At 46.7% G+C, this 72089-nt stretch overlaps 2 protein-coding genes across 3 annotated transcripts in view; one reads left to right on the plus strand and one right to left on the minus strand.

The window, feature by feature from the left end:
* The first annotated feature begins 12356 nt into the window (after nt 1–12356).
* LOC119373442 (epoxide hydrolase 4) lies at nt 12357–36405 on the plus strand. 2 transcript variants are annotated; one of them, XM_037643465.2, is made up of 7 exons: nt 12357–12373; nt 22182–22406; nt 24280–24413; nt 26000–26112; nt 31356–31533; nt 34029–34165; nt 35964–36405. In XM_037643465.2, exons 2-7 carry the CDS (start codon nt 22218–22220, stop codon nt 36386–36388), a joined length of 1176 nt encoding a protein of 391 aa, XP_037499393.1. In that variant the 5' UTR covers nt 12357–12373; nt 22182–22217; the 3' UTR covers nt 36389–36405. The 2 variants fall into 2 exon arrangements, with proteins under 2 accessions (XP_037499393.1, XP_037499392.1); XM_037643464.2 differs by lacking the exon at nt 12357–12373 and adding an exon at nt 12415–12522.
* A 24346-nt stretch (nt 36406–60751) lies between these two features.
* LOC119374302 (uncharacterized) overlaps nt 60752–72089 on the minus strand; it is a 23472-nt gene continuing 12134 nt past the window's right edge. Inside the window, exon 3 of the mRNA XM_037644376.1 lies at nt 60752–60898. Coding sequence (XP_037500304.1) covers nt 60752–60898 — 147 coding nt within the window. The remainder of the gene's footprint in view (nt 60899–72089) is intronic.

The following is a 72089-nucleotide window of genomic DNA, read 5'->3' on the forward strand; positions in this document are numbered from 1 at the left end:
AGAAGTAGAGTGTCTACTATGCCTATACAGATTTCAAAAGTGGGCCGTAAAAGAATATTTCAGTGCAAAACAAGCCCTGGAAGTCGCCGGCTGTAAACCCCGCCCACCGCCGGCGACCGCCATTTTGCCATGGCGCGTGTGACGTCATGTGCAGCACCGAACGGAGCCGTCGTCTTCTACCAAAGTTTCAGCCGCTGCAAATCGTTCACGTTCAGTGCCAAGCTGAAGAAAGCTAAAATATCTCGATATCATGTGCAGCTGACCACGGAAAAATATCGTTTGCCGCAATGCAGACGGTTGCACAGCTAGTTACTTGTTACGTCACGGCTCGCGAGTGCACCAGTGTTGCCTGACTCTCGGGCCGCTTGCGTATTTATAAAAATATTCGATTATAAATTAAGTGCTCGACCAAATGCGCTGAAATTTCGTCAGCTTATTTGTGAATGCACAAGGATAATCCACATAACACAGATTATGATGGAAAATTTGGTGTCATGGCCCCTTTAAGGGTTTCCCAATTTTTTTGAGGAAGCAAACAAGCAAGCAAGCAGGCAAGCAAGAAATCAATATGTGTTCGCCAGTTGGTGGCCCTTGCTTGCCAGCTCTTCTATTTACTCAGATTTCACAGGTGTGGAACTGGCTTTTTTTTTTTTTCATTTCTCTAAGATCACATTTGTCTAAACAGTGAACGCCGAAACAAATAGAATAGACAGAATAACTCTTAATGTACGAAATTATTTCGAAAAACACGTGAATGCCGTCTTGGCGAGCACGCCTATTCTCTTAGTGCGTGAAACGCACTTCTCGCGTCTCCTCCATGCAGCCACCCACATCGTCTTAAGCTGTAACCAGCATGAAATCATCGATCACATTTTTTTCTGGGCTGTTGGGACGAGGTATGCTTTTGCGGCGTGCTGCAGAGGATAATCAAAAAAGGATTCGCATTAAATTCGCATGGAATCAGGTACTTAGCAATAGAAAACGAAGAAGGATTATCACTTGACATAATCATGATGATTTGGCTTGCACAGTATATGGCGCTCGCGAATGGCTGCATTATGCTGTGACCAAGATAGCAGACCAGAAAGAGTGGACTTTAAGCAAAGTATGGCCCTTTACATAGAAGAACAAAAAACAAAAAAGTATGTTTGTTCATAGACGGCTAGGGAAGATCCCTTGGTTACAATCACGGAATTTTAAATGGCAATGTTATTCATGCAGTGATTGACGGCATCTGTGTTGTAGCGATTTTTGTTCTGTTTTGTAATACATTTCTCTCGACCGCGTTTGTGCGATGTATACAACCGGAAATGAACAAAAAACAAACATGGTCGGGGCCGACGGGTTCAGTTTACACACACGCACACACACACAGATATATATATATATATATATATATATATATATATATATATATATATATATATATATATATATATATATATATATATATATATATATATATATACAAAATTCTGCCGAGAGTATTCAGATAATTGCTATCGCAATACAATTGTATTTCAGAACGTAGGCCACGTGTCGACAAGTCTCTCTTATCGATGCCGCGGTTGCACTTCATGGCAATAGCGTACGTATTTACGGAATTTGGTCAACACATAATTCAGAGCCTCAATTATGATCATACACTGCGTCTACGTGCTTTTGTGACCGTTTCGTTAACCCGTATTTGCGCGTACGTACGCCATATTTGCGGTAATGAACGAAAGAAGGGGAATGGATCAAGGGGTGGTTTTCTTTGCAAGGCACGAGTTAATGAAACCAGCGGTAAATTGGTCCAAGGAAAGTATCGGACACATCATTTGTAGTTTTTTTAACTGTGTAGTAATCGTGGTACAAATGAGAAGAAATTAAAGTGGACGAAAAGACAGCTTACCGCTGGTAGGGACCGAACCTACAACCCTCGGATAACGCCTCAGATGCTCTACCATTTGAGCTATGTAAAGTCGAGCGCGGTGCGTCGACCAAGAATTACAACAGCGTCATGGCTCAGAATCCTCTTTCGAGGAGAGGGAGGTATCAGGCAAGCTTCCTGCACTCTTTTTGCTGTTCCTTATAAGCAACAATCACTCCCGCCTGATGAAGGCACATTTTCATTTCTTTCTTTTATTACAACGCAACATATATTGTTCAACTTAGCAAGCCGTTAGCAAGCCAACTTAGCAAACTTAGCAAGCCAACTTAGCAAACGAAGCAGTGCCAAGCGCCACCTTTACCATATCTTTATCAGCAAGTGTGCTATCGTCCGCGGAGATAAGAGCCAACGAAGAATACACTTGATCGCAACGAACGAAAAGCTCAAAATAGAGAGCAAATGCGTAGAATTCGTTGTAGGGGCGATTGTTGTAGCACGGAAGAGCCATCGAGGGCAAGAGGAATGCTAAATCTTGATTTTCACTGTTCCGAACCGTGCCGCTATAGGCCCCTGGGACGCTAGGCCGGTCGACGGCCTAGCGTCCCATATCGCGCTCGATTGTACGGCGGCGGTCATCCTCCCGTTCAATTCACTGGGTATTGGCAGAGTCCTTCGATTCTTTTTGTCGTCACGAAACAGCCGCTTCAGTTTCATATGAGCGAGCGGCCGCCTCCAGAGTTGCAGCTGTGCATGGGAGGGCATGCGAACGCTGCTATCGCTGTGGTTTTGTGGGACAGCCTCGGTGTTAACCTTTCTAAACATCCGCGAGAATCAGTTTACTTTCACGTAGCTACTCATAACGCGCAACATGCGTAAATGAGTGCCTCAGTGCAGCGTAAGTCTTGAAATGAGCATCGGGGTGAAACGAGTAGCCGCTCAAAACATGCAAAACATGCAGGTTTCAGCCTTAAAAACACAAAAAGTTTGAATTTGAAGCGCCGTAATCATCACATGATTATGAGGCACGTCGGACTGGGAGACTGTAGATACATTTTTTTTTTCATCTAAGGCTTTTAACCACATGAAAGTACACGTACGGTCTTTTTTTTTCACCCCGAGCGAAATGCGTCCGCCGTGGCCTGGATGGATGGATGAATGGATGAATGGATGAATGGATGGATGGATGGATGGATGGATGGATGGATGGATGGATGGATGGATGGATGGATGGATGGATGGAAGGAACTTTATTTGGTCCTGGAGAACCCCGATCAGACAAACCGCGAAGGCCTGGTGAGCGCCGTTAGTCTCGGCGAGCTAACAGGTTCCACTTTTTTAATATTTCTCTAAAATTAAATGCTGCACCCTCGCAACAAATCCCCATCGATGCCACTTGTAAAAAGGGGCAAACATCTGGGCTGCTGCACCACATTCACCCGTGAGAAATTGCGATTTATTGATCGCGTAGAGAGCTCATTGTTCGCCCAGCACGGCTATTCAATTTTCTGTTAAACTGTGAGAAGTATTTTAGCAATAGATCAATTAATCATTATGTCAAGGGCTGCTTCTGTAGAATGACTTCGTATAATGACCAAGAAAATAAAACTGAGGTGCTTCGCTCGTATCGCACCGTGCAAGCGTTTCGGCATGCAAGCGATGTCCCCTGTGGCACACTGGCGCCGCATTGCGGCAGCTTTGGGCAGCGTATGAAGGCTGACGGCGAAGTTTCGTGAGCGTAACAAATAATAAAGGACCCTGGTATTGGTAAACATGATGAAATGAGTAACATATCAGTTATGCATCGCATCATCTATTATAAATTACATGCTGCGCGTGTCATGCGGGACATTATATCAGTGGCTTAAATGAGAATGTATCGTTGCACTCATTTTTCTAGCTGGAGTATCTAAATGTACATGACATAACATCAATGACATGGCATGATATGATAAAAATATGCCATGTACCGTGTTTGCTGGCGTAAAAGCAAGCTATGTCTTTTTTCCCAACCGCTGCCTAGTGATGTGTGAATGTGTTTAGTGCGCGAGTGCCGCCATTACGCCTACTATTTCATTAAGAAATTACGCTTTTTTCTGCAGTAATTTCGACTGAATGATGAAAGGTCATGGGTAAGGATTTGCTCTAGTGGTGCATTTGTTGAACGTTGGGAAACACGAAAGAAGAAAATCAGGAATACGGAAGTTAGCACGAATCTCTACGCGAGTGCCGGCGTCTTTTAGTTTGAATAGTCTCCGCTCATTGTCACTGCCGGATCAAAAAAACTTGGTTTTCGCAATGACGTCTTATGTGTTCTTGGAACTCTGTGATATGTATGGTTCTATATGTATAAGGACACGATTTCAACGAAATAAAGTCAAGATAATTTGAGCCGGACTAACTTAGTATACTTTACCGGCGTCATCATCACTCAGACTCATTGTATCAGGTATCATTTCAACGGTGAATTTTCATGCGCGTCATTAACTTTTTACCGCAAGCGACAATCTCCCCATCCTTAAAGAAATAAAAAAATAAGGCTATGCTGTTTCTAGGTGTCTCGCACTTGAGGTGTTTTGTGACGGGCATCACGTTCGTTCAACGCTCAAATGTCTCTGACGTTATATCGTGGGCGGACCCAGTCCTTCCACAATATTCCTACACAAATTCTTGGATGAATCAGAAATATTATATCAGATAAAAATATTGTTCGTAACAATGTTTTCAATCGGAATTCTTGGCTACATCGCTTACAAAAATGAATTTAGACAGTTTATAGACGATCTAAACCAATTGTTAGGCCGTCTATCGGCTGTCTAGACCAATTGTTAAACAGTCTGTAGACTGTGTAAATATATTTTTGTAAGGGATGTTTCTCGCATTGTCGTTTTTGAGCAGCATTTGTTTCCGCAAACATAACTTTTCCTGTTAGATTGCGGGCACTTGAGTGGCAATTCGTAAGTGCCCAATGGTGTGTTGTGACAACAACTCGGCGAACTTTTCTATCATTTGTGGACATTTTGTTTGTGTCAACATTTGAGTTTTGTGAACTTTTCATTTGAGTGAACATTTGTTTGTATTGGAGTACTGGCACCAAGCTAGTGAGTGTTCCTCCGCGCGCCTATTTGTATAGTTTTTTGCTTCAATATTTTGCGATGACAATTATTATGCAAGAGCCAAGAAGTACCCGAAGGCACACATTGCCACGAGCCTCTCTTTTAATACACTTACTTAAAAAAAGGGAACAAGCGCATAGCGGGAGGGAATCATTATTATTTAATTTGGATACACACAAAACATGAACACACCGAGAAAAAATTAGGCAGATCCCACGTACCGTGAGAATCGATGTCATGCGAAGCATGCGCGGGGTGCTGACTGTGGCGTAATTTTCCTTTTGAGCGAAACGTTACGGAATGACGCTAGAGAAATGTTGAAGTGGTATACGCGCACTGATATGTTAAAGAGTCGCATATGTATTATATAACCAGTTGTTTACAGTTGCTAACGATGCCAACAGCAACATGGGTGTTGCCAACACCAGATGCGGTAAGCTGATTGCTGTGCTTATCGACTTAAATACTGGATAGCGCGAATCCGAACAGCACAAAGAGGAAACACAAATGCACAGAGCAGGCGTTACTCGCAACTAAGCTTCATTCATGAAAGTTTCCCAGGATATACACACAGACGAGTGGCACGCGCAGGCGTACTGCACGTACGTTACAGTCACAGTTGCAGTTATTACATTGCGTTACCGTTTTTATGCTTATACTTGTCCGTTATGACGAAGAACATACGCACGTTTCACGAACCCGTGTTCATGTGTAGAAGGGGTTCTTGACAGTTCATGAACAAGGTCACCATCACCGTTATCAGTGAGCACCAGCAGCTGAACCGGACTTTTTATCGGATCCGTTCGTGATCGCGGCTACGAGGGGTCTAAGTGTAGTGAAGTGCGAGGTATAGCAAATCTGGTGGAAATTCTGGATGCCTCTTACGATGAATGATCTATTATGCCTCCTGTCCTGGTCGTGGCAGCGAGGACTGTTGATGCCCTGTCCACATTCAAGCCGTCTTTCACGCAGTATAAAGACCAGGCGTTGTTGGGTCTTGTTAAATCAATGTTGAAGTCACCGATAATGATGAGAGGCCTGGTTCGCTCGGCAGATTTATGGTAGGAAGCACTGACCCGGTTTTTGCGTAATCGACGTGGTCCACGTTGCGGGCCACGTGAACGAGTGCATGGTAGTTGAGCGTCTTCCAGGGGTGTTCTATCTTAAGCTTCTCCACTTTCCTTGCGCCCGCCGTGGTGGTGTAGCGGTTAGTGCTCGGCTGCTGACCCGAAGGTCGCAGGTTCGATCCCGGCCGCGGCGGTCGCATTTCAATGGAGGCGAAATGCCAGATGCCCGTGTACTGTGTGATCTCTGTGCGCATTAATGAATACCAGATGGCCAAAATTCCGGGGCCCTTCGCTACGGCATCTCTCATAATCATATCGTGGTTCTGGGACATAACACCCCACTAATTATTATTGTTATCACTTTCCTTGCGTGTGAATGTGTGTGTTCGCGGTTTTTGTGTTGGTTGAGACTTTGTATCACCTGCGGCACATACCCGCATAACATGAACTCTGGTATGCGGGTATCTGCCACACGTGACTGAGAGAAAGGGTTTCATGACGTACGCGACAGGTATTTTGCGTTATTCATGTTATGACCAGTGACTCGTGTTCGTCATACACTGATCCCCTCCTATGCCAATTTTGGTATATTACAAGTTATGGAGACGACCAGGAGAGCGCCCACACGTAGGCGGCTAGATAGATAGATACGTAGATAGAAACGGCCAAAGTGCCTGAGGTTCGCTAAGAAATGCTTCGCATTTAATATATGTATTCCAGGATGTCATGAGGCTTGCGAAATGAACCTTCCAAGGAAGGAGCGAAACCACATCAATTAAAATAAATCGTAAATAAACGTAAAAAATGCCTAGCAAGATTCTTTTTCCTCTGTGGGAGCATATACACAATAAGCGTTTGCTTAAATAACTGAGAGATCAGAACAATCTGCAACTAATTAAAGGCAAATGTTTGGGTATCAAATAATTTTTCGAACCCCAACATTCTAAAGATCCACTACAATAAAATCTATTTGACCTGAACTTCTTAAAAACGAATAGTATTGGCTATATGATGCAGATGGCATGCATGTCATGAACGCTCAAGTAATCACCTGTCGTTGATGTTCTTTGTGCATGGACATTATTGATGCACTTTTAGTACATATTAAGGCAATGAAAAGGCCACCATGACAACACGATAGTGCCTAGTCATGAATGTCATCACGTATGAGACATGCATGTCACGTTATTCATGTCATGCACCCACCTCAAGGCCCCATCTCAGTTGATGAAACGACCAAGAGAGCAGGAAGACCTTGTCATGTATGTCATGACGTATATGACATGCACGACATGATATTCATTTCATGACCTGTCATTTATGGTTATCGTGCACTTATGCCTTGCGAATTTTCATGTATGTCAAGTTTATGAAACAGCCGCGAGGGCACCAAGATTTTGTCATGTGAACCTTGACGTACGTGAGATCAGTTTCGTGTTAAGATGTGTCATTTTTGTTGGTCATACAATTTTCTCATGCCATGCCGAAGTTCGCGTATATGAAATAATAAAACGTACCGCGCGAGCACCAAGACAATGTCGTGTAGATCATGATGGACACAATGTACAGGCATAATTTTCCCTTTATGACCTGTAATTTGCGTTCGTCATACACTTATGCCATGCCATGTCAATTTTAGTACATATATCAAGTTAATGAAAGGGCCGTGAGAGCACAAGACTATGCCATATAAATCATGACTTACGTGACATTCACGGCATGGTTTGGACGTTATGTTCTGACATTCATATTCGTCACACATTCATGTCTCATACAAATTTTTGTAGATACAAGCTGATGAAACTCCAGCTAGATCATGAAGACGTAGACAGCTAGATAGAATACCGTCGAAGTGCATCTGGTTCGCCAAGAAAAGCCTCGAATTTAAATGAGCAGTAATTTTAGGTTCTGCGCCAGGGACTGAACAGGGAAGGGTGCCAACAAGAAACAGCGTTTATTGAACGAAGCGACGAAGCTCACTGACTCATGGTTACATCACCAACCCTAACGCAATGAGAGCCACCTTTTAAGCACTTGCGCGCACTTGCGCACTAACGGCAGTTTGGTTTTCAGGCGCGTTGTCCAAGACACACCACTTTCTCCGCTGTCATTATGAGACTATGACATTTTGCGATCCCGCTTTGAACCTATCAGGTGGTCGATGATTCCGAAGAGTGTAGCTTCGATCCTGAGGTGTGGAAGGGGAAACACTTGCGGAAGGGGATGGGGTCACACGGAGATTCTACCGTCTTGACTGACGTTTCTGGCAGGCTCCGTCGTGCATTGGTGTAACTGGTTCTTGTGATGCCGCCACTCGAAGCTTCCTGGACGGGTCGTTGCCCGAACCTTGAAAGACAATTCTGTTTGATCAGTCACCAGCGCCACCCTCCATTTGAGCTGTCCCCTGCAGTTGCGTGCGAGAACATGATCACCAACAGTCACTTCACGCACATGACACTGTCTGTTCAGCGCCTCTCTGAACTATTCAATAACCACCCTCTCGCTCGCGACAGATTTAACACATCAGCGAGGGTGGCAATTTTTGCGCATTCTCCGCTGACGTTATGAAGCGCAAAGCACATAGAATTGCACACAGTTCTGAAACGGTGAAAGATGTCGCCCGGGGCACTTAAATATTTCCTGCATCCCAAATGTGGTACGACAAAAGGAAAGCTGAAGTGGGGGAATTTTTATGACGCGAACCGTCAGTACACAGGCGGATATAATGCGGATGTGTAAATCTCAAATAGCGCCAGTTTCTATGCGGCTGCCATGAACATATATATCTATATATCTGTCACATATATACATATATATCTTTTTTATATTGTACCCTTGACCGATAAATCTATTCGTCATTTGTTTATTTCATGAAACACACAGAAGGAGAAGTTGGTCCCAATCTCGACGGCTACTGCTCTTATCTTGCATAATAGTTGCCGCCGCAAAGTAGTGCTGGCCTTCGCTACAGTGACACAAACAGTTGTGACCGATGGATACATGACAACACATTCCACAAGGCACTTCTTCACTTCATACACAACGTCGGGCTAACGGCGCACATTTGATACATATATACACAACAAATATTATGCCTTAAGGGCAAGTCTATGTCGCAAATAAAAATAAGTAGTGAACAAGCGGAAAACTATACAAACGCTACAATCTACACAAGAACACGCACGCACTCAGCCCCAGTTATTCAATGCAAAGAAGTGTCCACTCTGTAGAGAGTTTTAAAAAACTTGCAGAAGGCTTGAGCTTGGCTTTCAAGCTCAAGCGTCCAGGGCCCCTTTAAGCATTTTAGGGCCCTTTTAAGTGCCGCACTGTAAATGCAACTGTCATGTTCTCACAAAAAATTCTGAATAAACACGATAATACAAGAAACGTGTATTCTTTGGTCTTGCTGGCGTCCAAGCAGAGTAGCTAATGTCCACTCTGCGTAATTCAAAGCTCAGTAACAACGAGTTCTGTTTTTGACCGATATCGTGAATTTTGAACTTGCTTCTTTTGTTAGTGCGAGGTTCCATGCGTGCTCCTCGTGGGACTCAAAATGGCGGATGACAAGCTTCAGCGATTACTAGAGAACTCGAGATTGTCTGTGGGACTTCAAGCGACAACCCCAGCCCCCTTGCCAGTGAATATTGAAGACGATTCTCGGGGAGTTCCGATGAGCTGCACAATAGGTGCAGAATATCATCGATCATGCAGAATAGGTGCCGAATAAGCATTTCTCTGTTTTATGGGCGCATTATCAACTTGAAATAAGAATGATTTCTGAGATTTTACGAGCCAGAACCACGTCATGACTACGGATCACGCCGTAGTGGAGGGTTCCGCGTAATTTTGACCACCTCGGGTTCTTTGACTTGCGCTGCCGTCGCAAAGTGCACAAGCCTCTGGCGTTTAGCCTCCATCGAAAATGCCACCGCCGCAGCCTGGATCGAACCCGCGTCTTGCGGGTCTGCAGCAAGAGCACCGTAAGCACTTGGCCGCCACAGCGGAGTTGTTTTATTGCGATAGCAATTAAATGGACAGTCTGGGCTGGTTTTTGCCGTCGCCGCCGTCGTGCTGCGTATATGTATAAGTATGTATATATATATATATATATATATATATATATATATATATATATATATATATAAGTCCCAAAGAAAAAGAATTCCGAAAAAAGATTCTCAAGTGCGCAATCGAACCAGCGACCTCTCGATCCGCAGCGCGTGGCTCTAACCACTATGCCACAGAACGCAGATCCTTCATGCAGCTAACGGCGAGCGTTATATACACACCCTTTACCGCAGTACTAAGAGACGGCAGGCGCTTATTAGCGTTTCTTCATTACCAGCGAGATGGCGCTAGGAGCGCAACGGGCGCACTTAAAGGCGTCCGCCAGCTCGCTCACTTCTTCTAATATTTGCGCAGGGAGAACCTTGCCCTTGCACTGTCGGCTCGCGCGGTAATAGCTGCCGGGTAGTGATGGACGCGCGGTAGTTGCTTTTCTTGGGTCGCTCGGGTCGCTTTTCTTGCTATCGCATGCATTGCTTCGCCCTTGCGCGCGAAACTGTGACTTTTTTGAGCTAGTTATAGTTTAAACCATGATAGGTAAGAATAATACCAAGAAAAGTATGGGTTTTTAAAAGCATCTACGTTTGTCCTTCAAGCGTAAGTTTGAATCTCTTCAGCTGTCGTCTAGTGGAAGGCGTACAGCTGTCTTTGCGTACAGACAATGAACCTTCAGTTTTCACGCGATGAAGTCTGTCTGACAGTCGGACAGATACCCTGCCGTCTCAGCAAAAACAACTTTTTCAAACAACCATTCATAGGTTCGGAATTCTTCTTATTGGCCCCCGTATACATCTTTCAATTCCAACGAAGCTGATCGAAAACAGAAACTTTTAAGCTTTAGTACACCGCCTGCGACTTAGTAGCGCATCTGCTCGAGACTTCTTATGGAGTATGAAACGTACTTCTAACACACGGTGTTCTTGCGGCAGGCAACCCAGGCGATGCGCATTATCTCCTCCTCAAGTGCGCGAAATATGATTGGCCACGAAGTTTGCTGCGAACACATCATTTGATTTTACGTAAAATACCATTCATTTTGAAGACAGCATTTGTTTTATATACAAGAATGGGACACCGTAAAAGAGCGCTTGTCGCTTTCAATAAGTCCTTAGAATGAATAAACATTTGTTAGACATGTGAAGCTTCAGTGTATCGTAGAAGCCAAACGCATGACATAAATGTTATGTATTCCATATTGTGTAATGTTGTGATCGCGTGCTTTAAAAAAGAATTCGTAATTATTCGACTTCTTTGTTGGGCTGTCTATTCCAAGCAATACAAAATATTTGACGCCATACACGTATATGTGAACCTGTATTTCTTACTTCCCTGATCCCATGCAGGAATCTTTGTGACTTATGTGCTGCTGCATTATACTGTGCTTGCAGATGTAGTGTTCGACTGAGTGGCATATTTTGTGCCATATTTATCTATCGTGCCGTTTTATGTTTCGTGCTTCGCTTCTCAAACGAACAGTAGCCAGTGCCGCCATAAAGGTTCATACCGCAGCTATTCATTTCAGTCAAGAAACCCAGTGTTCGATGCAATCGAGTGAGATGCGTTTATGTCTGCCTACGCGCGCAGGAAACAGGCTCATTAATTTAGTTAGTCAGCGAATGTTTATTGCAATGTGAACGGCCGATAAACCTAACAAGCTTTTTGAAGTTGCTAAGTGATTATATCCCTATCAGTGCTTTACTTTTCGGGTGAGCATGTGATTTTTTTTCCGTTTTGGTTCGCTGTGGAAAACTGTTCTCTTTCTAAAACAACCGTTCGCATGACTTACTGAGCCGCAGCTGCACGTTGCGCCTTTCACACACTACTTTATACCCATAAAACATTGTCACTGCCTCTGCGCAATTTTCCCAGAATTATGATGACTTTTCTGACGCATAACTGCCTAGTATCTACTGACGTTTTCTTGATTTTAAGTGACCTACCGAAGTTTACTAAAATGAGTCGATTGCCTGTCGTCGCCCGCTGACGTTATGTATGTCAGCCGACGTCCATTTACGTCTCAGTGGTAACAATTCTCCTTGGTTGACGTCACACACACCGGCAAAATACGACACTCGATGCCACGATCATTCTTTTGCGTCGAAAGCATTACGAGTTGTCTAAAATCTGCGGATGTCAGCAACACATGCGCTTATATCTTCTAAAACAAAAAAACGGCAACAATGATGTTCGACTCTATTTCTGCTGAAGTGGTTTAACAAGTACTGTTTTTCACTGCTGCAAACGATGCTGATGATGTACGTGTGCCTTAAATATTTCGGTTCATCAATCACTTTCCAGTATAATTACGTAACTGCCAACGTCGCACATAGTAAACTGTATTTAAGACTGCTTGGGGTCATCTCTCCGTTGCATCCGTGTTCACAAAGTGCTCTTTGAGGCGTAGGTGAGTGTCAGCTCATTTTCAATGCACCTTTCCTTGTTTATAGCACCCGATATAACGAAGATTTAGCCATAAAACATTTCCATAATTCGCATATCAAGTACTGTGACCTTAGCTTGCACGCTCTCATATTACTAACCAACAAAAAGAGCTGATGTACTGTCTATTACTGATTTATTTGCTTATTGCTTAACTACAACGCCTTCAACTGGTGAGAAATCGACGAACACGAAGGAATATTGCTGCAGCAAACGTTTTCGCAACAGGAATTGTGTTAGCAAAAGACGTTACAAATTAGGTTGGTGATACATCGTTTTTTCGAGCGTTCAAATGTTACCTTTTACAAGGACAAAATAGACAGGTCACGCATCTCTCTGCCCTGTCCTCGTAAAAAGCAGCACTGGAATATTTTAACTAAGGACTTGTCTCCATGAGCAGAGCAACTGCTATACTTACCAGCGCTTTTATGTACGCCCCCTGCACCCCCAATTCAAAATCATTTTTAACGCAATAGTGTGAAAGAGCCCGATCTCAAAAATTCTGGTGTCAGTGTCGGATTAGGCGGCGTTGGTCGTGAGCGAAAAATCGGTGCTGTCCCTGAGGGAATATTCGCGATGGATGCAAAGAATGAAAATCTCTAGTTCGAGACGCAATCGCACCCAGGCAGGGTTACGTGCCAGTCAGGTGTTCTACCACAGAGCCACGCCAGTGATCTAAACTGCTTAGGAACTGCACAGGCATCCTGTGTGAGATGTCGCGTTAAAGGATGTAATATAACACGTAGAAGAACTGTATAGAATCGCACGAAGGCGTCACACCACGTGAATTTCGCAGCAAGTGGGTGGTTTAAACGCCCACCCATTACAAAGCGTTCAGGGATAAATAATCACTATAATCATGATAATCAGCCATAGTATCAACAAAGAGTTCAGATGCGTAGGTGTGCGCATTGCCTTACGGGCGCATAGTGGGTGTATCACTACTTCGCAAAATGATTATTACGGCGTAATGGACACTATGCAACTGTAATTGCAGTTGTCATTCTATAGAAGAGTTTAAAGCGGCCAATATTATGCGCACAGGTTTTCCTTTTTGTGTAGAGTGATTGGGGTGTGCACCGAGAAGCTAAGCGTGGCAAGCTAATGAGAAGCCGATGGGAAAGTGGCGTGATTACCGTGTCCAGTTCAACTTTTGGAGGCGAAGCTTCAGCGCCTTTGAAGCTTCGTATAAACAAAAGAAATCTGAGGAACATTGACTAAGACAATAATCATAGTGTGATGTGATTTACTGACGTATGAAGGATGCGGAACGTCAATGACTGTCAAGGGTAAAGCGCGTCAAAGAATGACGGGCGTTCAGCAGCCAGAAATTCGGACCAACGCGAGTTCGTGCCCCGTGGCTGTGGCTTGCTTACGTCTTTGCTTCGTCACCATCTTCATTGCATTTTGGCAATTTAGTTCATTATTATTGTCACGGGGAGTATTTATTCATCGTTCGCCAGGCAGTACTGATCGAGATAACGCTGCACAGAGCGCAGGGAATTGCAGGGCCAACAGGCCAGCTCCAGGATCAGCCCCACAACAACAACGTTGTCGTCTTCCTCCAGTAGGTTCCATTTCAGCGGGCGGGCCGGAGTGGCATGTCCACACCCGTAACATTACCCCGGCCGGTAAGGCCCCGTCCCGGTGCCTGCTATGGTTAAAAGGGCGTGTCACCGTTGTAGGCCTTTAGGCGACAAACATACGCGATGACAGTTCTTGGTGTAGCAGTCGATGAGTTGGTTTTCGGGGCAATCTCACTGGTGACGCGTCACCTGGCGCAGGACTCGGGAAGGCCCGATGTATCGCGATAAGAGCTTCGCTCCGGGGCCAACACAACAAGATGAGAGCCACAGTAGAACGAGAGAGCCCGGAAAAACTTCAGAATCCCGATGCCGACGATCATAGAGCGACTTTTGCGTAGTCTGGGACAATGAGAACCGAGCGCGGGCTACCGTGCGTGCGGCGAGAACACGGTTGTTGGCATCTTCAGCGTATGAAGTGGTCAGGCAGAAGCAGGGTGTCGAAAGGAAGCAACGGATCACGGCCACAGGGCAGATAAAAGGGTGAATAGCCGGCAGTTTCATGACGCGATGACTTGTAGGCGTAGGTGACAAACGGGAGGGCAATGTCCCAGTCGGTGCAGTCGTCAAAAATGCACGTGGAAAGCCTTTCCGAATAAGGGCTACAAGGTACCTTGATGCGACTCACATGGACAATTTCTCAATCGTGTTTGCGTAACTGCTGGTATTGTGTGAAGGGTTCGACCACGTAAGTGACAGGAGGAGTCATAGAAAGGTTGTGGTTGGACCTGTGGTATCACGCCAGTAACTTATAGGAAAGCCTAGGGGTGTTTCGTGCGACACAAAGCCAAACGAGGGCACCCGTCGTGAAAGTACGGAGTGTGTCATCGTTGTACCTGAGTTTCTGGCGAACTCCGTCGTCTATCGCCAATGAACAGAAGCTATCGACTACCTTCGGGTATTTTTATCGCCTGGGATTCTTCAATGAGACAAATACAGTGTTGTTTTTGCATCTTACCCACGTAGAAATGTGACCGCCATGGTCGGGAATGGAGACCGCGCCCTCGAGCTTAGTAGTGCGACACCTTACTTCTTAATTAAGCTACCACGGCAGGCAAAAGAGTGTTAATACATCAAAACTGTAGAACCATTCGTTTTTTTAAGAAACATTTAGCCTTATACGCAAGAACGTTAATTGTACGTGCAACGTTTCTGTGATGCGCAGTCACGATAAAAATATCGAATTTATTGTTGTAGACACAATGCAGCGATGCTCCTTGATGCGCTTTTAAAAGCTATAATCCAAACAACGGCGCATTCTACATGAAAGATACTGCAGTACTAGAAAGTTCCAGGTCTTTTAAACTTGTCTAAAGTTCGCGTCCAAGCAGAGAGCGTACGTAAGCAAACTGTCCGTCTTGGGATCTCAAGTTGTTTGTAATCCTAGCAGAACAATTGCTTAAGCACAACGCTCTCGCTGTTGCATGCGTCAAATCTCAAAGTTTGAAAACAGGCACCTTTCTCGACATCCGCGAAGAGACAAGTCGGGTCAAGGAAGCTGAATAGAGCTACCTCCCCCGCGACTGGTTAGTGACTACGGCGTTCGCTAGCGAGCACAACGTCACGGGTTCAATTCCCGGCTGCGGCAGCGAGATTGGCACGTTCGCTCTGGACCTATACGAACTAACACGAAAACGACTTGTGTAGGTTCGCTATTGCTGCGTCCCCATTAACCTTTGGTAGAGATGGTGGACGTTGAAGCAAAGATACTAAAGCGAACATTTAGGAGAGATGCCACTCTCATGCTTTCCTCTTTTGTGCGTAATAAACGATTGGCTTCAATATTCTTCTAATTCGTGTCTCATTTTCACAGGCCGAGTTTGCAGAGTTTTGTTGTTTCTTAACTAAAATACCTGGTTCCTTGCGCCTGCACCATATGCTTCGCTCTTTTACTTACATCGCATTCACGCGGTAACAAAGCTGAAATATTCTCCGCAGGGTAATTACTAATGAATAAAACACTGAGGAAGAATGTAATATGTGCGCAGTGCATTCCTTGAGGCCAAGGATTCTTTTCTAGTGCGCGTGAGTTTTTTTAGAAGCAGAGTTCGCCAGCTCTTTCTGCAGACACAAAAGCCTATATTAATAGTATTGTACATATTATTATATATAACACGTTCATGTCATTTTTTTCTGTCATTAACGTCTTATTCTCCGCTATAAGGGTTTTACTGAAGTGCCCGCTTGTCCACTAAGTTTCATGTTGATTGGTAGCTATCCTGCTTTCTAAGCTACTTTTTCTTACAACATTCAAGACCGCCATTACAATACTGTGTTTGAGCAGCTCATCTTAGTCGCGGATGCGTCTGTTTCCAGAACAGTGCACGTTACTAAAAAAAAACTAAATTGACACGTCCTCGCTATTAATGTAGAGCGTATAGCGACCGAACCCCGTCTTTATTCTTTGCTTGTACTTGAACAAGATATGTAACTGCTGTCGATTTATCAATATATGAGGCACGTTGAAATGTATAAACACCTTCATAGAGCGCTCCCGTGCGACTGGTTTGAGGGCGGCAGATTTCATTTAAGTTTAGCTGGAAGCTTCGCAACGACCATCGCAAGCGTACTTTGTTACTCGTTTCGCTTACCCGTTTATGACTGTAGCGCGTGTCTTTATTTTCCTTTTGCATAGTCCTCTTAGTGACCGAATGCAAGACTTGGCGTTGTGGAAGTTCTTCCTTCATTGGCTGATTTTTAGGCTACCTGCATTTTTTATGTGAGACTCACACAACATGTATAGTTTTGAATCAGAAACTTTATCATCTGCAGTCGCAATTCTAGCGTTCTCTGGTCATTTCGTACCGTTCTCATTTGGTAGCAATTCTAGCGTTCTCTGGTTTTTTGGTAGAGGAACCATGGAGGGGAAGTGGGCACGATGTTCTACCGAAATTATCGCACGGCGTGTCCATGTTTTACGACGACGTTCATCATTAACAGTGCGTTCGCTTCAGCCTTGGTTACGGTCAAAACAAGCAGCGGCTACCTTCTCATCTAGGTTACTGTAATACGCAGTAAGTGCCATTATACCCGTGTCGTTGGCACATCGCGAACCTGCTAGGAAGCGTAAACGAAGTCCAGCCGACAGCGTTCCATATTCAATCTCATCGCCAGTTTTCAGGTACTCGCACCAGTGGCCTAGACGGGGGGGGGGGGGACACACACCGGGCCCATGCCCCCCCCCCCCCCCTCGAAATATTTTCTGTCATGGCACAGAGAGCATAAAATGACTCTCGAACACATTTGCCTGCCCGACCCCCGTTTCAGATCAAGGAGGTGCCACCCCCCCCGGAAAAAAAATTTCTGGCTACGCCCCTGACTCGCACTGATAGTGCCTCAAACGCCCTAAAATCGTCAAAAGTTCAGCGATACTCAAAAGCATCACTCACAGCAGTTTTCAAAGGTGGCTTTAGAAAATGGCGCTGTTGCTTTGAATCAGTGAATGTACCGGAAGTGCAATGCTTCCTTCTAAGGCGTCTCGCTGCGCTAGAGCCATCAAATAAATGGCGTGGCTCCTCCAACATGAGAGCGAAAAAGCAGGTATTCTTTTTTTTTCCTTTTGTATCTCAGTTGTACAATTGAGGTATAAAAAAGTACCTGCTTGTCCGCATACAGCATTCGCAGAATGACACATTCAAACTACTATTGAGTCAAATTGAGCCAGATTAGATATGACGTCGCTTAGTGTGAGGATCTTCGTCGCACTCAAGGCATGCAAGTGAACAACCGTTCTGAAGTTTAACGACAATGCTTGCTGTCGTGGTAATGACCTTATCGCCGTATCTTGCGCAGCCGAAAGACACACACTCGAGAAATTCATGACGCCGTCTTCTCAAACATAACCTGGTTGCTTCTTTCGATCCACTGAGAGGTCGTCTCTATCAGACTTTGAAGAATACTGTTTTCAAATGACGACAGGTGTTGCCAATGTTAAACTTTTGTTACGATGCCGTCCAACTAAAATGAGTGCCGTTCGTGCCTTTTGCTCATTTGCATCTATCTCTGTCGTTGAATTTGGAGAGCTTTGAGACTTGAAAGCTTTGATGCTTGTACTCTTCACGATAAAAATAACCCGTTGCAATTAATCCACCGGCATGCACCTGATAGATATCAGCTACTGCCCTACAAAAGTAACTGAGCAATCATTAAAAGCTAGTTCATTACACCTGTCTTCCGATATTTGTTAACGTTTAAAAAAGACAGGAAATAAAACGAGTTTGTCTCTCTTTAGATGCGTTTTGTGTAGAGCGCTTCACGCGTTGTTTCTGTCCACGAACGATTGCCAGTAGCGTAGCTTTCATAGAAGCCCATGCGTCCAGTTTGCAGCAGCTCATGAATGGTTTAGGGTGCTTTCTAGCGTCTATGTGAGTAGCGGAGCTTCCAGTAGAAGTCAAAATAAAGTGGAAGTTGCAGCGCACTGGTGAAAAAAAAGAATGGTGACGTCGTGCTTGTCGTCAATAGCGCGAAATTTCGCGTGTTCTTCAGCATGTTTGCAATTATACTGTACTTTCAAACATCCCATATTTCAACAAGAATCGATTAGCGATTAGGCGTCGATTATTTCAATTTTGATATGTGCTTCATGATACGCGCACTTCCTGGATATAAATTTATATGCTATTTGAATTATATATGTGATAAGTCACGACTCACCAGAAAGAGTAAAATTACTCATAATTTATTGCGATGTACAGAGGAAAGTATTCACTCTTTAGGGCAGACGCATCGTCCGTTTGGTCGCCGCAGTGGCACGAATTCTGCTCAAAACGACGCATATCTAGTGTCATTAACTCACTTCGATCGATTTTCAAACAATGCAAGAATCCAAGATGTAACTGATCTCGGTAAGAGCTGTGTCGGCAAGCACGACAGCGCTGTCATTGGGCCACCGTCGTTCATACAACTCGCGAAGGAGCAATGCATGATAAAACTTGTTGTGCGTGCATTACAGTCATTCATTCACAAAACTTTATTTACTAGAGTACTGAAGCCCGGTCTTTTCAACACAAGGCGGGTGGCGTCCACGTCGGCACCACCAGGCCGACCCTTATGGCGCCATCGTGAACCCTCTGGGCAGCCCGTAGTTGATCTCTATATGAAGAGCTTGATACTATCTTCTGCCAGTGAAGCCATGTTTTTTTCGGGGTCGGCGACAGTCGCGGAAAGACCCGCTAGCATGTGCCTGATTTCAATGATGCCATCACACGCGTTACATTGTTATCTAATTTCACTTTCTGGGTTAATTTTATTTACGGAATACAGAGTGGGGTACGTCCCGGTTTGCAGTAAACGTTGCGTGACTGCTTGAGCCCTGTTCAACTTTACGGGTGGTAGTGGAAAATGCCTACGCCCCAAGTAGTAGTATTTATGACCTCGTTGTAAATTAGCAAATTATCTTTATGATCCTCGGAATGGTAGTGTACTTCGGTTCGGTTCCGACCGGCACGGCAAGCGAGTCCTCGTGCCAGGTCTTTCGTCACATCGCTGAGGTTGAGCTGAGTCTCGTCCATTTGTCCCATATGTGCAGGAAACCATCGGATTTCAGTTTCTATAGTTTCGACTTGGTCGATAAGTTTAGCCGCAGTCCTAGCGACACAGCCTTTGTCAAAGCTCATAATTGCGGCTTTGAAATCGCTATAAATGTAGGACAATTTTCGGTTCCTGATGGCTAGAGCAATTGCGGCTTGCTCCGCCACCGTTTATTCCTTAATGAAGATGGTGATGGCGTCCCGTACCTTGCCCTGGCTGTCGACAACCACAGCCGTGTAGGCCGCTTTGCCTTTGACCCAGGCGGCGTCTACGAGGGTCGCCTGTTGTCCTAGCTGTTCAATTCCTTTCAATAAAGTTTTCGCTCTCACTTTTCTCCTGCTAACCTTGTAGTCTGGTTGCATGTATCTCGCGAGGAGAGTGCTCCTGATCGCGTCTCTGAGTTCTGCGCTCAAATCTGCTTCGGCCTTCTTCGTGTTCCTCGAATTACAATCCACTAACTTTGCGAGTGTGCTTTTCTGCAGCGTCGTGAAGGCCGTAACCTCTCCCCTTACGTTTTCGAACGTAGTATTTCGATAATAATAAGGGAAATTGTCTCTTCGTCGTGCATCATATCTCCTTAATGCTAACTTTACAACATTCTGTTTTATTGAAATAAAGCTTGTCGCATATCCTATTTCAAAAGGGATAATAAATGCGAAGCATTTCTTAGCGAACCTAAGGCACTTTGGCCGTTTCTATCTATCTATCTATCTATCTATCTATCTATCTATCTATCTATCTATCTATCTATCTATCTATCTATCTATCTATCTATCTATCTATCTATCTATCTATCTATCTATCTATCTATCTATCTATCTATCTATCTATCTATCTATCTACGTCTGCACGCTTTCCTGGTCGTCTCCATAACTTGTAACATACAAAAATTGCTACATATGGGGATCATCTTCAAAATTGACTAGCGCGAAAATCGACAAGGAATAAGAAGGAACACTGATGTACAGGACAGGCGCTGTCCTGTACATCAGTGTTCCTTCTTAGTCCTTGTCGATTTTCGCGCTAGCCAATTTTGAAGATTATGAACCAACTAGCCCAACAACGTATACTCTTAAGCTATATGGGGATCAGTATATGACGAACACAATTCACTGGTCATGAAACGAATAACGCTAAATGCATGTTGCGTACGTAGTGAAACCCTTCCCCTCAGTCACGTGCGGCACATACCTGCATACTACAGTTCACGTTATGCGGGCATGCGCCACAGGTGATTCACGGTGTCCATCAGCAGAGTAACAGCGAACATACACATTGACAACTTCGGCAGATACCGCGCATTGTGAGAAGTAATATCATGATCACTCACCGAGTATAAAACGTGTAACGTCAGTTGTGGTTATAGCGTTCGCTATCTGCTGACAATAATTCATAATTAGCATACTTGATAAATAAACTAATGTCAAAAGTATAACCCACAGTAATGCCTGTACTGACGCCGAAAGGTGCCCAGGGTCATCAGGGTAGCGACACGTAGTCCGCATCACACTTCGCAGGCCGCCAGAAACCGAGCACACACAGACAAGCAACCGAATCGGTGATGTCTGCGTTGCGCACATCAATCACAATAACAATGACATTACGCTTACCGTCATCTAGCTGAACCTCGGAGCGCAAAAGGAGTCCGTCCAGCGGTTCCTACCAGCGTACTTCATTGATAACGCAAAAACCAGCCTAAAAAACTCGGCCGAGAGGACCATGCTGCTCATCATTGCCACTTACGTCAACATTGATTTAGGAAACCCAACAACGCCTGGTTCTTACACAACATGAAAGACGTTTTCGATTTGCACAGAGCATCACAAAACCTCGTTGCCACGTCCAGGACAAGAGGCATCATAAATAATTTCTTCCTACGAGGGATCCACGATTTCCAACAGCCGTACTCAACTAAACATTAGACCCCTTCTCGCCACGATCACGAACGGATCCGATAACTAGTCCTGTCCAGCTGCTCGTGCTCACTGATCACGGTGATCACGACCTTGTTCAAAAACTGTCAAGAACCCCTTCCACAGATGCATACAGTCACCTTCCCGCCGCATGCTTCGCATGATATCGATTGTCACGGTAAGTGGAATCTGCCGAATTTTTCTTAATGGTGTTTGTTTCCTTCTCGCCTAGTCGCACTTCACAGCCGGCTCACATGATCCCCTGCTGATGTCGCTCGCAATTTATTCTGGACCACTCTTCGACCAGAGCTTCGCGACCACCTGAATTAGCCTTGCAACTGATTTTAAGGCGAAACTTGACCGCAGAACTGTTTGAAAACACCGCTTTTACTAAGCGTCTCAGAGCGTAAACAATGTTACTCTCCTTAAATATTCATGTAGTTATTGATATGACTTAGAGCGGCAACGTTCTATCATTACAGAAAAATATTTAAATAGATTTCGTAATGAGGATAGGTGTTGCGATATATGCCTCTGTGCGTCCGAGAATATTTAGGTAAATCTTACAAAAATTGAAACACATCGCTTTTTTTTTTCAGCCTGTTTCAGGAGCGACTCACCTAATTACTGGCAGAATGGTGCCTCCTTTTATCGGCCAGGCGCTGTTTTTTGCCATCGCAACTGCGATGGGCATCTGGATGACTGCGTATGTCAACCTCCAGATATTAATACACGGCAAAGGCATCCTCGTTCCACAGAACCGCACTGTGCCTGACGATTTCTATAATGCTAAGTACGGCAACCACTCGAATGTGACAGTCGGCGTGAGTACTTGCTGTTGCTGGATGCGCTTTTTGTTGAAACGTACCTGCCACTTTGCGTAATGTGAAACGTATCTGGCTGAACTGCAGTTCACGTAATGCCGCCTTTATATTGTTGAATGTTACACATAACAACCAGTATAAAAATACGTTGTTCTTGCCTAAAATTGGAAACACTGCGTTGGACGTCTGTTTGTCTGCCGAAGTTAACAAATATTACCATGCCACCCTCATACAAACTTCAGTATTCGAAGTACAAAAACTACCGCTTGCCTTAATGTTACGTCTTCTTAGATGAGAGTATGCGGCTGTGAACTAGCTGTGATACGCTTCACACTTTTCAAGCGCTGTTCGATTTCATGCTACAGTTAAAAGAACGCACTTTGTCCAAGTCAACGGGACAGCAATGAACGCTGAAGCAGGTCAAAAGTTCTACGACACAAGAAGTAGACTTTTCTTGTGAGCTGCACGCTAAAAACACTCTTCTTAAAAGATTCACGAACATCGTATTTCAAATGTCATCCTACGGCAAAGAAATATAATCGAAGTTAATTCCGCCAATTCAGTCTAGCCCGTCGTACCACCGTATTTTCATTTTTTTTTGTATTAGTCACAATAAACAATAAAATTGCTTCTCTCTCTGTCTTCACGTTAGTGTAAGAGTTCGCAACAACAGTCTCGTGGCGTTAATTTACAGGAAGTCAGCGCATAAACATTAGTACTTACATTATCGGAGCAGGTCATGTGAAAGGCAGTGAAACAGCATTTCCGTACAACCATGTTCTTCGTTCCAAGTGGATATCGTATAAAAAGAAACAGAAGTATGCATCGTACTGTGGATCACTCCGTAACGAATTGTTATGCCAGCGATATCATCCCTATTTCATGAGCGACGCGATTTGAAAAGCAGATACCCCTGATCGCAGAGTTCTCATTAACATCAAACCATCTCCTTCAAGATCACGGACTAACCTTATCCTCACATCATCAGCCTCAACACCCAAGGCGAATCACATTCTCCGGAAACACCACACTACACTCCCACATAGCGATAAACTGTGGCAAATTAATACGACGCATCTACATGCGCATCATATTTTTACGAGCTAACAACCTCATATATGCTGACATGTCCTCCCGTATTCACTCCCCTAGTTTCAAAGGTTGCACTCAACACGGGAAATCTAGATGCAAACTGTGGCCGCGGCGGCCGCATTTCGATGGAAGCGAAATGCTAGAATCCCGTGCACTTATATGTAGGTGCGCGTTAAAGAATACCAGATGGTCGAAATTTCCGGGGCCCTCGACTACGGCGTCCCTCATAATCAAGCCGCGGTTTTGGGACGTAAAACCCCAACAATTATTATTATTGATGCAAAGTGCGCCCAGTGGGCACCTATGTAGTCCCGACTTTTGCTGTTTTGTAAAGTTCTGCAAATTTTCTCTTTATTTCTTCTTCTATTTCTTTTTTTTTTCGCTCTTGTCTTTGTGCTTATGTCTTTTATTTCTATTCATTTCTATTTATTTATTTCTATCTCTCTCCATTTCTTTCTCTTTCTCGCTTTTTCTAACTTTCTTCCGCCTCTTTCATTTCTTTCTTTCTCTTTCTCTCTCTATCTATTTCTCCCTTGCCTCCTCCTCCTTTCCATCCTTTTCTCTGTCTTTCTCTCTTTCTTCCTTTTTCTGCATTTCTCTCTATTTTTCTCTTGCTCATTCTTTCTACGTTATGCTTTACTCTCTCCTCCTCTTCTTCCTCCTCCTCACGCTCACCTTCCTTTCCCACCCCCTTGCTACACTATACTATACAAGGCTATGTGTTCATGCACCAAAACGAAATGTATACTAATTAATGTCTGTCACCATTTCCTTTTTTCAGAATATTTCGTTTCACTATGTGACAAAGGGGTGTGATGTAAGTGAAAATCGCACAGTGTTGCTTCTGTTGCATGGATTTCTTGACTTCTGGTATATCTGGAACAGGTTGATACCGGAACTAGGCAACGATTTCTGGTACGTATTATTTCCTCTAATTTCAAATGTAAGGAACGTTCGCCTACAAATCATAAACATTCACACACAATCTAAGGAAAACGTGGTGATGTTGACTTTATAAATGTCTATCAGGAAAAAGAAATACTCTCGGAAGCGTCTTTGAGTCATGACGCACGCTAGCAGGCATGCATGCTCCGCTGTGTGAGGCACCGTGGTAGTTCTGGTGTTGGAGGGAATTCAACAATATTGATTAGCGTGTACCCGTACTTGTACATTTTCTGTGCATAATGTGCTGCGCATAAGACCAAACGCTTGCTGAAGAAGTCTTTTAACTCAAAACAGATTGGGGCCGAACTCGGGCAAGAAATACCCATGAGGCAGTTCAGCTTTTACCTAATATAATGACGAAGCGCTGCAGTCAGTAGTCGAGCCTCATGAGAACGCGCGAGCCAAACATTATAGCGCAGTACGCGGACTTGGATTTACAATGAATTCTCGACGTCAGCAGGAAATCGTTCCCTCTTCTCTCGACAAATGACGCCATAAACCCAAATGACCACGTCATAAACCCAAAGTCCACGGCCATCGGCTGATGTGAGCAACGCGAGCTGCATATAGTTACGGCGGCCGCCGCGGGATGCCGCATGTGCCCACGCGGGCGCTCACGATCACACTGGAAGTAAGCCGCGCGTTCGGAGGAAAAAAAAGAAAGGAAAGTGCTCAACGTCATGACACGCCCTGATGAACGGATTCAACTTTTTGCCCCTTGTCATGACCCTCTCTGCGTAGCTTTCAGCGCGTTCGCTTCCACGATAGGAGACAGAAAGCGCTTGAACCGTGCGACAAATCCCTGTAACTACGCTCGTACTTGACGGATTTTAAAAATTTTTGCAGCAGCCGATTTGTGAGGCAATGTGCTCTTTTATTAAAGTCACTGGATGATTACTTGGAAAAGTGTCGCAGAACCTCATTGAGGAAGTGGCGTAGTGAGCTTCCGCAAGGTGTGCTGAGTGAGCCCTTGCGTTGTCACGGAGCAGATAAATGTCGTTATTGACCTGTGCTTTGCGCTCCACTTTTATAGCGTCTTGCAAAGTCCATGAAAAGCTAACAGTACCACCTTTATGTGCTAGCATCGATTTTCGGACATATTATGTAAGCAAATAAAAGGGGGGGAGGGTGGGGGGGGGAACGCCAGGCCTACGCGGATGTGCAGCGCAGTCACAGCGTAAGCTCGAGGAGTGGCCGCCTAAGTGCCCGTTTTAAAACTGTCGCAGTGCGCCTGCTGCCAGTACTGTGCCGAGAAAATGAGTATGATTAACTAAATTTGGTGAAATTGTGCAAATTTTGGTGCCGTTGTACTATAACAAAAAGACGGGAAAAGAAAACTTTATCTCCACTGCACCGTATTTAAGAGTTATTTAGCTTGTGTCCTAATTTAGGTGGGCTCGTGTTACATGGATATCGCGCGCACGCACGAATCGCCTCCGCCATCTCATCGTCATCATTCAGACTGATATTAAAGGAACCTTGCCATTACCCAGTCAAAAACCGTCTAGCGGTATTTTATTACTACATATTCACCTAGTATTTCTCATTTCCCGCAGCGTGATTGCGCCGGACTTACGTGGTTACGGCAACACGACGAGACCAAATGACACTGCCGAATATCTTATGCAGCATCTGATCGAAGACGTCAAAGGATTGGTAGAAGCGTTCAGTAAGTACTCTACATGCCATTTTATTATACAGGTCTCGTAGCGGTAAACAAGCTGCCGTGCGAAGCTGTTTTTTAACCCGTGCATACAAAATTTTATCAAGTCGAAAATGGCACCCTTTTTATGGCCATCGGACACGCATTGATCCATCTTCTATTTCTGGTGTGTGGCTGGAATTATCACTGTTTATTGAATGAGTGCAAAGTGTTTTGTTTCTGAGATATTCAATATACCGGGTGTTTCTCGTAACTGGAACCAAATATTTATCGAAAATGGCTGACCTCAGCTGCATGAAGCCAACGACATACGGTTTGCGTCATGTGGCTCTTGTTACGTTGTTTTATGCTTCGTTAATCAGTTAATTAACTAAGAATAATTTAGCGAAATCTTTGATATTCTCTGCAAGTCCCAGTGTGTTTCGTTACGTTGTAGAGCGCATTCCAAAACGACCTATCCAATTGTCGTGGCAACGTACATGCCGCGTGGTGATTTTTTCCCGCGTTTAAAGAAATCCTGCGAAATATGAAATAAAACCACGGGACTGAGCTCGTACTGTACAGCAACCGACACGCGTACCATGCCGAAAATGACCAGTCACGGCATCAGCTTCCCAGCGAGCCAGCATTTCTGACGCCCGCACACGGCAAGGAAGAGCCGTCGTCCCCAATAAGCGAAAGGTTGACGGTCCCGAAATGACCCCGATCATTTTATTTCCCATTGCTGGGGTCAAGGCCGAGTGGGTCAACCCCTCTTACACGCAATCGTAAATGGTCATTTGTCAAATCACCATCGTGAAGCGTGCCCGCGCAAGCAGCGCTACCTAGAGGTGAAGCGGAGATGGAAAAAGACGAAGAAGGAGGCGCTTAATTATTGCACTCTTTCTTTTATATGTTTGCTTTTCTTTTGCCTTTAATCCTTGGCTATAACTAATGATATTCAAAATTTCATATCAGAAATGCTTGGCCAATCCCACAGTGTGGGTATGAGCCATGTGTAGAGGCACAACAACAGCAACAACAATTGTGAACCAAGAACAACATCCAACCCCCTGCACTGGGTATGTGTCATGCTCAGCGGACAACAACAACAACAACGCGAGTAGGCGGAGAAAACATTCATCGGCTAATTGCATTAAAGGGGCCCTACAAGACTCTCCCAAATATGATCGAATGTCTTCATTAAAGGAGCTTATGGCCTCACGAATTCACTGCCGCAAACACATTTAAAACCCGTCAAGTGCGAGCGGAGTTACAGGTATTTGCCGCGCGCTTTAAGCGCTTTCTCTCTCTCTCTCCTTTCGTACCAGCGAGCGCGCTGATAACTACGCAGGGAAGGGATGGGGAGGAGGCGGGGATGACGAGGGGGCGAGGAGCTACGTCCATTCGTCAGCGCGCGTCATCGCCTTCAACACTTTCTTTTCTTTTTCTTTTTTTTTAACAGCGAAGCTGATCTTAGTCGTGTCTTTCGTGTCCGATGTTGGCGTAACGCAGCTGGTCATTTTACGGGTATGTGCCACGGAAATTGGCTAAATCTCACTACTCACCACCGGTCCACGAAAAATGAAGAAGAGAACTTGTTGCGGTCCGGAAGCTGTTGAAACTCATAAGAGACAACAAGAGGAAGACGAAGACTGCGGGCAGAATAACAAAACAAGGGCCTTGTTTTAGTTCGTCTAGAACGCAGTTGTCTCGTCTCGTTGCTGCGACGTTTGCGCCTTCATAATGGTCAAGCTTCCTCGTTCTCCCGATGAAGAAGCCGCCCGAGGTGAGCGTCAGCGAGAACTGATGCAGGAACGGGCTAACGCACGGCAATGGCCAGTATGGGATTAGGGGACAGGTGGTGAATGTGCCGATTGACGCGGAGGCCTCTTTGTAAACCTGCGTATAAGAGTGGTATGGTCAAGATGCAATAAAACTATACTGCAAAGCTTCCCAAAGAATGTATAATAAAGAGCAGGGTTAAACATATCTGAAATATTTGAAAAAACATATAAATATGTCAGCCTGACGAAGGGAGCGCCACCAGCTTTGCTGTTTCATTTGTGCCCGCGAAGCGGAGATGAATGTTTTTTTTTTTTTTCTTCGAACGCGCGACTTATTTTCAGTGTGACCGCGAGCCTGCGCGCGGGCACGTCGCGGCATCCCGCGGCGGCCGCAGTAACTGTACAGTTCACGATGCTCAAATCAGCCAATGGCCGTGCACTTTGTGTTTATGGCGCGGTCATTTGTGTTTATGGCGTCATTTGTGGAGAGAACAGGGAGAGATTTCTGTTGTGTCGTGCATATCAATTAAGGCACATCAAAGGAAACATTCGTTCCTCATTCTTTATGCCTTATACGACAATTTCTAGCTGAATTAGAGAATTATTTGTAAATTGCCAGCCTCGCGCTCCGCTACAACGTTTGGCTCACATGTTCTCAGCATCCTCGACTACCGATCGGCAGCGTTTTATGACCATACTGGAAAAGTGGTGTAGGGACGCTTTAACTACCATGATGTCTGCTACACTAACATATCTCATTTGATGACCCGGAACATCTTATTTCCCAATGTTGGTGTCATGGAATAGCGGGTAACACATGTTATTGCGTGCAAGGGCTATTTGTCGAATCTCCGTGGAGGAGTGTGTCAAAGGTAGTTTTAAAAAGCATAGGTAGTTTTAAAAAGCACTTATTTTCGTATTTAATTAACGTTTAAATAATCTTGTAGTTTATGCTGTTCAATCGGAACTGTTTTGCCCATTATGTTTGTTCTGTATTGTACCAAATTCGCTGATTATCATGTGTCCGACATTGTTGCCGCTTTGTGACGTACCACTTTTATCTTTTTTTCTTTACCCATTATTATTCAGCACATGTGATATCTGTATCGTTCGCTTATCATCTAACATGTACTTCAGTGTATATACATTTCATGTTTCATTTCTTTTGCTCTCAAGTGTTATTGATTCTTTGCTGATTGATTGTTTGATTTCATTTGCTGTCAAGTGTTATTGATTCTTTGCTGATTGACTGATTCATTTCATGTGCTGTCAAGTGTTATTGATTCTTTGAAGCTTGTTCTTTTCTGTTTGCCAAGTTGCTTTACATGATTTGTTTTCTTTTGTTTAACCAGCACAGGAGGTCCCCTTGCAGCCTAGAGCTTTGGGACCTCCTTCTGTATATTATTTTTCCTACGTATTATCTTTTTTCGAATCAATAAAATCATTTCTTCTTCTTCTTCTCAAAAAAAAAAAAGGTATCCTGGTAACGTTCTACTTGCGATGCACAAGAGGATCGCGCCAGTTCGCTTGCGTGTCGTCCGCGTTCACGGAGTGTGACGTCACTGTAACATTTTTTACCCTGGATGAAGCCGCACTTCGAGCTAGAGTGAAGTTCATCAACACAGTGACCTTGAGGGACTCGCACTGCTTCTCACGGTTCCATCTTTTTAGAGCGGAAACCGGTCCGCACTATTCATAATCACCATGCCCTACTCTTGGTGTTTTCACGGCAGTCGCATCTCATAGGCTGACTAATATGACGCAAGCGGTCTTGCTGCTTCATGATATAAGCCCGTGTAATGTGGGATATCAGTGCACATTAAAGAACCCCGAGTGGTCTAAATTATCCGGAGCCCACTACAGCGCCTTTCATAGCTCGAGTCACTTAGGGACGTTAAAACCTATCAACGAACTATCATCTTAAAAAAAAGAGCGTGAAATAAGCAAAACTAACACAACATGCCTGTGTTGTGTTTTCTCTACTGTACTATCTCCGTCATTGTTTCCACGCTCTTTCTTATAAGATGAATCCGAACCTACTTAGCCAGGTCTTTTTTGATAATTGTGGCCGGCACATTTGTTAAAGGTGCGCCACATCACTTTACACCTGTGTTGTAAAATTCAACATGTTGTTGTAAACCACCGAGTTGTATTACTGTAGACTCGCAACTCCACTTGACACGTATTATTTGATTGCCAGTGACACCTAGCTCTTTAACAGAACTCATGGCGCTGGCATCATGTATGAGGCACGGTAGCCCGCTTAGGGTAAGAAAAAATGACAGTTTCACCGCAGGGGCGAAGCAGTGAATGCGATAGCAACAAATTGTAATGTTATACGCAGTAAGGCTGCCAGCTGACTCTTTTGGATCCGGTCTCGCGTAACCCTACAAAACGCTGGTGTAAGAGAGTGGGACCGCTCCAAGGAGAGAAGTGGATTTCGCACAGTCTCTTCGCGCTGAGAGCACAGCACGTAGAAGGGTATACCAGCCGTCTGCTCATGCCTGCAGAGACAGCGCACGCGCCAACAATCGTGACCGCGCCCTTAGAATCAAAGTTCACAGTTGCTGTTCGAACGACACATCTCCCCCCCCCCCTCTCCCGCGCTCCTTCAAGACGGGCAGGGCGTTTCCTTTTTACTCGAGCAGCTATCGACAGCAGGCCTCGCACGAGGGTGATGCTATCGATGCGCCCCCTGTGCGACGGAGATAGGTCGGCTCGTTTCATCTCTGTTTCAGCCGCGTTTGTCGCCTCCGCTCGCGCGCTTTTACCCTCCGGTAGAACATACGATGTGCGGGGGGATGTTCTCGATTTGGACTTTATATTGAATATGACGGCGACTCTGATGGCAAAAACCCGTCGAGAGTGTCTATGTATTTGCTCTCGCAATGCAGAACGATGTTCTGTGTAAAACGACGCGCAATGCTGGAGCAGTGCGCTTGCACGCATAATGAAAAATGCACTCCTCGTTATGGGGGGCACTTCAAGAGATATTGACTAGAACATATCCGACGGCATTGATATAAGTGCGCGGAAGTTGAATAAATCCATGTGCCTCTCTCCTTCTCATCTAATTATGCTAAAGGCTGCGTGCTAACGCGTTATGATACATATCGCTTATGTTCTTGCGTCACTGCAACTACGTTAGATATAGGAATTACTGTAGTCGAGCTAAACCAATGAGTTTGTCTGCATAGATTTCTGCCGGTACATGTCGAAACTATCTCTTAAGAATGAGGATTATGTTTCAAAGCGCTGCAATAAATTTTACTCTGTTTCACAAACACCATGACTACTTGCAAGATTCGTAACAGCATCACGACATCATACAATACAAGTCAGATATTACAAGCTTTTCTAGCGAACGTTCTTTCTTTAGTGCATTGGTGTATTAAACGGAGTACCGCTGGCATGCCTTGTGGGATTAAGTTGCCTCTTGTACTTTAGCCTGCTCTCTCTCTCTCTCTTTCTCTGATGTTACAGGCAATAACAAAAGCAGAAAAGTTGTGCTCGTAGGTCACGACTGGGGCGGAATGATCAGCTTCTGCTTCGCCACCATGTACGAGGAGATGATACACAGGATGATTATCGTAAACGGCATGCATCCTAGGGCTTTCATAAGGCAGCTGTTTCGCAGTGTGAAACAAATGAGGATGTCCTGGTAAGCCTCAAAACAGAGTCAATGAGTCCTCTATTTAGACTGCATTACGCGCCGAACGATAAACTCAGTATAAAAACATCCCATACGAAATTAACTTCGACATCGGTTAAGGCTATCGCGCGAATCACAATAGGTAGAAATGCAGTTTTATTCTTTGTGAGATTTTTCAGGAAAGCAGGTGATTACCCGCTCTCATTCGACAATCTCAACCAGCGCTGTGTTCAAGAAGGCGTCTGACCTTTAGATCACCTGACTTCTTTGCACCAATAAGAATTAGAAAGCGTGTAACGTATGTTGGAACGTAATTTCACGCTTAGATAAAGGCGAGAATTTTGTCAACTTGTTTCTATGGCATGCTAAACAATTTGACGAAATACTAACTACAAATGTGACTCGCTTGGAATAGCCGGAGAATTCTACATTGCTATACGTTATTAAATAGTGCGACGCAGTTGCAAAATTCCGGGCTCAATTTTAACAGAGGGAATAGACCCGAAATTGAGTGGCGTGAAACACATTGAAAAACAAATTTTAAAAACGAGTGAACAAAAATAAACAGGACAACTACTAGCTTTTTTTTTTTTGCCCGCGTTGTCGCTTTGTTTTGCAAATACGATCATTTTTTGACATGAGAAGGGGTCGACGCTTGTGAGAGTGAGCAAGGAACGTAATGAAGATGTCGGCGACATTGCACGGGATGGGGACAAAAGCATCCCTGCTTAGATTACGCCCTTGAGATCAAGTCAATTTCACGCGGCTTCGTTAACTACACCGTGGGTCCTGATGCACAATATCTATGTACGTGGCATCCCACGGTATTATTGCAGTACGTGTGACTGCACTTCTTATGCAATTTGTTCATACATTATGACTCTCTGAGGCCATTTTTTGAACACAATAACGCTGACAAACAAGTAAGTAAAGCTCATAGCAAGGTAGGGTAGTTTTTTTTAAGAGAAAAATCACACTAACAGGTTTATGGCTGTTAAGAAAAGGGCCTCTGAATAGGATTCACGGTAGCTAACTTCCATACCGGGAGAAGGCTAGTTTAACAGTACGGATATGACGGTGAGGTCATGAATGCCGTCTAAGTCAGCGATATGGTACTCTGAAACTGAGAAGCATGCGCACCAAATATCCTGCCCGCGGCGCCTGAAGGTGACAGGACGTCTGCATCGTCCCTGAACAATAATTCAAGCGCTCTCCTTCTCCATGGCTATACCACACTGGCAAACGCCAGTCAGCCGGTCTCACAAAAGGCTAACCTCCCTGTCCTTCCGTTTTCCTTTTCCTCCTCCTCCTCCTCTTCCCCGCTCTATGTATACCCCCACTAAAGCGTCTGCGTATGCGCACAAAATGAGAGGCGCAATCAAGCGGCTCCGGCGCACCGTCAGACGGCAACTGCGCAACGGAGGCGGACAGCTGGGCGCGCGCCGGTGCCAATGCGTCTGGCACGGCTATGACGTCACTCTTCTCGAATGCACAGACCTGCGAGGCGCGCGCGGCGGCGGCGGCTCCGGTGCGCCAGCTGTGCGCCGTGTGACGTCAGTGCTCCTCGCGCATGCGCAATACGCCTCTCAAACTGCCACGCTAAACTGCTCCGCCTCGGCCAGTGTAGTTAACGCTAAAAAAGAGGGCGAAGCAGTGAATGCGGTAGCAGCAAATTGTAATGTCATACGAAGTAGGGCTAGCAGTTCACTTCTTTACCATGACACCTGGCGTAACTCGTCCAAACGCTGGCGTAAGGAAACGCGGCCGCTGCAGCGAGAAAAGCGACCATCATGCTGGCTTCAACGCACACTTTGCGGTAACACGAGACACGCACAAAAGTATGAGCCGGCTGCTGATCCCTGTAAAGAAAGGTACGAGCCGCGCGAGCGCGGGTGACCAGGCCCGGCTGGACAAACAACGTAGTTCCAGCCGAAAATGCGCAGCACTCCCCATCTGATCCGGGACTCTCCCAGGCGCCTTTGGCGCGACGTAGACGCCCGGCGCATCTCGTCTCCGCTCGTCAGCAGCCCTCGCACGCTTTCACTCACACGCTTTCCATTCGCACGCTTTCACTCGCACGAAGAACATACGATGCCTGGGGCGACGTCATCGATTTGGACTTTATACAGAGCCTCACGGCGGCACCGAAACCGACGCAGACAGCAAATATGCGCCGGGAGAGTCCATATAATTGCCATTCCAATAAAAGTCACCGTAGGTATAAATTTGTGTGGAATACTCCAGTACAGTGAGCCTCTTAGGCAGGCATACAGATTGCGCAGATTGGGCCAATTCTAGACCACCTGCAAAACGCATTTTGTTATTTTACTGAGACTTTCATGAAGGCATGGGCAATATTTTCTTACTGATCTCCCATGAAAAGCAGGAGCTCTAAAAATTAGTGTATAGTACCCATATTATGTTTCTTCACTATAATGGTAACAACCAATTCACTCGAGCGAACACGATAAACCATGCGCTAATAGAATTTATCGTATGTGCAGGTACCAGCTTCCCTTCCGACGTCCTGTTGTGCCCGAGCAGTATCTGATCATGAAAGATTTGGCTTTCTTAGACAAAGTACACAAGGGTTTCACACAAGACGAGAAGTATGCCCACAAGTACATGTACTCGCAGCCAGGTATGTAGTTTTCTATTGAATTTCTTTTGAAAGATTGAGAGCCAAAGAAATTATTGAAATAATAGGCATATCAATTTTCACCTCTCTTTTATCGTAATACTTCTAGGATTTCGTTCCTTATAAACTTGCTAATGTTTAGCAGGTTTGAACAGGTCAAACAATATCACCATCTTTAACCCAGCCTATGAATAGCAGTTCATGCTTTTAGGAGAATCATCACCGAGCATTTTAGTATGTTCACATATTCCTTTCCGAAGCATTCTCCCGAAGTTATCTGCAAGCTGGTATTAAAAAAAACATTACTCGTATTGAATCTAATTTATTCCTATACAATGCACAGTAACATAAACGGCACCTTCAATGGCTTTTACGTATCCAGAAAAGAGCATTTCGTTTACATTAGAGCTGCGCGAATAGCAAAATTTTGGGTGCGAAGCGAATTCGAAAATTGAAGTGTGAGTGCGAATCGAATCGAATACTTTTCGAATATTTCTCAAATATTTCTAGAATATTTTTTGAATTCTTCGAAGCAAAATTGCAGAAAAAAAGTTAGAGAGGATCCCTAAGCATATTCTTATGAGATAGCAACATGAAAGTGTTTCTTTTCGCTAGGTTGGTGAAGCACTGGCGGGGTGGTGTTTCATAGTAGTCTTATCGAGAATGAGGCAATGTAGAGGCCGAAGTCTATTTATGTACATGATTTGGTGCAACCAAAGTGTTGCCGACAACACTTTACACGTGATAGGCCAAGATGCCGTTTCCTCAGCCTCTCCTCCTCTTTCAACATCTCTGGAAGCCCAACTGATGTGAGGGACAAGGGTGCGCTCCCTTCAAGTCCGGAGTTCCAAATCTGCCTCGTAGACGTCGATATATAAGAACATCTGAAATTTTGGATGCTAAAAAGCTTCGGCTTCCGATTTTTCGGACTTCCTGCCAAAATTTCAGGTCCAAAACAGCATTAATTGAGCTCTCACCTCTGCCACATCTTTTATCTCCATGTTGGAACCAGCGTTTTCTTGAGTTAGTACATTTGCGACCGTAACAGAGCTTGAAAGGCAGCTTTGACGCAATATCGGGGTGTGATAAGGTGAAGCATATTGAAACTCTAGGCACCACTTCCAATCAGACGTTGACTGTGTCTTGGCAGAGTTCGACCGTAACGGCTTGAAAGACAGCTTTGCCGCACTACGAAAAAGAAATGAGGTGAAGCATACTAAAAATCTGAAGGGGTCACTTTCAATCGGGCGTTGACAGTATTTGTTTTTGGGAAGTTGGAATAGTTCGAATAGTAAAATTCCAGTGCGACTCGAATCGAATAGCAAACACTATTCGAAAAATATTCGGAATTTCGAATATTCGCACACCCCTAGTTTACACTCTTCTACCTCACGAGCAACTCGTGAGAAACTCTCCGGACGTGCTAGCAGCGTCAGCATCTGCTAACAAGAAATGGCTGCATCAGTCACGAAGGCTCTACGGGGCGAACTGTACGATCAACAACTAGACTTAGTTTTGCATTTTATTTTTAATTCTATGCATTAGAACTCAATCGGCGTCATTACCGCTGTGATGCTGCATTTGCGCCCTCCCGTTCACAAGTGTGAAGCCACGTCAACGTCATCACCACCAACATCGCGGCCTGCTTATATCATATTATGTGCTGGTTTGCCTCTGTTGTGGCGTAGTTTAAAGGGCTTCATGAATAAGCCTTCATTCAGTTTGTTAAAGTGCACCTGTTACATCAGGCCACATTTCGGTTGACTAAGACTGGTTTGTGTCATGTTTTCCCTACACGCAGGAGCGCTGACCGGTACCATCAACTACTACCGCGCCTTCAACAACGACAGCGATCAGCTGAGCAAAATTCCGTACCGCAAGATCAACGTCACGACACTCATCCTCTGGGGAGAACGTGATGAATTCATCATGACACGCGTCGCGTACTACAACCAGTACTGGCTGTCAAATTCAGTGGCGATCTACTACGAAGGAGCGGGGCACTTCCCGCAACGAGAGTGTCCCGCGCACGTGACAGATCGCATCCGCGAATTCGCGAAGCATGGTAACGTGTCGATAGCCGAAGAGAAGCGTTGGTGGCCGCAGAGGTGGTGGCAAAGTAGAGACCACTGCCGGGAGTCCAGAAAACCACGTGGCACTTGGATACCTAGGATTCCTCCTTTTATTCCTGATAAGGAGAAGCTACCCAAGGAAATGGCAGAATAAACTTTCATCCGCAAGAATTTAAATATACATGCCTTGTCTTTTCCATATACAACCCGGTATTCCATCCTTGTAACGCTCACCACCCCTCTGGGTTGACTAAAAGCTGCCCTAGTTCTATTGGCAATTGCAGTAGACAATTTTTTGCGTAACACTGAAAGTAAGCTAATACATCGAATCTATAGCGCCGCTCTTATGTATTAGTATTATGCTGGCGTTTCTGGTATTCCGCTCCATTTGAAATATCTAAGAATTTCGAATAAAATGTATCCCCCTTTTCTTAAGATGGCGCCTATACTATGATAATCCTTCAGTGAAACTTTTATTGCTTTATTGATTCCTTTTTGCGGTTTTTTTCTTGATTTACATCTACAAAAGAACTTTAACCTCATTTCTAGCAATACATGGGGCCTGCGCATTTTGTTTATCACTACGGCCTGTATTAGATTTACAAACATAAAACTATAGCGCATTTATGTTATCACGATAGCCGTGTTGTCCCTCTGCCAACTACATAAACATGTTTGGTGGTTTATTCAGCGTCCTCATGCACGGCCCAGCTCCCGAAAATTGGTACTTTCCGAACATCTGAGCCCGACGGGTGCCGTAACGTCGAAAATTACGGACGCTTGCGTGCCTTCTCCCTCACAACGGCAGGCGTCACTCACGGCTCCGCTAACATAGCCGACGATAGGAATGGCCGAGCTCGCCCGACGCCACGCTACGCGCTCCTGGCCATGAAACATGAGCTCATCATAGAGCTCTTGGTTTTCCAAAGACGATGAACATTTTCATTCTTACGTCGAGTACAAGTATATGTAATCAGTTTTATCAGCGCACTCGATGCGACAACGAAGTGTGCAAGCCAAGCGACTCGTCTTGCTGAGATCATTCGTGCGCGCTTCCTACCTGCGAATTTCGCTCGCATCGCGGCTCTAGATTTCGCGACTGGTTCCGCTCAGAGGGCTCATTTGCAAAACCGGTGCACTTTATATATAACTTTCCTCAGCTAGGAACTATAGTCGGATACAAATTACACGCAATTTTATTTATTCCACCTCGGGCGCCGATGCAGGCAAATGCCTCGGCCGACATTTATTGAAACGGGAAAGAACTGGCCGGCCGGCATCACGGTCTCTGTAGCATGCAGGCATCTTTACATATCGCATCTTTGCATGCAGGCATCTTTACAAGCTGTTATAGGTGGTGACCATGCAGCAGTGTAGTTAGCGGAGAACAAAAAAAGTGAGCATGGCCCTAATTAGCGCGAATGAAGTGTACGCAGAAACGAAGAAGGCAGGAGGATAAGTGGGGCTCACTCGTTGTTGCGTTTCGTTCAGTAGCGCTATTTACGGTCGCGCTTAGTGTCAGCAAACTAGCTCATTTCCATTTTATTAAGACAAACGTGTTGCCGGTTTGTAGCATGACGTCCAATCGTCGCGGTTCTGTAGGAAGACAAAACGCACTCGGGAACCCGTCGTCATCCCGACGTGTCGGCCGTTCGCATTCGGTCAGCCGATCATACGTTCCGCCTCCTGCTTTAGAACGGATTTTTTTTTTCTCGTCGGACAATAATTGCCGGTTAAAAATTGTGAACGCTGCATAATCTCGCTAGCCGCTACGAAATATTCTTGAGAGCGAAATGGGAGAAAAAAAATGTGGTTGATCCCTCCATCATAGGAATCGGCCGGGGCCGAATTCACAAAGCTTTCTCTTGCCTACGCAATTTCTTAGCCAAGAATTCTCGTATCTCGAGGGAGTACGATAGCAATGGTACGAATTTAACTTGCTCGCCACTTTTGAGGGCAAGGAGGCAACGCGAAAGCCGATGAAACGACAAGGAAAGAAAGAAGTGCGCGCAGGTGATAGCAAGGCTGCATGCGAAGCGTCTAGCATCGAGGGTACACGATGATGGCGAATGTATTTTCGCTGCATCTTAGCTTCCAGTTCCGGGCATCTGCTACAGCGCTTACGCGTTGCCGTGTTGCAGCACATGTCCTGGAGTCTTGCGCGAAGCCAAGTGCTCGAGTTTCACTGATGACCATAGCTAACCAAAATCTAGTTGCTCGATGGCGTTAATAATCCGTACGCTATCTCGTCAACTGCAGCGAACAACGCCCCAGATGCACCGCATCTATAAACCGCGCATAAATTGAAACATCGAAGCTTTGAAGATGTGACCGAAACGTTCCCCCCTCCCCTGTTTACCACAACCAGTTTAGTTACATTTTCATGAAGCTGCGCTGCCACTAAACTAACTAGGCATGTTCGAGCACGGTATGGTGGTTGTCATTAGGGTGTTTTGTAGCTATACGTAAAATGTTGCATTTCTTACAAAGATATTAGTACAAGACATAGGAGTGGCTTTTGAGCCTGCGGAGAACTGTACAGAAATATAAAGCAGCAATAAGAAAGGTATCATGAGCGTGAAGCCGCAGGTTCAATTAACCGCAGCATTTTGACAGGGTCAGAATGCGAGAACAATCGTATACGCATATGCCTATATGTGAACGCGTAAAACAAGAAAGATTTGTCGGGAGGTTTCCACGTGGTAATGCTTTTCAGAAAACACGGCGCAGTTCCTTCATCCTTGCGGAGTTTGCGTGAGCAAACATAAAAGAAGCGGCGTTTAGTTGTCTACACGTGCGCCTGGATTCACAGGGCGCGCGTGCTGCGCATTCGCACGGTTAACAAAAAGAAAAAAAAAGAGACGGCGTTCGCGTTACTCACTAACGTATATGGAAGCGAAAGCCATACAAAAGCGAGTGAAAGTGTGATTGTGCTTATATATGAGAATCGAAGCAAATTAAGTGAGTAGTGATTTGTTTAGTGAATGTTTATTTAAATGACGATAATCGAATCAAATTGAATATTCCCTTAGTGAAACTGACAGTAGTGACAGTCAATTAGCGATAGTTTATTAGTGATGTCGCACTCGATACAAAGCGCCCACGTATTAACGCGATAGCGTTAGAGAGCTCGTGTCGCAGAAATTCCGACGTCGGTGTCGGGACCGTTGGTTGTGGGCGAAAAATCATCCGTGGCCCCGCCACGGTGGTCTAGTGGTTATGGCGCTCGGCTGCTGACCCGAAGGTCGCGGGATCGAATCCCGGCCGCGGCGGCTGCATTTTCGTTGGAGGCGAAAATGTTTGAGGCCCGTGTACTTAGATTTAGGTGCACGTTAAAGAACCCCAGGTGGTCGAAATTTCCGGAGCCCTCCACTACGGCGTCTCTCATAATCATATCGTGGTTTTGGGACGTTAAACCCCAGATATTATTATTAAAAATCATCCGTGAGCGAAAAATCGAGAAAGGAAATGGACAACTATGTCCATCTAGCGGAAAACATATCAAGCCAATGCCGCCTTTCACGGCCAGGCTAGACCGCACGCGCGCGCTCGCTTGCGGTCTAGCTAGAGTGCACACTGTAGTCTAGCCCGGCCGTGCGCCTTTCCAGGGGAGGCGTTGATCAAGCAAACAGCAAACGCTAGATAATGTGCTGCCATCTGTGAGGCATTGTGAGACTCTTCATGGCCTCCGAGATGGCAAGCGCGCGGTGTATATCTTGAAGGCCATGCGACTCTTGGTTTAGATCAAAAACCTGTATGTACCATTCTTGCGCGCGCGCATGTGTGTGTAACAATACACATTCATAAGTATGCACTTAGAGGTTGAAGTGCGCACCAGGGGCCGGATTTCGCTATTGCGTTCAACTCTTAAAGGCGAAGCTTAAGGGTCCCCCAATTTTTTTTTTTAATGGAAAAACGGATAGCACGGCCTGGGGTTATGTGTTGCGGGCACTCTTTTCTTCACAAGGTGGCCTTTCCGCTCTCTTCTTTCACTCCCCTTTAGACCCAAAAACGCTGCGCCGTGCTCCCTCACGGATCACAGAAATAAGAGTATCTTTTTTTTGTTTTGCTCTAACCACTACTATCGCAAGAGCGCCCAGTCTCGAAACCTAATTATCATACCTAGGCATTACTTTTCACGACTCTGGCTATTCGAGCGCCGGTCAGACATCACGGCATTTTCAAGAACACCAAGAGACACGCGGCGGCCAAACTGCTTGCGGCCAAGATGACTGCCGTTGTCGGGACACGTTTCTGTGCTAGTTGGGTGTGATTAATTACACGCAGCAGCGCAAAACGACAGGGACAGAGAGAAAAGACACAAACACAGTGATGTGTTTGCGTCTTCTCTCTCGCTCTCTTTCGTGTTGCGCAGCTCCGTGTAATGCCTCTGCCAGTAGTTATAAAGAACTCCAGCAGACAAACGCGTCTTTTAGTAGACATAAAAGGCGCAGTGGATAGCGTGCACGGCATCTGTTGTTGCGGACCGAGCGGTCGTAGGTTCGATGCCCGTTGACGGAACTTTTTTACTTTGCCATCTGATCGTGTAAGTTTTTCGACGTCATTTCCGTGACGGAAATACGTCACTGAAGTCTTGGTGGACCCCGGCATAAAACACCTTCGTGTTAAAAATGCGCAGACAACGAACGCGGTAGGAATTCGTTCATGCGAAGCTCTCATAAGCCAGCAAGTGAAAATGGCGCGCGCCAGAGATTTCAATGAAGAACGTGCCCCTCAGCTACGACAGCACTCATCGCACTACCTGAAAAATAGAGGCCACGAGGGAAAGGTGGTCACAGCGCTGTCTTCCAAGTGAGGTCCTTTAACACAACACGTAGTAAGTGCCCACATGCGCGTATACGCGCGAGGCCTGTGGAGTGGTTCACTGATTGCCGTCATCACTCAAGTGTTTCCCGATCCGCTACCTTATTGAGCCAATATCACTCAATCACTACGGTGGAGCTTGGCTAGAAGGAAGACTGCTGTTGAGCATTAGGAAATCTTCAGTCAGAGAGACACGATATGCGCGACCTCATAGAAGCGCTTGCACAGCTCCCCAATACGCTGAAAGAGACGTAGACGAACGCATATATCTTTTCTTTTTCTGGTATCATCGTTCGCCAGAAGATGCCCGCGCTCAGTGTTCACATGCGAATTGTTCGCATGTCACCAACTGAAGCAAGTATACTGGCTTGCTTCAAGGTATTCTTGAAAATGCTTATTGTTCCTTGCTTCTACTCATGTGCCAACTGCTTAATTCGGGGTACGGATACAGGCATTCTTAAAAATCCAATTCTGAAAAAAAAAAAAGAGGCTACCTTTGTCTAATGGCCATAGCAGTGGGCTTTTGGCATGGGGAACGGGCTTCGACACCACAAATTTGACATATAATTTATTTCAGTGGTGAATTCAACTCAGCATCAGGGTGCACATCTGGAGTGTGCTCGAAGCAAACCGATATGAATGGAAAATGAAGGAGAAGGAGGAGGAGGAAGGAAATGAATGACAATGATACAATTGCAACGAATAGCAAGGTTAGAGAACAATTTGCCTGCTAATAATGTACGTCAACCTGAAGTGTGGTACATATCGAAATGTAGAACAAATTACGGAAATCAAATGTTAAGGTTTCAACTGCCTACACTTCTAAACCGCATAAATAATGAACATAAACATTGACATACCCAGGATGTCACCAAAACAACTGCGATTAGTGTTTGTATAATGTGATGTGGCGACTACCTTTTTTTATGCCTGCATTGTAATCTTTTATTTTGTTTTTGTTGTTTTTAAAGCATATTGTGAAACATACTTTTCTTTAATTTGGTTGTACTTAGCCGCACGTCGTCTGTGCCGCCCTGTGTATACTGGGGGGTCAGGGCTACTCAAGCTGTTCTCACAGCCTTTACCTGGCCTCCTCGTAACGTGTTCTTGTTGCGGAATAAATTTTAATTTCAATTTCAATTTCAAAGGCAGGGGGGTTAACCAGACGCGCGTCAGGTTTGCTACCCTACACTGGGGGAAAGGGATGAAAGGATTAGAGGAAAGAAAGAAGAGGGAAGATGGCACTGTCAGGGTACATATGCGCCTGTCCATTGAATGCGTCGTCGCTTAAACCGGTCGATTTTAAAAACAGTAGCAATGCTCGCGTCGCTTTGCTGGCCTGTGATGCGTAGGGCCACGATTCGAGGATCTTCGGTAAACGGTCTGTCGTCTAGCTTGTTCAGCGCATTGCGCAGAACGTTTAGTTCGTTCACAATACGTTCACAGAAACACAGTAGATGTTCATTCGTTTCGTCGCTATTGCACGAGTCGCATCTGGAGGTGTCTGCCATTCCTATGCGAAAAGAGTACGCCTTCGTGAAAGCTACTCCAAACCACTGGCGGCACAGTAAAGTTGCATCACGGAGGGAGAAGTGCGATGGAACTTGGAGGTACATGCACTAGACCCATCGAAAATGAATATCAATGTGTAGGGAGGAGGATAGGAAAAGTTTTTTTTTTTTCAAAACTACAGTAATGTGCCTGATATCGCACGCTTCGTGACATCCTGCAAGCGCTTCCGTCCTGTAAGCGGGATGTCTCTGGTGATCATGACAAAAAGAGAGCTCCCCCCCAAACATGTAGAACAGCTGGTCTACGCTTTCCTGGGTACACAGTTCTTTTGCCTTGTCCGTGCGGATATTGCACGAAGTGTCAGGCATTTTTTTTTCAGCATTCTGGGAGAAACTGGACCGAATAAGTTTATATGGTATAAAGCATATAAATGCAAAGCGACGCGTAGGCGGAATAATTGCCTGCTAGGTACGCCTGGGCCCGACTGAAGGAACACGATTCCTACCAGCATTGCCACTGTGTAAAGTATATCGTAAAGACCAGAAGGGGCTTAGGAGTACAAAAAGCCCAATTGCCTACGTAGCTGAAGACTCAGAGTTGCCGGGTTTGGTTACTTTGCGACAATTTGGCTATTTTTTAGCCCTTGTGGCGGCAGAAAAAAAACGTCTTGGCTACTTGGCTACTTTTTGGCTAGTTTCCTGTTGCCTGGATTTGAACCAAACTATTAATATCTTGGACGTCGCAGCCGCTGGAGTTCGAGTGTGCGGCGCCAAAACATGGCGACCAAGGTGTGTTTCCAGCTCCCAAAATTGATTTTGGCACTTGCACAAAAGAGAAGACTTGTGGATAAGTGGCTTGGACTCGTGGGAAAACTGTTGCATGGTGGCTCATTTCCGCTAATCACCTTCTTGTAAACGCGACATTAAACTGTAATTGGATATGAACTGTAATTACAAGTGAAAGCCGGGACGCTCGGCACATCCAGGACGCTCTGCACTCATCGACATCAGAAATTGGATATCTCACGAACTGCTTGCGTTGTTCCTTAAGGTTAGGTACGGACTGCGACTCGAGAATATTAATTGCTCGGACTTTGTCATCACGCAAGAAATGATTGCGGAAGTGACCACAGTTTATGCTTCAATCACATCAAATGTGGTTTTTAGTTTTCAGCACTCGGGTAGAACTGTTTTTTTTTTGTGCTTCTAGCCCTTTTAAGAAAAGTCATTCAAGATGCGTGAAGAGAATGTCACTTCTGCAACAGCGCAAGAAACTTCGTAATCCTGCGCGAAACGATTGCCAAAGCCAACAATTTATGCTTAAATCTTAGAAATTATTTTTAAATGGTTCTTGCTGTACTTCTTTACATTTCCACCAAAAGGCTCTTGAATTCAGTCGTTTAAATAAAAACGTGGCAGTTGTTTTCACACACGCGTGGCTATTTTGGCTACTTTTACGGCCCTTGGCTGAAGTTGGCTACCTTTTGGCTACTTTTTCTAATTTCTTGGCTATTTTTTCTCTTTTTGACCTGGCAGCCCTGGCTGGGGTGAAACTGGCAAAACCTTTCGTTCCTACATCACTTTCGTCTTGAAGACGAGCTTCGCTAATTGCAACTCCACTATCTCGATTGTCGGAAATTTTCATTTAAGAAAAGCTTTGGTGTGAGATGCTTTTGTAAATATTGGCCCTTGGGAGTAGCCGGCAAATGTGACATAGGTACCTTTTTTATTTGCTCAGTCTCTATAGAAAAATGACATGTCACTTCACGAAATGTTCATGCACTCATTTAAGCCCTTTGATGTTGGTTCCTTTTCGCAAGCTCGGTCTTACATTAAAATTTGAAATGAAATGCCTGCGACTGACTTCGGTTTGTATTGCCGTCGGTAATTTGTGATCAAGTGATCCGTTGTCCCAGATATATGAATTTAAGCGCCAGATGTTCATTATAAGAAGCCCCACAGATTGTTTTACACAAACGATATGTATATTTGTCGGCACATCGCTAGCGAGTCCGTGTGGAGAGCGGTTCCCTGGTGTGGCCAGTGGCTGAAGAAGATGATGTTGACATGTTGAGCTGTGTTTTATCGGTGGAAGCCCAAGGGGCCTATTTTGTACACGTTCTGTAACAAAACGGAACGAAACTTCACGAGAGGACGAGAGGGAGGAAACAGCCAATAGGCGAGCTGAGGGAATTCAGAAATGTTTTCAACGCATGAAGAAATGTAGAATGATTATATCTGAACATCACTAATGGGAGGCATTGTTTTTCAAAGCCTGAAATTGAAGCGCGCGATGACTTTAAAAATTGATTTGTGTTAATATCTTGAGTGGATGCTAGGTGGTGTCGCAATTTGACGAGCCGTTTGGTGTTCGGGGGCTGGCTGCGATTTTGCAAAGCTATCGGCGCGGGGTGGAGTAAGCCACACCCAAAGCAGGCTAATTCGATTCTCCGGTCCCAGCGCTTACATTTCGATCCAAGCCAAGTCGTCCGGAGACCGTTCTCTATTCGTTTTATCAGATGGAGCGGTGCCTCCGTTCGTTCTGTGCCCATTATTTGCCAAAATGATTGAAAGCACGGCCGTTTCCGGCTGCTATTCTCACGTCCGACCGTCAGATGAGCCTCGACCAATCCCGTGCGGCTTCCTATCGTGACGTTTCGTTTCGTTCTGTCAGATAATGCGTACAAAATAGCCCCTCAAATCTATGTATTTTGTTACGCCTTACTTCATCCGCCTGCCATTACGCTTCTTCCTCGTTTTCTACTCCACACCTACCAACGTTTCGTTTGCGAGTGAGCATTGTGCTTGACTGAGGTCCATGAGACATCTTTAGGGTCGACGTAGCACAATTATTCACTTCAATATTATAACGTTTAGTGTTTGGTTCTTTATTGTGTACCTTCACTCATTTTCGCGTAACCGGCCTCGTTTGAAAGAGTAGACGTCGCCTAGAAGTTTACATTTTTCTAAAAATACGAAAATTATGAGTGCACCTTTGTAAGTACACGAGAGCTACCATTACTTCAATGAAACTTTTCACCGTGAAAATTCGTGATGCTGGTGAGAACATCTTATTCTGAAATATTTCTTTTGTTGGCAGTCTTGATTGTCCGAATTTAAATCCTCAGCTTGCTTGTATTTCCAGTTATCAGTTAGTGTTACTGAAATTAACGGCGTCCTTGAAAATGCCTGTAGTGGGTAAGTGGCATCTCCAAGGAGCAGCAAGAAGGCCGCAGTGATGGACAAGCATTCTCAGTCCTCCGACATATCTCAAGGTCCACAGTTGCCCAAAACTTCAGCTCCGAAGACATCGGAGCACGGTAATGAGGAAGCAATGCAAAGACCGCTGAGCTCGAACGACGGCCAAAGTCAGCCTTCTTCAAACGTCACGGCAGAGCGGCCGCATCGAAGGAAAAAGCGGCTCACTAAGCGACGTCACAGCGCCTCGAGGCACCGTAAGTCCCGCCGGGCGCCCAGCCAATCCGAAGGTGAGACCGTGCCTCCTTCCAAGCATTCGAGTTCCTCAAATCCGTCAAAAGGCCGGAAGAAGCGCAGTCACTCACGGAAGAGAAAGGAGAAACAGGCTACGCTGGCGAAGGAAGGCCAAGAGGGCTCACAGGGAAGACGCGCCGCAGACGACACGAATAATGTTTCTCAAGAAGCAGAAACGAAAGGTGCTTCGTTGTCAGGGACTCGCCAAGATGAATCGCGTCCGCAAGAGCTGGTACTGAATTCGTCAGCTGCGCTCGATAGCGGATACGAGGATCGCACTGAAGATGCCGCAAAATACGAGGAAGATCCATCGACAACACGAGACAGCGTCCGTCAGATGCCAGTTGTTTCAGAGAAGCGCGTGCCGCCTTCATCAGCGGGCGTCTCAGTCGGCAATTTAAGTTGGAAGCCCAGTTTCCAGAAACAAGCGCGGCAAGGCTCAACGACCGCAGAAGTTCGCCTAGCACCTGCGCAGTTGCCGCAGCGGGACGTTGACAGGGCACAAGAGGGTCCGCGGGCAGTACATGTCCATGGACTCGAGAATGCTGCAGGTGAGGCCACACTTGTTAAACTAACCGCGCTTGTTTTGTGGGGTTCTGGAACGAAGTATTTTTCGTTTACCTGCCCAGGTTTCTGTACCATGCTGCTACTGCCTATAACAGAACTGATCCACCGTCGCGAACTTTCGAAGTAATGATAACTTCCCGTTTAGCAGCGGATATGTTGAGGCCGACAGTTAGTCCGTGCAGAGTGAAACAAAAAACTATCATCATCATCGTCGTGATAGCTTCTTCGTATTCATCTTCTGCTTGGCTCCCACAACGCGTGCGCCTATTTGTCCGGCTTGCGATGCATTAACTTTGGTGGGCGAGAGAACCAATGCAGAGAGAGAAAGAAATAGAAATAGAGAGAGAAAAATATAGAAGAAACAGACCCAAAAAAGAGATAGAAAAAAGAGATAGCAATAAGAAAAAGAAAGAAAGAGAGAAAAAGATAGAATCAACGAATCAGAAAGAACGAAGAGTGAGAAAAAGTTATAGAAAGAAATAGGAAGCGAGAAAGAGAGACAGAAAGGGAAGGAAGAGAAAGAAAAATAGAGCGAGAAAGATAAAGAAATAGATAGAGTCCGAAAGACAGAAGTAAAACAGAGACAACAAAAAAAAAGAAAGTTGGGCAGATTCTACGTACCGTGGGAATTGATGTCATGCGAAGCATACGGCAGGAAGGTGACTGCGGCGTAATTTGTCATATTGAGCGAAACGTTACAAAATGACGCCAAAGATATGTACAAATGGTATACGCGAACACATATGTTGAAGAGCTGGCGCCAATAAAAAAAAAGAGCCGCATATGCATTATATAGCCCGTTGTTTGCAGTTACATAATAATGCCAACAGCAACATGCATATTACCAACGCCAGAAGCGGCAAGCTCATGTGTAGTGCTTATACTTGTCTGTTAAGACACAGAACGCGCGCACATTTCACGAAGTTGTGTGCATGTGCGGAAGGAGTTCTTGACAGTTATAGAACAATGTCATCCGCACCGTGATCAGCGAGCACCAGCAGCTGGACTCTCTGCTAGAAGATGCTAGCAATCTCTGCTAGAAGGTGCTAGTCCTACACAAAGACATATATTTAAAAAAATGCAGAATACCAACTATGAATTACTATGATAAACTGAGATTAGGATGCCCTTGTCAATGCCCCTTTCACCATTTCATTCCGTTATCACGAATCTGCAGAGAGCCGCTCGCTGCCACCGGAGAGCATGGAGTCGACATCGGAAGCGGCGCACGCTAGTCATCACCGAGTTACTATGCTTTCCCACGCTATGATGTCTCCCTCTATGAGAGATCTGGGCACTTCGTTCCTGCGAAGCAACCCCCTGGTGTCACTCATGAAGCGAAGATCCCGCTCTACGCTCACCCAGTCCACGGCCGAGTCAAGGCTGAGTCACTCGTCGAGGCCTCCCCAAGACGAGGAGCAAGCTAATGTCAGCGCGAAGAGTAAGTGTTCTCCGCTATAACCATATGCGGTGTAAAAACAGAATGAGAAGGAACTGAAGATACAATGTTTAGGTATCTTATACAGCAGGCTGGCGAGAAACAAACAAACGCATTATAAGATTTTTAACGCCTTGGGGAATGCGTCATATTGGCTGGATACTATTTAATCGCTGATTACGTGTTTTCAAGAAAGTCATTTGTAAATCTGTACTTGTCTGTATCACCTCTTTCTTTGTGTCTCGTCCTTTCGCGCAGTTAGAACAATGATGAATATAACAATATTTAATTAACGGAGGTTTTGCGTCACAAAAGCACGATATGATTATGAGGGACGCCGTAGTGGAGGGCTCCGGAAATTTCAACCACCTGGAGTTCTTTAACGTGCATCTAAATCTAAGTACACGTGCCCCTAGCATTTCGCTTCCATAGAAATGCGGCCGCCGCGGCCGAGATTCAATCCCGCGACCTTCCGGTCAGCAGTCGAGCACCATGAGCACTAGACCACCGCGGCGAGTCAAGGAACAAAGATGAAACGGAACGAACTCGTTCAGCTCTCAACGCTGTTTGAACACGCAAGCTGCAAACTAATGGATAGTAAGAACACGGCAGGAATCGGGAAGTGGAACATAGGCATACCTCAGAATTTTGCTTGACAGTCTCGGCTGAACATTCACATGGTTTTGCATCTGGAACAGTGCCTTTCTCGTCAACGAGTTTTTAATACCATTTTACCATTTTCTGTTATACAGTTCGATACCGCCCCCCCCCCGGGTGCCCCCCCCCCCCCTAAAAAAAAAGGCGTTACTGTCGTAAAAGGTACTCTTGACTTTCTGAGTGTTATCTGAACCAACGGAACTGTACAATCATGTTCTGTACGGTGATATTTGTTGTTCTAAGAAGCGCTGAGCTCTGTCATATTCTTTCCGCGCGCATTTGCATTATCATAGTCACTGCCCCACTTACCTCCTGAAAGTGGGGGCTACGCCGTAGCATTCTGTTCGCTCATGCGACACAAAAGGCGTCGATTATTTGCGCGAAATGCGAAGTAAGGTGCGCGTTTCTCGTTGGGGTAATATAATTTTACGCTTATAGTTACTGCAGTCTTTGTTATTAACACCATGTACAAACTGAGACAGCCATATCAATCGACCTAAATATCTCTAAGACGGCATTGAATATTATGATTCCGTCAAATTGCGCTTTCACTTTTAGGCAGCCTCTGGCATCCCACTGCGGCACTCACTACCTGACCGTGCTCACATCGAAGGCGACCAGTCACGACCTTTCTGCTCCCCGGTCACAATCGTCGCCGCTTTGGTCACCCTTACACTCCTGGCTGCATTATTTGTCATGCTCGCGACGAGGCGACATGTTGGTCGGGGACCGAAGGCGTTTGAGGGTGGCACGCCCTCACGCTTCCAGCTGGAGCGTCTATGCTCTATCGAGACTTGCCGACGAGCTGTGGACGCCCTGGTGGACAACATGCTGAAATGGGACGACTCCAGCAGTTGCGCTGAGTTTGGCAAGCAGGCGTGCGGTGGCTGGACTAAGCACATCGCCCGTCGACGGAGCTTCGAGGAAGAGGCCTTTGAACAGTCCATAGAGCGCCTGCACACAGCCATGTTGCAAATGAGCACATCTGGGAATGGTAGCGCCGGCGGCGGAAAAGAGTCCAACATGGCAATATTTTACAAGTAGGGTTCATAATTTCATGTGCCAATAGATCATGCGATATAGCTAACTCGGAGGCATATAAAGGGTAGTGAAGCCGCAGTGTTCTTATTAATTCGCTGTTTATAGCACGCACCAGTCAAATATATACTTGCCTATGTGACTATAGGTAAATCACGTTCCCGTCTGCCAGGCACATTCGTGAAGTCTGCAACAGGTGGGTTATGCGCGCTTGTCGTTTACATCTTTCAGTAGACATGACTTGAAGACACGTGTAACGCGAGAAGTAGGCACAGAAGTACAAAAATCCACATAATAAACATAGACGGTGCTTCTCGTTCAGCGTACGTTCTTGCTTCTTACCGTTGCTCTTGCTCTAGCTTTGCTCCTATCGAAATCAGTTTGCGAACACGCCCACGTTCCGCACTCAGAGGACAATAACTGTTCAAAATGTGAATTTGAGCACGTCCTCACAACAAGAACACGCAGATTTCGTACGAGGTAGTTTTGATACTTACCGTGATATCCCGAGTCATCGCGCCCCTCCCCTTTTGACGAAAAAACTGATTAGGTCAAAACCATCATGTCATTGCCCACCCCTAGAGAAGCGCTGGCTATTGGGCCAGTTGGTGCATCATTGTGAAATCGTTGAGCCGTACACAGTACAGGAACACAGTACAGGAAAAAGAGTTGTGGACCGGATAGACACCATCTTGCCCATAACATTTCTTCCTGCACTGTGTTTCGTTTCGCTCAACGATTTCGCGATCACGCCTCTAGAGAACTTAAACCGCTGGCCTTGCAATTTGTGAAAAGTACCCTCCTGAACGCCGCGACAGTAAAAAAAACGAAAAAGAAAGGATGATAGACGAGATAGAAAGAAACTTCACGCACCTCGGTTTTGTTGCAGTTACGTGAAGCACTTGCTGCTTTCTTTCGAAATGGGCCTCGCCTTCGCTACCCTTCCTACAGGCCATATCGCCCTCTCGCCACTTATTTCTTAAAGCACGTGTACCATGTCAGCACTAAAGGCTCTGATATACTCCAGCGTAACGTCGACGCGCACGTGCACGCGTCACGGCGACGTTACGTCAGCAAAAAACAGCCCTCTATAGTCCGGCGTCGGCTGACCGTCGACGCAGCCGACGGCTGCTGGCGTGCTCGGGCGTCGCCAGCGCCGTCGCTCGGCTCCGAATAGATCCTGCTGCATTTCGCGCGGGACGCGCCGGACTCGCATGTACAGGAACCTGCTTCGACAGGTGGCGCGGCGCGTTTTTCGTTTTACTGCGCATGCGCTCCTCTAGATGCGATCGCATCGGCGCGTTGGAGCCGGCTCGACTGTAGCGTAGACCGATTTGCGCCTGGCGTAGCGTCGCCGGCTCGGCGTGACGAAACGCAACGTTCTCGGGCGCGCTCGCGTCGGACGTCGGAGTATAACAGAGCCTTAAGCGTTGACCCTATCAAGATTTCGCGCTTGTGGGCTACACGCTGTTTCTCCGTTTGCGCAGTTGCAAACGCAGAAGTTAAGTGAAATCAGTTAATCGTGCACGATAGTCATGCAAGGCAAGGAACAGCGGAAGGGTGGCTGCATGGCAAAGCAGTGCAGGAGCCAATTAACATCTGATGTTTCGCATATATGGACCAATCGAGAGTATGCACTATATAGACGTCACGGGAATCACTTTTCTGCGTCATGAAGTGCGCCAGAAAGACGAGAAACACTAGGATAGAATATTGCGCTCGTTTTTTAAATGTCAGAGGCAGGTGGGGGGCCCTTTAGCTTGCAGTACTGCGGTCCGCATTCGAACCCTCGCTGTGTAGTAGCTGCAGCGAGTGGTATTCAGTGGTATTGCTACATGCTTTTTATACGCAATGAGGAATAGCTATGCACGGTCAATATGAAACGGGAGGTTATTGAATGGTACCGGCATCATGGAACGAACCTGAGTGCTTTCGCTTTTGGGCAAATGCTGATCGCAGTCATGGCTTCTAAATGTGCTCTTCCGGAGCTGCCCTCGCGAGACGCAAGTAGTGAATTTCACGTAGAGGAAAATGTTTGTTTGACAAGTACAGACTTTTAGGCTAATTGGTTCGGCACATTCGATGAGACCAAAGCGCAGAAAACACAAGGACAGCGGAAGACAAAAGGACATCCACTCATCCTGTCGTCTTCCTTTGTTCCTGGCTTTTCCGTTCTATGGCCGCGTTGGTTGTATTATGTCTTGAGGGCAAGGTCACATCCCGTGATAAAAGATGAGAGCGTTTGTCTGGTCAAGCAACAGTAGATGAGAAAAATGCACAATTTCTAGGTTTTTCCAGTTTTTTCTTTAGCCCCCGAGGCATGGCCAACCAGGCTTCTATGAATTTGAGGTGGCGAGAGGGTGGGCGATCACTCGTGATATTACGGCGTACTAAATCCCAAGCTTTTAAAGCGCTGGAATTCAGTACGCTCTGAATGGATCATTCACACTATTCTCTAAGAACAGTGGCGTTTGGTCCTCGTCAGTGACATGAGCGAAGAATGTCAATGTATAATTTCTGTCACATTCATTTAAATTAGCGGCAAGTTTTAGCTCTATTGAACAAGTAACTTTACAATGCCACGTTACACAAGTGAAAATGCATAGAGGAGTTGTAAAAAGGAAGGAATGGTCAGTGCATCCAAATCGTCAGGCTTAGGAGCCCTTTTTTATATACATAACTTGCAACTACGTCACACCGCGGAACTCTGGGATACGGTTTCGCGCCATGCGCCGCCATTACCGAGCACATGGCAGCAGACGACACCGACTCAAGCTGTGCGGCTCTCGCATTTCCCGTCAACGCTACACATCGCAACGGCGATTTGTGCGATATTTGGCTGCTGCACGAGAAGTGTAAATCAATATTACAAAAAAAAAGAGCAGACGCGGGGACGTACTGTTTGCCAAACGTGATCACAAGGCCGTGCAACCGCACGAAAGAGCTGTCCGAGAAGCGGAGCACATGGCTTATGCGCACGTAAATAGGAAGGACCTCAGCCGTTGCACGACGTTTCTGTGTGCGGGTGTCACTTCATAACAGACAAGTTATGCTTTCGAATCTCCTCACCTTTTTGCCGAGTGTATGGCCACGGAGTTATGCGCACGCGAGGTCAATTTTTGTAGAAACATGAAGCACCGAATTGAACACAGCGATCGCGGCTTGGTTTTCGAGAGTCCCTCTTAGCTCTTCGGTAAAACGAACCCCGGGTGGGCGCCAAAGATGTTATTGGGCCAAGGTTTTATGCAGCAATCAGCGACGAAATCTGTGCAGCTTGAGCGCCGCAAAATGCAGGCGGCGAATAGCGCTGCTCTAGGTAACTCGTGCGAAGTTGTTTCAACCATTACGTGCTACACCACTGACGACACTGCAGGCTGCGTAATGCCCTGAATGATTCTCGTTCGTCATAAGCACAAGGCAAACGATCAAAACACGCGCACTACGCCGAACGATCCGCGCACGAACGTAAACACAGCGCGGTCACTGAGACATATGTGCTCGGTGATGGCGGACGGAAGACAGGAACTGACGTCACTTGCAAGTTATGTATAGCAGCACTTTCAACGGCCACGCGGAAAACGCTGCAGCAGTGGTGAAGATGAATTCCAAACATGTGCGAACTAATACGACATAGCTGTGTTACATGCAACAACTGTCGCTGGTCTTCTCTTGTGACGCCCATATCAGTGACAACTTTCCGAAATAGTCAAGTATCCGAAATTATCTCGAAGGTTTGACCCCACTGTCACTTAATGCTCAATGGTTTTGAGCATATGCCCCAGAATTCTCATGTACTCTCAAGAAGCTTTGCAGTCGCAGCTCCACGCAAGGGCATGCTGACTATGGAGCCTCGAAAAATGTTAAAATATGTGCAAGTACATCAGCAGCTGAAGCATTGGCATAATGGTTCCTTCGTGCACTTTGGTTTTCGCGTAATCAGCACTTGTATAGGCCTGATGTCGCTGAACGTCCTTCCCAGGAGCTGCCTCGGTTTTCTTATGTACGAACAAGTGACTCGTGCGTCGGACGTCCTCGAAGCGCTCAACATCAGTTCTGCCACCCTGCGATCCATCCAGACTCACCGCGACCTCTTCCGATTCGTCTTACTTACCAGCCTGCGTGCTGGCTTACCTTCAGTGGTCAGCGTCAGGCTCAGAGGGGACCAGCTTGTCTTGGACGCCGGGCGAAGCCTCGAACTCGCTCTACAACACGGCAACGCCAAGGAGTACCTGAGGGAGACGTTGAAGGACCTGAGATTCGACGATGACGACAAGACGATTTCGGACTTCCTGGACATCGATGCATCTGTTACGTCCTCGTTGAAAAAGGTGAGCAACATCAGCAGTACATTACGGATACAACACATTTCTTTGTCTAGACTACCCTACTGAAGTGTTCCGTATGCCCTTCCAATGCGGAATGGCATTGGGAAAGTTTCAGTGGGGTAACCGTCAGTTTTCGAAGAATTTCGAATTCCTAATGGGAAAAGCGCCTGATTCCGGAGCCGCTATTCGCATACAATTTTAGCTAATGCTTACGCTGACCCGCTCTCGTACGACTGAGTCATTTTTCCTTTGTTTCCTTCGTTTTATACCTTCGCTATGATGTTTTATACCGTCTGCGAATTGTTTTTTAACTATCATTGTAATATGGCGCGTTCACACTGAGGCGTGCGGCGGCGAGAGCGCGCGGAATCTGCTTCGGCGGCGGCGAAATCCGCCGGAAAAGCCCTGTCCGTGCCGATCAATCCCGGACCGATTATTGCGGTAGCTGGCACCGGGTTTCCTCACGCGAACCAATCGGAGCGCGAGTCGAACATTTGAAAAATGGTGTCGCGTTGGTGATATCGCAGACGGCGAAGCCCGTAGCGACAGCGAAGTCTTTCGAAAACATCCTGTAGTTTTCAGCAAGTGCCAGGTAAAACACAATTACTGTTGTCACTAGCAGCATCATCACTCTTTGCAATACACCATGTCGCGATCTCGCAGAACGGTTAGCAATATCTCGGCGCCACCAAGCTTCACGGGTTTTGCACATCAGGACGAACCGACCACAACTGCTTGCGTCGTTTCTTCTTCGGCGAATGCATGTTTCTACTCGTCATACATCGTCAGAATGTTGCTTTCCAGCAGGCCCAGCAGTTCGACGACTCTTTTCTTGTTTATGTGCTTCGCCATAACGAAACTCGAAGACAACGCGGGGCGCCTCGATGTCAGGGCGCGTTCACACTGAGACATTCGGCGGCGAGAGCGCGCGAAATCCGCTTCGGCGGCAGCGAGTTCCGCCGGAAAATCCCTTTCCGCGCCGATCGGTCCTGGACCGATTTTTGCGGCAGCTGCCGCCGGATTCCCTCACCGCGAACCGATCGGAACGCGAGTAGAACATTAAAAAAAATGGCGGAGTGCTTGTGATATTGCAGTCGTCGAAGCCCACAGCAACAGCGAAGTCTTTCGTAATCATCCAGTAGCTCTCGACAACTGCCAAGTGATGTCGCGATACATATCTTTGCAATACACCATCGCGATCTCGCAAAACGGCTAGCATTATCTCGGCTCAACCAAGCTTCTCACGTCTTGCAAATCAGGACGATCCAACCACAACTGCTTGCGTCGTTTCTTGTTCGGCGAACGCATGTTTCCCCTCTTCAGACATCGCCAGAATGTTGCTTTCCAGAAGGCGCAGCAGTTCGACGACCCGGCTCCTGTTTATGCGCTTCGCCATAACGAAACGCGTGCACAACGCAGAGCGCGTCAATGCCAGCGTTCCTTTGCGCGAAGGGACGATGACAACTAGGAGCCCTAGTTTCGGCGGCGCGGTTGCTAAGCGGTGTGAACAATGTTGAATTTCGGCGGCGCGCAAATTCCGGTCGCTGTGGCTGGCGGATTCCCCAGTGTGAATGAGCCATCAGCGTTCCTTCGCACGAAGGAACGCTGACATCTAGGCACCTTAGTTTCGGCGTTGTGGTTGCTAAGTAGTGTGAACAACGCGGAATTTCGGCGGCAGGAGAATTCCGCTCGCTGTAGACGGCGGATTCCCCAGTGTGAACGCGGCTTTACAGTTTGCGTAAATGTCGCCACGAGACAAGGTTCCTTTCGAAAAACGCTACATAAACTACTCGTATTTTACCTTTCACTCTAATAACTTTTGTGTCTAATGCTATCAAGATTTCGTTCGCGCTGTTTAGTGGAAATGCTGTATTTTTGAAGTTATGAGAGATGTCACGACAGTGTTTCCTTATGGCACCTTTTTTCTTCGTTAGAAATGAAAAGCATTTGTGCACATTAAAAACTGAATAAAATTTCCACTTCGACTTTATTATGTGCTTTACAGTTCTACGTCTCCGGATTTCCACCTCGCGTGCTTTTATATTTTCCGGGACAGACACTGCGTGCCCCCACTTTTTTAGAACTTACGCTATTTTCCGGCCACTCATCTTTAGGATTTGCGCAGCACTAGTGTCCCTGATCCCGTTAATGGGGACGGCAATCGCCGGGCGGATTCTAAGGGCTGGCGTCACGGCCCTCCGAAAACGCACCACGAAAGCGCGGACAATTTAGAGTTGGTCCTTTGGTGCGCCAGCGAACGCCGGTTGTGGTCCAAAGACCGAGTCAGAGCCGAGAGTCGATAACACAAACGAAAACGAAATATATTCTCAGTTAAGGCAATACAATTAATACAAACACATGCACACTCGGCTGGTACCAGTTACAACTTCACAATATAACTCAGATGGTGTTTACAACGGGAGCTAGACAAACAGATCACACGCTACAAATGCAATCGCATGCATTACAACTATTCAATGACCGTTAAAGTCCTGAATATACAATGGCGTATCCAGTCCGCAATACTTGGACGGTAATCGAATGCTTCTCTTCAAGGAAACACTCACGCCAGCTCCAGCGTTGATCGTCGTAGCTCAACCGTCGTCGTGTCTTGTCACGGCTCACACGGTATCGTCATCGGATTCTTCCAAATCGACGATCGACTGACCGCACACCATCATAAACACGTCTTCTTTGGCTAACGGAGCCACACTTAGCGTAACTTCATCATCACCGGGCCGACTGACTCGCTCGCTCCTTCGCTGACTGTCTCACTTCACTGACTTCACTACCGTCGATTGCACGCTTTTATCCCTTCTCCCCCGGGTTCTAGAAGCGTCGGGATGTTTCTTCTGCATGCAGTACAGCTAAGCCTGGGGAAAGGGCGAGAGCTTTCTCGTAGGTTCGAATCGCGGCGGCATCGCTCGCGGATGCGCCCCCCCCCCCTTCCTTCTAGAAACATCCAGGATTTACCGGGCGTTTGATCGCGTCGTCTGCGCCTGGCTCGATTGGGTGAGGAGGATGCGGCGCGCCGGCGTCTTTTGATGCTTGTTTTTTCGTCTTTTCGCGCTTCTTGGCGAGCGGTTCGCGCCGTTCTGTCTCGTAGCAGTTTGAAAGCGGCCTCGCGCGCGCTTTATAACCCGCTAATTTGTGACAACTAGCAAAATAAGGAACAAACAAAGTGCTCAAAGCAACTATCACTACTTGCCCATTGCTTTGGGTGTAACCCGTGTTGCGTATATTTGTGTGCTATACTTGCAGGGACTTGTATTAAACTCTTGATGGAATTCAACTGAGAACCGCGTCGCACAACGCCATCCATTTCAAAATTGGTGTTTGTTTTTTTCTGCATTCCCAGATTTAGTTTCTACCTCGGGCACATAGAGGCATGATGTGGCATCCCAAGGCGTTTAGGAAAGTATTCTAACATGTATTCAGGTCGAATAATATGTGCTTATAAAAGATGGTGACCGCGGCTGTGAATATTGACGACCATGCAGTGATTGTTACTGTCGCTCTTTATTTATTATCTTGCGAAAACGTGAGGACAGCCGCCACTGAAATAGCCGGCTGACATTCTTTTTTCTCCTAAAACACTATGGCTCCCAAACCGCGCCATTACAGCGACGAGTAATATGTACTTCCTTTCATAATAATGTGGTACAACAAATGTACAGGCAGAACAACGCAACAACAGCGCTGTGCTCTACGTGTTCACTGTCCTTTTTGCGCTGGTCTGCCATAATGCTGACACTATGTCTACAATACGCTATTTGCATTTTTGTCTTTAAGTATGTCATGACTGAATAACACCGACGCTTCAATTATGTCGTATGCCTCACAACTTCCGCACAGCTTTCATGTTGCTATGAAACAAATTTAGGCCACTTCCCGGGTGCTTCAATCTGCACAATGTTCCGCGCATATGCCCAAACGTAGACCCTTTCGTTCACTCTATATCATAGGTAAATGAGAGCGACCCGCTAGTGACACGACGCCTCGGCGATCTCAGCTCACCCTTTGCCAGTGCCACGTGGACCGACGCCCTTGACTCCAAAACCTTACCGGCCAAACTTCCAGCGTTTACTGCCAAGAGCTTAGTCCTGATCAGAGACGAGCCCCTGCTCAACGCTGCTGTGGGCGTGGTGTTGAATGCTGACGTGAAGCGTGCCCGGTTGTACGCCGTGGTTCTTCTATTGGCGCAGGTCATCAGGTACGTTCATTGCTATAACGTGGTCACTGCCCGGGAGCAGGTGGCAGCGAAATATAGCAACGTACTCGGAATTGGCAATGGAGTAGCTGTGGTTAGTGCTTAGTGGTTACACTGGTCCGCTTCTAGACCGATATATGCAGGTTCGATCCCGGTTGCGGTGGTCGATGGAGGCGAACTGCTAGAGGCCCGTGTACTGTGCGTTCTCAGTGCTGGTGAAAGAACTACATGTGGTCAACATTGCTCGGAGCCCTCCAATACGGCGTGTCTCATACCTTGGGTCGCTTTTGGGAAGTTAAACCCCATTATACAACCAACCAACAACGGAAAAACCATGCGAGAAAAGCACACAAAGGTGTACGAAGGGAAGAAGAGCTTTGGGGAGTAATTAACGCTGCCGCGTGGCGCGCTCATCAGCGTAGTGGTTTCTATATCTGCGTATACCCATTACCTCGTCGCCAGTGACTTGCGCAGATGCGATGACGTAATATTGCGGTGGCGACCTGCTTTGCGGCGGCTGCATTTTCGATGGAGGCGAAAATGTTTGAGGCCCGTGTACTTAGATTTAGGTGCACGTTAAAGAACCCCAGGTGGTCGAAATTTCCGGAGCCCTCCACTACGGCGTCTCTCATAATCATATCGTGGTTTTGGGACGTTAAACCCCAGATATTATTATTATTATTACATTGTGCACGCTTTCATCTGACGTGCGCGAAATTAGACCACAAGACAACGGCCGCATTCGCGGAGACACTTGTTCGTAAATCACTTTTATCAGTAGGCTGGCGCCTTTGCCAATTGTGTCCAGTAACACGGTGCGCTGAAATTTTCACTAAAGAACGGAAAATGTTTCATACGTTTACATCCATATGATCATTATGAAGCCGTCCTTCTTGGCCGGTTCTGTTTGAAAAATGGCTGAATAAACGCGCTCGCTCTGCTTCCGTCGTTCTAAGCGCTATGCGGAAGTTCTTCCATCAAAGTAAATTAAAATCCACTCCTATACAGCTGTTTGATAACATTTTGGTTAGAGAACGTGTCTTTGCGCCATATTCAGCTGTCGTCCATAGTTATTCGCGCAGATTGAATATGTAAAGGGTATCACCCATTACATCTCTATATTTAACAAGTGCTTCAAGAATAACATGAGATATTCCTACGCAGGCAGAAGTTTACCTAAGAACGTGGTAAGAATGTGAGGGTAAAAAAACTCATGCCGAATCTGTTCTCCGAGTTATCTAAATGATGAGTAAGCGTGTGCTATTGATCAAATTCTGCGCGACACATTCACGTTTGCGCTCCTGCAATGCATATATTGTCGCGACGTCAAGAGAGAGGTCGTAACGCCAAGATCGAGAGAAGAGCAGCAAGTCGGTCTTTTTAACACCGCGCGCCAGCGAGTTCTTCTTCTTTCTTCTTTCTGGCTCCTGTATAACGCGTATGAGCCTTTGCGCTATCGTCTTCGTCTTTCTCATAGCACGCACGTGGCATTTGCCTCCCTCCGAAAGAGGCATCGTCCAAATGCACAGCCTAGGCGCTCTACTTAGAAAAGCGCGCACATATGCACTGGAACCCAACCAGAGTTAGCTGGACAGGTACGGTTTCATCCGCACGACATGCACGACTTCGGGTGAATGCTTCCGGCGACTGGAACAGCAATCACTGTCGGGAACGACCTCGTAGTTCACGTCGTTCAAGCGTCGGATGACTCTGTATGGACCGAAGTATCGTCTCAGCAGTTTTTCAGAAAGTCCGCGTCGACGTATTGGGATCCAGACCCATACCTTGTCGCCTGGTGTGTAGGTAACGAATCTGTGTCGCAGGTCGTACCGTTTCGCATCTTTATGTTGCTGATGACCAATGCGTACGCGGGCGAGCTGTCTGGCTTCCTCGGCGCGCTTAGTAAATTCTTCAGCGTCGGTATCAATGTCGTCACCCTCGTGCGGCAGCATAGCGTCCAACGTTGTCGTGACCTCGCGACCATGGATTAAACTGAACGGTGTCATTCCAGTAGTTTCCTGTCGAGCTGTATTATAGGCGAAGGTCACGTAAGGCAAGATTTCGTCCCAGGTTTTATGTTCCGTGTCGATGTACATGGAGAGCATGTCTGCGAGGGTCTTATTAAGACGCTCCGTTAGTCCGTTTGTTTGGGGATGGTACGCAGTTGTTCTCCGGTGAGCTGTACCACTGAGCCTGAGAACCGACTCCAAAAGTTCCGCCGTGAAGGCAGTTCCTCTGTCTGTGATGACCACTGTTGGGGCGCCGTGCCGAAGGACGACGTTTTCGATGAAGAAGTGAGCCGCTTCTGCTGCTGTGCACCTCTGCATAGCTTTAGTCTCCGCGTAGCGAGAGAGGTAATCAGTGGCGACAATGATCCATCGGTTCCCTGCAGTAGACGTTGGGAATGGGCCCAGGAAATCCATTCCAATTTGGGCGAATGGCCGTGCTGGAACTTCTACAGAATGTAATAGGCCCGCTGGTTTACCGGGTGGCGCTTTGCGTCTTTGGCAGTCAGCACAAGTCTGGACGTGATGTTCCACAGCAGCAGGTAGTTTGGGCCAGTAGTATCTTCGTCGCAGTCGGGACAACGTTCGGGTGTAGCCTAGGTGACCGGAAGTGGCCTCGTCATGGCAGGCTTCTAAAATTTCTTTTCGCAGTGATGAAGGCACGACGAGCAAGTACGCGCTGCCGGTTGGAGAAAAGTTCTTCTTGTAGAGAACGTCGTTCCGTAAACAAAAAGACGGCAGTCCTCTGGCAAAAATTCGCGGCACGTCTTTACGTCGTCCTTCCAAGAAATCGATGAGCGGAAGCAGCTCTAGGTCGCTGCGCTGCTCTTGTGAAATAGTGGCCGTGTTGACGACTCCCAAGAATGCGGCGTCCATGGATTCGTCATCAATAGCGGCAGGCTCAACGGGCGACCGCGAGAGGCAGTCGGCGTCAGTATGTCTCTTTCCGGATTTATAAGTTATGCTCATATCAAATTCTTGAAGCCGAAGGCTCCAGCGCGCCAAACGGCCAGATGGGTCTTTCAGGTTAGTGAGCCAGCAGAGCGAATGGTGATCGCTGACGACCTTGAATGAGCGCCCGTACAAATATGGTCGAAATTTGATAACTGCCCACACCACAGCGAGACATTCCTTCTCGGTAGTCGAGTAGTTCTCTTCGGTGCGAGAGAGAGCTCTGCTGGCATAGGCTATCACTTTTTCAGTGCCGTCTTGCCACTGTACCAGTACGGCGCCCAGGCCTACATTGCTGGCGTCGGTGTGCAGTGCTGTTGGCGCTTCCTGGTCAAAGTGCGCAAGAACTGGAGGCGTTTGGAGGCGTTGACGTAAGTCGGTAAATGCCATTTGTTCCTTTTCTCCCCAAAGAAAGGGAACATCCTCTCGTGTGAGTCGTGTCAAAGGTGCCGCAATAGACGAAAAGTCCGCGATGAATCGTCGGTAATAGGCACATAGTCCTAAGAAGCGCCTCACTGCTTTTTTGTCGTGTGGTGCAGGAAAGTTTGCAACAGCGTCTATTTTGGCTGGGTCAGGTCGAACACCCTCGTGACTTACGACGTGGCCGAGGAAGGAAAGCTCACTGAAGCCAAAATGACATTTTTCTGGTTTTAACGTGAGGCCAGCCGAACGTATAGCTTGGAGAACTGTGAATAACCGGCTTAGATGTTCTTCAAACGTAGCTGAAAAGACAATAACGTCGTCTAGATATACCAAGCATGTTTGCCATTTCAGGCCTGATAGCACGGTATCCATCAAACGCTGAAAAGTGGCTGGCGCTGAGCATAACCCGAATGGAAGGACTTTAAATTCATAAAGACCGTCGGGCGTCACGAAGGCAGTTTTCTCACGATCGCGCTCGTCGACCTCTATCTGCCAATAGCCGCTTCGTAGGTCCATTGATGAGAAATAGCGTGCATGCCGCAGTCTATCCAGAGAATCGTCTATGCGTGGCAGCGGGTAGACGTCTTTCTTCGTGACTTGGTTTAACTTGCGGTAATCTATACAGAAGCGCAAGCTGCCGTCTTTCTTTTTAACCAATACCACGGGGGATGCCCAAGGACTTTTTGAAGGCTGTATGACGTCATCCTGGAGCATCTTCTGTACTTGCTTTTGAATCTCCTCGCGTTCTTTCGGAGCCACACGGTAGGGATTTTGTCGGATCGGTCTCGTGTTATCTTCAACAACTATTCGGTGCTTGGTCAATGGTGTTTGCCTGACCTTCGATGTACACGAAAAACAATCTTCGAACTGGTGTATCAGTTCCAGTAGGCGCTGCCTATCAGAGGGTGACAGAGTAGAGCTGACGTCGACAGACAAAGGCGTCGAGGCAGGCGTGGTCGCATCGTGAGGTTGCAAAGCGAAACAATCCCTCGTTTGGTCGATGTCGTCGTAGTAGGCAATCGCGGTACCCTTCTGGATGTGGCGCCGCTCGTTGCTGAAGTTGGTGAGGAGTACTTCTGCCTGCCCACCAGCTAGTGCCAGAACACCTCTCGCGACGGAAACACCTTGCGTAAGCAATAGCGTAGCTATTTGCTCCGCTATCACATCCTTATGACACGGCTGCTCACATGATACGGACACAAGGCAGCAGGATCTCGGCGGGAGCGTCACATCGTCGGATACTCGCAAACGCACGTGTCGGTCGTCAGTGGTGGTCGTGGTGGTGTCGACATACGGATGTGCGGAAAACGTCACCATACGGCCCGGAATGTTGATGACAGCGTCGTACTCTCGCAGAAAATCCATACCCAAAATGAGCTCTTTACAGCATTCTGGTAGAAGGACAAAAGTGGCGACGAAGCTGGAATCGCCGATTACGAGCCGAGCGGTGCATTTACCCGTTGGAGTCATTAGCTGACCCCCAGCACTTCTTATGTGCGGCCCTGTCCACGGCGTCTTGACCTTCCGAAGGCGGTTGGCGAGCTCTTGCCGCATAATCGAGAAGTCAGCGCCTGTGTCAACCAGTGCTGTCACGTGGTGTCCGTCTATGAGAACATTGAGATCGGCCCGTACGACGTCGTCGGCATTAGTATTCGTTGTCGTCGTCATATCGTCTTGCGGCGGTAGGGGGGACTTTTCGGCGTCTCGACGATTGGCAACCTTGCCCCCGGAGGTCGCAGCAGTTAGTTTCCCCGGCGCGGGCTCGGGGAACGGCCTCTGGTAACGTCAGCGTAGCTCTGGCGCTTCGGGGAAGTGTGACGCACAGGTGACGGAGATTGCCAACGACGACTCGGTGAAGGTACTTGGCTGGTCGACAAGCGGTCACCATCGTGGGCGCGACGGTCTTCAAAGCGAAAAGAAGCTGGACGTGAAAAGTTGCCAAATCCAGCATCTCGATGACGGCAGTAGCGTGAAATGTGGCCTGGTTCCCCGCAGTGGAAGCAAAGGGGTCGACGGTCAGCCGTGCGCCACAAGTCGGTTCTGCGAACTGGTGGTCGTCTCGCAGAATCCCGTTGCCACCAAGGCACGAGAGCGGGCGGTGGCTGGAAGGGCGCTGCCTCAGGTGAAGGTGGAGGACGACGGACCACATCAGCATAGCTGAACGGACGCGGCTCAGGACATGGCGCGGGCGATGTAAAGGCTTGGCGCAACTCCTGGCGCACGATTTCAGCGACAGAAGCAACTGGCGGCTCGGTAGAAGGAACGCCGAGGGCCCGAAGCTCCTCACGCAGTATTTCCCGGATCATTTGTCGCAGGGAACTTTCGCCAACGGCAGCGTTCTGAGCCGCAGCACTGATTGGCGTGTGGTTGGGCAGGCGGTCAAAGTAGCGGCATCGTTGCTGCAGTGCCCGCTCAATAACAGTCGCCTCCTTTATAAATTCGTCGACTGTTGTCGGCGGATTTCGTACGAGGCCCGCGAATAGCGGTTCCTTGACGCCCCGCATCAGATGACGCACCTTCTTGGACTCGGGCATGTCAGGGTCAGCGCGGCGAAATAGACGAGTCATGTCCTCTGCGAACATGGCAACGGTTTCGTTGGGCTTTTGCACGCGGGCTTCAATCAGTTGCTGTGCGTGATCCCGCCGATCCGAGCTCTGGAATGTTTCGAGGAGCTTGTGGCGAAAATTGGCCCAAGTTTGGAAAGTGGGCTCCCGGTTCTCGTACCATGTGCGAGCGCTATTTTCCATCGCGAAATAGGCGCGGCCAAGCTTCTGTTGTTCGTTCCAGCGATTCACCACAGCGACCCGTTCGAACTGTTCGAGCCAGTCCTCGACATCCTCATACGCTTCCCCACGGAAGATTTCAGGCACGTGAGGATGCTCAAGAGTCACCTGGGAAGGAAGGAGATCCGCTGATGTTGTAGGAGCGGCCATGCTGGGAAGAGGAGGAACAGTCGAGAACTCCGGACTTAGGCCTAGGAGACGCCGGCTGAATCGGTGGACTGGAGTCGTGACGAGAGGCTGAGTCTCCGGACTGGGGGTACGCGTCCGAATAAAGCTTTCCTGCATCAGGTTGCAGGCTCCAGCACCTCCACCAGTGTCGCGACGTCAAGAGAGAGGTCGTAACGCCAAGATCGAGAGAACAACAGCAGGTCTTGTCTTGTCTTGTCGCCTAGATCTTGGCACATACCCACAAGGGGGATTGGCCACACTGTACTCTTTTTAATACCGCGCGCCAGCGAGTTCTTCTTCTTTCTTCTTTCTGGCTCCTGTATAACGCGTATGATGATGATGATGATGATGATCCCCTACACATGGCTCATACCCACTCTGGGGGATTGGCCAAGAATTGTAGATATGAAGATTTAAAACTACTAAGTTAACACAAAAGACAAGCACACATAAAAAGAACTAGTGCAATTATGAGCCTTTGCGCTATCGTCTTCGTCTTTCTCATAGCACGCACGTGGCAATATGTTCGCTGAGAAGCGGCGCTGACGCATTCGCACGCGACGTGTTTCTCATTAAACCGCCGTACATGTGGTGCTGCGGTTTGTGGTAGACCGCTTTATTCGCCATTGTTTTCTTCTGTTCTGCACTCTCTTGTTTCACTGACCTACTCAGTACCTCCTTGGCACCTCGGCCGCTCGACTGCCTAACAGTTGAGGTGTTTCAGTTTGAGTTCCAGCCGTGCCGGGCGACCGCTCAAAACACGGCGCAAAGCGAAGTGGATAGCATAGCCATGTATAAGTATAGTACAGCAAGGGGTGGGAAAGCAAAGTGACGGTAAGAAGGAGTGATATGTGATGGTGAGGAGGCTGGAAAGGAGGAGGCGAGAGAGAGTAAAACACAGCGTAGCCATGTATATATATATACTACAGCAAGAGGTGGGAAAGGGAAGTGAGGTGAGGAGTGCTGTGAGGGTGAAGAGGAGGGAAACTGGAGAGGGTAAATCACAGCATAGGTATCTATAGTATAGCATAACAAGGGGGTAGGAAAGAGAAGTGAGGGTGAGGAGGATGGAAACCAGGAGGAGAAAGGGTAACATAGCATGGACGTGTATCGTATATATAGTATGGCAAGGGGTGCGAAATGAAGGTTAGGGGGACTGGTGTGAGGGTGAAGAGGAAGGAAAGGAAGAGGGGTGATATAGCACAGTATAGGCGATGCGCAAAGCGCTGACGACGCCATCTGCCCCCACGGCTGGGAAGCGCTGATGGGTCCCGGCGAGCAGTGTTCTCGCGAGCGTCTACGCGAGTGCACGGATGGATGTGTTTTCATCGTGATTTAACGACTCTGTCGGGCCTCAGCGATGTCGAAAAATAACTGCTGCGTTGTCGGCTGCTCAAACACACAGAAAAAATCGCCAGGAGCGCTCTTCTACAGGTTTCCGGTGCTATTTCATGAGCGAGAGTGACGGTGGCGGTTGATTGCGGCTGTACGACGTAGAAAGTAAGCAATCGCGCTTTGTTTACGGCAGTGTTAGAACGTGTACCGTGTTTTTATTTCATTTATGTCGCTACGTCTTCAGCGAATGCTACTACGTTTACGCTTGGTCGCCTCACCTGCACTGTAGACGCTACAATGCACATGAGGTTGTTATTACTGTTAAGATGTGATGCCTAGGCTCTCTTGAAAAACGAATGGCGCGAAGCGCAATGCCAGTGAATGTGAGGCAGGCGACGGCTCCTTTACAAAAGCGCCGTGGAATCACACGTGTGCTGCACGAAATCGGCTGCATTCTACCCAGGGGCGTAGCCAGAAATGTTTTTCGGGGGGGGGGGGGGTTCAACCATACTTTATGTATGTTCGTGCGTGCGTTTGTATGTGTGCGTGTATATACGTAAGCAAAACTGAAAAATTCCGGGGGGGGGGGTTGAACCCCCCCCCCCCCTCTGGCTACGCCCCTGATTCTACCTAATGATGGCACTGGAATGCGATCACCAGTGCCTGCGTACGGCTCACAAAGGAGGTGGCTGGAGAGGATCCACTGAGAGGATCCCACGGCACGTCGGTAACGTGATAATGCAAACGCTACGAGGCGGCACAAGCGGCGCTTCTGCAGCCCGACCGCGCTCGCCCGCTCCCTAAAAAAAGGAAAAAAAGAAAGAACATAAACAAGAAACATAAACAATAAATAAGAGAACGCCTGCTTTCACTTATAGACAACAAAATATATATTTTTTCAGCGACATTACAGGGGGTCGACGGACATGCACCGACGTTCATATCTGAACACACCCAGCAAATACGTAGCCAAGCTGCTATGACAAATTAGGTGACCACCAGCTCCACAGTGACTCAGTCCCGCGCCACTAGCGCAAGCTGCCGAGATATTTTTTCACAAGTTTATCGTGCTGGTTTCAAAGTTTTACCAACGCTGACCCTTCGCGTGGCTGCACCCGTGAAATCCATGCGCCGGTGCGACAGCGCTCCCTCAAAATCTACTATATAAACACATGGCACGTAATCGAAGCTACTTTGTCGAGAAAAAAAAAACGTTGGTTCATGCGTCAACGCATGCAGGCATTAGTGATCGGGATGTTATAAAGAAAGCGGTGTACTTATGATGAGCTCCACTTCATAGGGAAGCGTGTTGACGCTTGTCGGTGGCAAAGACTTGGCGCGTATGGTGACATTGTCGTCCAACACAGCTGTGACATCGGACACATGTCCACTATTATAAAGTGCGGCTCCTTTGCGCACACTATCGCCGCAAAAGTAATTATTTGGGACGCGCACAAGCGGCAAGTCGCACGCGCACACTTCCGTCATGCTTACAGTGAAAGGAGGCGTCTGCTACGCGACCCGCCAGCGGTTCCAATGGCCACCGCTAGGCGGCTTTCAGTGGCGCCCCTATAGGCGCTGCGCATCGCGGATAGCGGAGGCCAGTGGAGGGGGGCGGCGGTTTGGAGGTCTTCAAGCGGAGAGGAGGAGCAGCGGTGCAGGTGGTAGGGCGGAGTGGGGCATGGGAGACGCCGGTGTGCAGCTGCGCCGAGCGCAGATGGTGTGACGTTATTGATGACGTCATCAGCCTCCGCGACGTTAGGCCAGTGAAGCTGGCCCCACACCTCCGCTGTACATTGATCTTTACGACGTAAAGTCAGTTAACGCTACGCATTTTTCTGTGTCCTTTTAGGGGCGAAGCTCCTTAAGGCGGCACCCGTTCGTCCCTCGTAGTCGTAGTAGTAGTCGTAGTGCGTAACCATTCTTACGCTTTGACCTCCAAGGTGGTGCCGGTGGGAGATTTTTCCTGTGCGTTGTTGAACAATAAAAAATTCGCAGCGTGCGCGTTAACTAAAAGCCGAATTCTTCTGTCTGTCATTCCCCATTAGCAGCCATTGGCATGTTCCAGTAGGAAACGTTAGTAGAAGTAGAAGTGTAAGTGTTAGCTAAAAGCCGACTTCTTCTGTCTCTCATTCCCATTAGCAGCCATTGTTTACCTCCAAGGTAGTGCCTGGTGGGATTTCTCCTGTGCGTCATTAAACAATAAAAATTTTGTTCAAAACGCCGTTGATTGATGAAATAAACCAACGAAAGACGCCAGATGTTTTGTAAAAGCAAAACGAAAGAACGCCAGATGTTTCTAAAGCAAAATGAAAAGACGCCAGCTGCTTAACGAAAGACGCCAGATGTTTTCTAAAGCAATGGTTTTCTAAACAATGAAAATTCACAGCGTACATGTAAAATTAAAGTGAGCTGCAAGTCGTCATAACTCATCGAACCTTTAGTATAAACGCGCCCGATCTCACGTCGGTGATGATGTACTGGGCAGAATTCACGGAAGATTCACGGTTTACCGATGAACCTCCGCAGCTTCGCCCACTCATCATCATTCACTCCGTGGATATGCTGTGATTTTTTTTTTATCGAGCGGCCGTTGTAGCACCAGCTCGGAGCGAACTTGGGCAGAATGAATTGACACAAATTTAGAGCTTACTATAAAGCGCCCAATGACTCATCATTTTATTTTTGTTATTGATTCCGTTAAAAGACTTCCGCGAAGTACGACGTGTTACATCCGTGCGCCGACATATTGAGGGTTTGGATGGTTTGGAAAAACGCAAAGAAATTGTGTAGCGTGAGCGCGCAGTGCCCTTTGGGAGGCTGCCGCATAAGGTGGAGACGGTGTGGGCCATTGAAGCTCTGGCTCTAATGTGAGTTCGCTGAGGGGTACCAGCATAATAAACTTCGTATCTGTATTGCAGACAGCTGCACGCAGCTCTCTGATTATTCATGATGTCGTGGACGCTGACGTTTATTACATAATTAGGAAAATTATTAGGCAGTTTTAGAATAGCGTACGCTAAGTTAGCGTTAGCGTTTGCGGCCCGCTATTTCCGTCACTTAACGGGAGCCCGCAAGCGGTTAGCGTACGACGCATGCGCAGTTGCGCGAAAGGCCACCGCAAAGCTTTGCGTACGCTATTCTAAAACTGTCTATTATTGCACTTATCGGCATCATGATTAGACGTCGTATAACGGACATTTACCTCGTAAAGTGGAGTGAACATTCCAGTTTTATCGGCTTCAACACTAATGCGGTGTTGACCTTAGATGTGGTAGACCCTGTACGTCGTGTGCCTCTAATTGTGGCGTCTTTTTTTTTCCTTTATACGAAACTAAGAAAAACGCAGTTTTTTGCTACTGACAATGTGGTCGGGCATGCTTCAACAATTTTTTGCCAGTGTGATCAGATCACCAAGACATCTCAAATCTATACTGCGGCTAATATCCATGTAGCCCCCTATCCTCGGTATTCAGGAGTAAAATTTGGATTTGGCTCTTATAGATTGAAACATTTCATTTAGGCTTGAATTAGCTCGTCAAAGTTTAAATCGCGGCGAATGGACGATACAGAAGTATTTTGCGATAAAATTAACACCATCCTTGTGCTTCTGTCGGTGCCGTCCTTGTTACATGGGCGTAATGGCGATGACTAGAATTGTAGAGCGAGTGGTTCATCCAGACAAACACAGCACCATACTGGATTGTCGGCAGCCTTGTATCGTGGTTGACGTCTATTCATTGCTTTCAGAAATACTCGGCAGATCCCACGCCTTGTGGGAATCGGTTTCATGCGATGCAATCAGCGAGTAGTTGTCTATGCTGCATTTTTTTGGCTTTGAGCCAAGCGTAACGAGGTGGATCGACGTGTTTTTGTAAGCAAAGTAGGTGTGTGCAACATCATGGTTTTACCAGGCACGTCAACTACACTGGTGTTGAAAGGGTAATTGATGGTCTGACGTGACGTCAGCACTCACTTTAGAGCACAGACGTCAGTATTATCGACACCAAGGGCACTTTACGGTGCGATGATGTGAATATCATACGTAACTTTCGTTAGCGTATTCCTCCGGGGTCCAGCAACACTTGAATATAGCTTGCTGAATCATAGTAATACAAATGTAATGTTTATTAGACTTCTATAAAATCGGAGCCAACACTGGAACCACAATTGACGCTAACCCTGCTTGACGCATGTATCATAGGAGTACATATGTAATGTTTATGCTTCGTTTAAAATTAGATAGCCAGCAACGCAACCACAATTGACGTCGCACCGACATTACGCCGGCATACGGTCTTTTTCCAAAGCATTTTCAAGACGTGGCGTGGCTCTGTGGTATAGTACCTGACTGCCACGAAGAATGCTTCGGTTCGACTCCTGCTGGGATTTAGGGGCCCGGCCTGTCGCATGCTGTCATCGTATGCTGTCGTAGCTTGGCGTAACGCAGGCAAAACCACGAATAGTATGGCCATATGTAGCATATTGAGCGCGCACTCACTCCAAGGAGAAATCTCCTTCCGCTTGTTCTTCGAGCGCCTTGATGATGATAAGTCACTCTAGGGGCCCTGGCTGTCGTATGCTGTCGTCGCTTGGCGTAACGCAGGCAAAAACACATATAAAGATGTAAAAATACAGGAAGCAAACGAGAAATAGAAAGGGAGAAAGAAAGGGAAAAAAATAGGAACACAAATAGAAAGAGAAAGGAATAGATTAAAAGAGAGGAAGAATTAAATTGGAAAAAAGAGAGAGAGAAAAAGACAGAAAAAAAAACAGAAAAAGAGGGAAGGACGAATGAAAGAGAACACTGAAGAGAAAGAAAGAAGGCTGCGCGCTTCTTTCATGCTCGGCACCTTTAGTGCGAAGCTACCTTGATTTTTATTCTTTGCACTCGTCGGGTCAATGCTGGCGATGTTGGTCTTTCTTTACGCTCTCGAATTTAAATTACCAATGTCTGTTCTCGCCGTTCCTTGGAAGATATAAAACTGTCAATCACCTGTGGCGCACACCCGCTTACCGTGGCCCGTGGTAAATGGGTATATGCCACACGTGTCTGGAGGAAAGGGTTTGACGACGTACGCGACAGGATTTACCCGTTATTCATGTCGTGGCCAGACAGTCGTAGTCGCCAAGCCCTCTTACCCTCCCATGCCAAGACTTAGGCGGCTAGAGAAATAGATAGACACGTTGATAGAAACGCTCAAAATGCCTTGAGTTCACTACGAAATGCTTCGCATTTAAATGATTCAGCTCTTCTTTTTCGTCTTAGCTCGTTTTAGGCCGCACCGTTTTGGATCACTTGTTCCTCTTCAAGGAATAGATCGGTACCCAAAATCTTCATTTAAGGTGTCTTATATTTCATATATACCTTATTAGAGCGAAAGAAGGACATAATACCGTAGTGCAAAACTCGAAAAGGGACACTAAGATGCAGCACGAAGTAGGAAAGTCGGCCTCTTACTCCTTCTATTCTAGTTTTGCCTTACAACACCATGTCCATCAGTAAGTGCCAGGTCGCCCCTCCCCCCCCCCCCCAAAAAAAAAAAACACTAATTGTGGAAGGTAAAACACGGTAGGAAGCAAGTAGGACACAAATTAAATAGATTTATGCGGCCATGGTGGTTGTTCTGGTCGCGATTGTTGATGCAGCGCTATTTTAATGGATCTGGCTTAGTTTGATTCAAACAGATGCAGGATTTGCCTCTCTTTTTTTTTATTCTAAAGTGCCTTTTTGAGTTCGCGTTACGATGAGGAATTGCCCCATTTTTATTACAATTGTTTTAAAATGGAAAGGTATTTAGGCGCGCTTTACGCTCCCGTGAAATTTAGCCCAGTTTCGGTTTCTGGATTTGGCTCTTTTACAAAAAGAAAGGCCAACGCGAACAGCGGTAGTTCTGGCTACGAAGGAGCGCGTCTGAAGCGCCCATGTAGACTCGAGCGCCCTCTTCAATCGGAACTCGCGCTTGCTACTTGTCGACTGCCCTGACAGCCTTAAACAAATTCGAGGGGCCACAAAATTAATATGGGGACGGATTATCAGCGAAGCCGTATCCGCGTTTCTGCTGTATAGGCGGCTCCCCCTTTGTTCTTACGGTGTCGGCGACTGCATACGGCGACGTTCTTTCTC

This window comes from Rhipicephalus sanguineus, chromosome 11, assembly GCF_013339695.2.
Source record: "Rhipicephalus sanguineus isolate Rsan-2018 chromosome 11, BIME_Rsan_1.4, whole genome shotgun sequence".
NCBI lineage: Eukaryota > Metazoa > Arthropoda > Arachnida > Ixodida > Ixodidae > Rhipicephalus > Rhipicephalus sanguineus.

Coding starts and splice junctions, on each gene's coding strand:
- LOC119373442 (XM_037643465.2), top strand. CDS start 22,218: ATGGTGCCTCCTTTTATCGGCCAGGCGCTGTTTTTTGCCATCGCAACT. Junction 26,113..31,355: donor AGGATTGGTAGAAGCGTTCA/GTAAGTACTCTA, acceptor CTGATGTTACAG/GCAATAACAAAAGCAGAAAA. Junction 34,166..35,963: donor GTACATGTACTCGCAGCCAG/GTATGTAGTTTT, acceptor CCCTACACGCAG/GAGCGCTGACCGGTACCATC.